Source organism: Mirounga angustirostris, unplaced genomic scaffold (assembly GCF_029215605.1).
Source record: "Mirounga angustirostris isolate CCGP_5_RB_7025 unplaced genomic scaffold, mMirAng1.0.hap1 SCAF_9, whole genome shotgun sequence".
Taxonomy (NCBI): domain Eukaryota; kingdom Metazoa; phylum Chordata; class Mammalia; order Carnivora; family Phocidae; genus Mirounga; species Mirounga angustirostris.
The window spans coordinates 91,078,080-91,150,168 of NW_026991717.1; the positions used below are offsets into that span (position 1 = coordinate 91,078,080).

General features: G+C 34.7%; 1 protein-coding gene across 1 annotated transcript; it reads left to right on the forward strand.

Annotated features, from left to right (window-relative positions):
- Window positions 1–8,075: 8,075 nt before the first annotated feature.
- LOC123862174 (nascent polypeptide-associated complex subunit alpha-like) lies at window positions 8,076–36,392 on the forward strand. Its single transcript, XM_064571752.1, has 2 exons — window positions 8,076–8,174; window positions 35,687–36,392. Exons 1-2 carry the CDS (start codon window positions 8,076–8,078, stop codon window positions 36,374–36,376), a joined length of 789 nt encoding a protein of 262 aa, XP_064427822.1. The 3' UTR covers window positions 36,377–36,392.
- Window positions 36,393–72,089: the final 35,697 nt, after the last annotated feature.

A 72,089-nucleotide genomic window follows, 5' to 3' on the forward strand; every position in this document is an offset into this window, starting at 1 on the left:
AGGTGTACCACTAATTGATAAGAGAAGAAGATTTAGGGGAAAAAGATTATGGATTCCTTGAATCTCTATTGGCAACAGTGCACATGACTGAGGCATTTTACCTGGTCTGGGTTTAGGACACTTAGAAGCAGATAAGGCAAATATTAAGACTGATTCAAGGTTAGGATGTTTTGTTTTGCTTTGTTTCTTCCCCCAGATGGAGGAATGGATGGAGACTGGAGAGATTTCAGAGTGATTGTGAGAAGGTGTGCTAGGTGATGAATCAAGGGTCTTAGGCTGTCTAAAAAAATGAAATAATAAAGCTCCTCTTAGACCCTGAGAAGATTTTGGGATCCACTGATCAATACAATGGAAGTTTATAGAATTTCATAGAGTGGACGCACTATATGTTGTGGTATAAAAGGTTTGGATGGGAAAACAATTTCTTTTCAGCAAGTGAGACACTAAATTTAAGATTTATGATTTATAATAGTATTAGGTGGCAACAAGATTTATGCTGTCATCATGGGTGTGAGCAAGGAATGGAGTCAAGGTAGTTAGGAAATAGAAGATATTGTTTGAATAAAACATCCATTTGAGACTTGCACTAAGCTAGTGTTATGGATTTAGAGTTAGAGTTAAAAAAAAACTAATAATCAATGTTTTCAATTCCTGACCAGATCTTCAGTATTAAAGAGGAGTAGAAAAACCATATGGAGAGGACTTCCAAAGAAAATGATAGTTGTGTTTATTCCCTCAGTAAAAGAAGAGAAATAATTTAGAACTTGCACTCAGCACTGAAGAGGTATTCAAGGAACTGCCATGAGGGAAAAATATCTTCCATTTGAGAGAATGACAAACTTCTCATGGGCTGAAAAAAAATTATGGGAAGAATCAAAACTGAAGCAACGCTTGCTCACTGATATGAACTAACATTGACTTTACTATTTCACATTCAATTAAATGCTATTTGGGAGCTACTATATAAAGAACCTGTCAGAATGTTCTTTAAAATAAAACCAAGACTTGGGGCGCCTGGGTGGCTCAGTCGGTTAAGCGACTGCCTTCGGCTCAGGTCATGATCCTGGAGTCCCTGGATCGAGTCCCACATCAGGCTCCCTGCTCGGCAGGGAGCCTGCTTCTGCCTCTGACCCTCCCCCCTCTCATGTGCTCTCTGTCTCCCATTCTCTCTGTCTCAAATAAATAAATAAAATCTTTAAAAAAAAAAAAAAAAAAAAAAAAAAAAAAACCAAGACTTGGAAAGCACAATAAAATTCAATTTGTCCTGATCAAAAAACAAAGCAGATTTGGAGAGAAAATTTGTCATAAATGGTAGAGAAGAGTGTCCAGTTTCATGGTGCAATTTTCTTATAAAGTATTTAAGTTCCTTAAGGTTTATATAAAGATCATCAAAACCCCATTTGAACATGCTTCTCTGTTTCACAGTACTGGGATGCTTCTCTAGTAATAAACTTGCTTTAAGATCCTTGGGATCAATAAGCAGTTGAAATGTTAGGAATATTTCAAGGCATGGTAGGTAATCAAAATGAAGACATTGACTAGAGGAAGCATTAAAGCAATTAACTGTGAGTGGGACAAGCAAGTGAGAACAGATTAAAATAGACTTTACACCTAAGATAGTGTACTCATATCTACAAAGTCTTTTAATAACACAAATTATTGGCGGGTTGCTAAAGGTAACTGAGTTACTACAGCTATGAAAGTTTAATGCAATCTGAAAGAAGACCACATTTTACACTAGTCTTGTGGGCAGTGTATGATCCTGGCATATTTTTCCAAAACTCAAAAATGGTACTAAAAAACCCAGTTGCAATAGTCATAGCTTTACAATTTTATTTATTCACTTGTTTATTTAATCCTTCTGAAGAGCCCATGAAATAGAGCCAGTAGCATTCCCATCACATAGCTTGAAAAAGAGAATTTTCATGATTTTTCCAAGGTTGCACAATTAGAAGTTCCAAGATTAAATGCAGGTTTCATTATTTGACTTGTAGCCCAAACTAATGAACACCTTACTTATGCTTAAACCTCAACAGTTCTTTGCAGTTATCATTTTGCCAACTTACATTTTTGTTCTTTCTATAATTTACATTAACACTAGGAAGGCTCATCACTACACCAACAAGAGAAAGGAGATGGTAAAGAGTAAGAAAATGAAACAATAGATTTACCTGTAAAACATCTTATCATGGACTCATTTTTAGATGCTTCATTCATAAAAAAGGGGGATATAATTTTATTGGAGAATTCAGATCAGGCCTTCACAATCTCTAACTGCTCAGTCACGAGGAAAAGATTCCACACTCAGAACACTCGGAAACCCTTTTTCTTACGCTCTTCATTATTTCTTTCAACATATATTTATTGAGCACCAATGTGTCAGATAGTAAACAAATGTCCCTTACATTCATTTTTTACAAGGGAAGGATACAGAGACGATAAAGAAGTGGATGACTAATACATATATGTGAGATGGTGATAAGTATATGGGAGGAAAATAAAGAAGGAGAATAAACAGGGTTAAAAGGGGGTGTTGTGGGGTGCCTGGTGGCTCAGTTGGTTAAGTGATTGCCTTCGGCTCGCATCAGGCTCCCTGCTCAGCGAAGTCCAATTCTCCCTCTCCCACTCCCCCCTCTCATGCTCTCTCTCTCTCTCTCTCATTCTGTCTCTCAAATAAATAAATAAAATCTTAAAAAAAAAAAAAAGGAAAGGTGCTGCAATTTTTAAAAAGGGCAAACCTTAATGAGAATGTGACATTTACCTGAAGACCTAAAGGAGTTGAGATAATGAGTCATACATACCACAGATGAGTAGAAAAGATTACAGGCAGAGCAAACAGCAAACACCAAAGTCCTGAGGCCAGAGTGTTCCTCTTACCTCCCGAAGAGAGGAGGACAGGATGGTGGTATGCAGAGAAACAGGAAGAGTAATAGGAGACAAGACAGAGAGCTATGTGTGAGGGGTAACAAGCCCCATCTCCAAGGGCCTCTCAGGCCCATTTTCATGAATTTGTCTTATACTCAGAGATAGGAAGTCATCGGAAGGTTTTGAGCTGGAGTAACACAATCGGACATATTTTAGCAGGCCTCTTTGTTTAGAATAGACTATCAGAAGGAAGGGCAGAAGGAAAGAGCTAAAGACTGCAGCAAGAGCCCAAGCAAGTCATGCTGACGTTTCAGATTAGAGTAGTTAACAGTGGAGACAAAGAACAGCCGGCCTTAGCCGGCCTCTGCATAAATTGTGAAGGGAGAGCTATCAGGGCTGGATAAGGGATTGCCTGTAGCTTCTGAGAGAAAGACAGGATTAAAAACCGACTACATTTATTGGCCTGAAGAATTAGGATGAAGCTACCATTAAATGAGGTGGTTAAAGATAAAGGGCTATCATGTAGACTCCGAGTGCTGAGTGCTTCTTGTCCATAGTAGTATTTTAGAATCACCTGCCTTTTTATGTCTCGATTTTTGGTCTTCTTATTGTTGGTTTGGTGCCACGTTATATCAAATCATCTCATGCACTATGTCCATTAATAATGAATACCCCCATTCTTTTCACATTTCTTCAGTATGATCATATAATAAATGAATAATGATATTTTAACTCATGTTTGCTTTTGCAGTTTGAAAAGTCTATGATAATTTTAGTCTCACCAGCGAATCAGCCTCTCTCAATCATAATTGTCATTCTCTTTATTTTACCCATCAATTTAGCAATTTTTAGAGATTAGTGAAATGTTAACTTGCTAATTTTAAGTTTCCCGAACTTCCCAAGTAAGAAGATGCATAGAAGGATGCAGATAGCTCTGCGATATGTTACAATATACTCACCTTTTTTTTTCTTTTTTGTCTTCATTAAAGAGCAATGATGAGTTTTGGAAATAATATTCTAAATGACTCTAGTCATGAACAAGAAGGAGGCAAATGATATAGATAAAGGACTGAGGACACTGAAGTTAAGTTAGCCCCTATCCATTATTGAAGAGCTGAATCCTTAGGTATAGAGTCACATAATCTAGCTGATCCTCAGCTTTCATTATTATTACCATGCATTTGTTGTACATTTTTAATTACTAAGATAATATAAGAAAAATATCTCATGACACCTGAAAAATATAAAGGGCTAAACTAATGTTAGCTTATAATTCCCACAGCTTCAAAAAAACACAGACCCAACAAATGTAAAAAGATTTAGATCACTGGAAAAGAAAAAAAAAAGATAGGTGGTATATAACTTCTGGTATGAACCACTTATACTCTATTCCTCTTCTTTATACTTCTTTATGTTTCATGAAAGCTATTCACTCCCCAATACAAATCATTTCACAAATGCCATTTCTACATGCTTTGAGACAGAACTCTTGCATTTACAACTTTTAGCACAACTATTTGGCCATGAGCAATCACAAGAATGAGGCAAATGGCAAAGAATGTTCACTACCAGTTACTCTCATCATACTGAACAACCACAGGCACTTTATCTATTTTTTTTTAGATTATTTATTTATTTATTTTAGAGAGTGAGTGAGCATGCACGTGAGCGGGGTTGGGGGGGTAGGGGCAGGAGGAGAGAAGCTCAAGCAGACTCCCTGCTGAGCATGGAGCCCCACGTGGGGCTTGATCTCATGACCCTGAGGTTATGACCTGAGCCAAAATCAAGAGTCCGACCCTCAACCGACTCTACCACTCAGGTGCCCCTATAGTCTATCTTTTTTTTAACCTGAAAATTATTCCATGTTATTAAAAAATTAACTATGTGAAGAGTGTAGGCAAACTGAAGAAACTAAAAATGTTTGTACATATGTATTTTTGCAGCACTGTACTTATATTTTTAATGATTGGGAAACAAAACAGTATTGTAGTAGGTAAACATAAATCACACAGATGTAATAATGAAATGTACTTTTACAATTTTACTATATCAGAACAAAAATTACCAATACAGAAATCAGAAAACAAATGTGATTTTCAATTTCAATGACAAATTTTATATTGTAGGATTCAGGCAAACACAGGAATACATTTCTTACAACTATGTAATGTTGTTAAAGTAGGTATTAGAGGACAGATTGAGAAATATCATGAAAATTTTAAGTCATTTTTCGGATTCATTTATGCATTATTTTCTACAAAATGTTAACAACTAAGGTATTTACTTCTCAATAGTAATGCTGCTAAAAAGTTTGATATAGTAGCTTTGACAAAATCAGGCCAAAAGAGCCATATAAGATCACTGCAATGCTTCCTATTTGTTTCTTCTAGCCACAAGAGTTTTTAATAATGATATTAATTTTTAAGTGCTCCCAAAAGTTACTTTCCAAAATGTACACTCCTTGCATTAAATGTAAGTCAAGAATACTATATTTATAATTTACAAATATACAACTCAAATTTTATCCTTATGTCTGCTTGAAAAATTTGACCAAAATTTACCTATCATTGGAATCTACGTAATCATTATCACAAAATTTGTTAATAGATATGAATACAAGTATGTAAGAAAGAGCAATTACTGCCATTTCATCCCAAGTTTGTGCTCATTTTTTCATAGCAAAAGCTATTTAAAAGACACCCAGACATCTTTCCCTCAAAACTATGTTCCTCACAACGAGTAAGAGTCCTTTCACAATCTAGTACTAAATTCACATTTAGATTGAGCAACTATTCATTACTAAAGGCAAAATATATGTTGGTGAAGTAATACATTTATTATTAGTATCAATTTACATATTTAAACAACTTAGCTGATTTTTTCCACTTTAACTTAGCATCTCATTGTAAATATATTATTTTAAATAGAAAGTGAGATATACAGAACACGAAAACCCTGCACAGTAATAAGAATAAATACAGAAAGATGCTTAAGAGAAAAACAAACAAACATGAAAGGCAATTTTTTCTACTTTATAATCTTGTCTAGATCTAGCTGTGCCTCCCCCTGCCCTCAACACCAAAAGGAATTTCAATCACGTAATTCCTTTACTAATGTTTTTTTCTTAGGCAAGGTACCCATATAGCAATGTCTGAGATGAAAGCATGTTTGTAGGAGCAGAAATGAGGGACTGAGGGAGTGACACAGGGAAGGAAGAGATGCTTATACATGGTTGCATTACTGACTTAGCCGCCACTGTGTGTGTGATCCATTTTCACCTGTTGAGGACCTGTTGAGGAGCCTTAAGCAAAGTACTATACCTTGGCTAACCGAACATAATAAAAAAAAAGAAAAGTATCTTAGAACCAAAGCCTTCCAAAGATGATAAAAAGAAATATTTATTTGGGGGCGCCTGGGTGGCTCAATCATTAAGCATCTGCCTTCGGCTCAGGTCGTGGTCTCAGGATTCTGGGATTGAGCCCCGCATCAAACTCCCTGCTCCGCGCGAAGCCTGCTTCTCCCTCTCCCACTCCCCCTGCTTGTGTTCCCTCTCTCACTGTGTCTCTCTCTGTCAGATAAATAAAATCTTAAAAAAAAAAAGTTTTTTATACAACCCACTTTGTGTCCCATTCAGATATGTTTGTGTATGTGTATGTATATACATATATACATATATATATATATATATGTTTTCCATTAATCCCAATCCATCCTATAATCCCTTTCAGCCAGATTCAAATTTTATGAGATTTCATAAGAGATAATTATTATAACTAATTATAGTCCCTGATCCTGCAAGTTACCCTGAGGCCTTAATTGATATTCACCATATTCCTCTCATCCTTCTCTACTATGCTTTCTAGATTTCCTGATTTTTCTTCTTCTTTTTTTTAATTTTATTTATTTATTTGACAGAGAGAGACACAGCGAGAGAGGGAACACAAGCAGGGGGAGTGGGAAAGGGAGGAGCAGGCTTCCCACAGAGCAGGGAGCCCGATGCGGGGCTCGATCCCAGGACCCCGGGATCATGACCTGAGCCAAAGGCAGACGCTTAACGACTGAGCCACCCAGGCGCCCCAGATTTCCTGATTTTTCATTTCTCATATCATCTGGTTCAGTGTTTTTGTTTTGTCTGTTGATACAACTCAGAACATCATCCTTCAAGGAATCCCTCAATTGCCTTGCCTTTTTGAGGCCATGGTTGCTGCAAGTGCAGACCAAGAGAAATTAGGATGAATGGAGCCCACCCTACATCCACTTTTTGGTTTCCAGATAAGTGGTTTTTTTGTTTTGTTTTGTTTTGTTTTGGATGTAGCATGCCATATCATTCATTGGTTCAACATTGATACCACATTCTAGGAGACAGAGCTCCAACCCTCAGTTGTAGTCACTGACCTGGCATCTTAGCTGAAACTTTATGAGGTCAATCTATAGTTCTATCAATCTAGATGTTTCTTAGTAATGAGATATATGGGAGGACTAGTGGGGCTAGGGCTATTTCCTATATTAACCCTCTCACCAAAAGCAGAGCCTGAGACCAAGACCTATAGTAAGGTGGTTTTCTGGGGGATTTTTGTTTGTTTGTTTTTGTAATGCTAGGGAGTTGGTGAAAAGGAGTGAAAGCCAATATAAGTATGGTTATGATGCTGGCTACACTTATGGATAACAGCAGTCAATGCTACCAAAACCTTCTGAGGAGCCTTATGAAATGTATCTCAGAAGTATCCACTCAGGGGGCGCCTGGGTGGCGCAGTTGGTTAAGCGGCTGCCTTCGGCTCAGGTCATGATCCTGGGGTCCTGGGATCGAGCCCCACGTCTGGCTCCCTGCTCAGCGGAGAGACTGCCTCTCCCTCTCCCTCTGCCTGCCACTCTGCCTACTTGTGCTCTCTCTTTCTCTGTCAAATAAATAAATAAAATCTTAAAAAAAAAAAAAAAGAAGTATCCACTCAGGACAAATAAAGGAAGCATATATCTGTTGGCTCCTATCCTCCTTGGATAAAGTGTTGCCTGTGGAGTATTAACTCTCCCACTCTTCCAAATAATTCATTCAAGAGGATCAAGCAATTCCTGCAGGCTTCTCAGCTGGCTTCCTATACTGTCTTCAGAGAAGCCCTGGGGCAAGAAGTGCAAGGTGCAGGGGATACCAAAGCAAGGTGCAATCAGGTTAACCTGTGCAAAGTTTGTGAAAGACTGCACAGACCCAATGCAACATGGCTGAAATAGGTGGTGAAGGCAAGAGGCTACGAAGTTGGCACAAAAGCTCTCCAGAAACTCAGTACTTTCTAATGATTAAGGTGGTCATAGTGAAAGTGAATTCTCATTCCATAGTCATTTTATCAATATTTTTCTTCCTCTAAGAAGGATCAAGTTGAGCCTTCCATATGTCCTATATATATATATATCCGTAACTGTATAACAATAAGTCATAAACATACTACTTTAAGAAGATAACTGCCAAATACAAAAGATGTCTATAATATGCAGGAACTTTGAATTATTTTTGTTAGCCAGTGAGAGGCTTTGTTTTATTAAGTTAGTAGATGAGCTTCTTTCCTCTAAAAATAATGTTAACCAAAGCCATGAAAATCAGGTTTATTCTCCCACATAAATCCTTTATCTCAAATCAAAGAATCTCAAAGCAAAGAATCAGGGTTTGCCAAGTCATCTATTTTTGCATCAATGGTTTGATGAAACAATTGTTTTTCTTGTTGATTTCCCATTCAAAATAAAATTAGATGAATTAAAGGCATTAATAATTATACTATTGATTTCATGGTATTTTTGTCATAATTATTGGGTGGGCTAAAACAATATCAAACTAGTTAATTGATCTCTGCTATCCCATAGGCTTGTCATTTATCCTGATTTAGTAAAGACACCAGGTGGCTTTATTTCATTTATTAAAAATGGATATTATTCACTCCTCTAATGATGTACCAGGGGCATTGAGCTTTTGGATAAGGTTTGCAAACTGAATTGTTTTCACAGTAAAATTGTTCTCCAGCAACCCTTATAAAGAGTATTATAATTTATTTCCTAGGCTAAAGAACAGTAAAAGCAGTTTTAAATAGAAGTTTCCTTTTAAGGATGACCAAAATAATATCAGTGAAGTACCTACTATGTGCCAAAGACTGAACTAGATTCTGGGGATTAAAAAAGGAATACAACATAGTCCTTTCCGTTCACTGTCTAGTTAAGAATTTTAGTTTGCGGGGCGCCTGGGTGGCTCAGTTGGTTAAGCAACTGCCTTCGGCTCAGGTCATGATCCTGGAGTCCCTGAATCGAGTCCCGCATTGGACTCCCTGCTCAGCGGGGAGTCTGCTTCTCCCTCTGATCCTCCCCCTCTCATGCTCTCTGTCTCCCATTCTCTCTCTCAGATAAATAAATAAAAAATCTTTAAAAAAAAAAAAAGAATTTTAGTTTGCTTTGTAAAACTCAATAGTATTTTGCATTAGAGTTTCATGACATTATATACATATAATTTGTTTTCTCTGATACATGTTGAATTTGAGATTAGGATGGATTTTTTTTTTTCTAAAGACTTCATTTATTTATTTGACAGAGAGAGACAGTGAGAGAGAGAACACAAGCAGGGGGAGCAGGAGAGGGAGAAGCAGGCCTCCCGCCGAGCAGGGAGCCCGATGGCAGGGCTCGATCCCAGGACTCTGAGACCACGACCCGAGCTGAAGGCAGACGCCCAATGACTGAGCCACCCAGGCGCCCCAGTAGGTTGGATTACTAATATTTAATGGTAATATATTCTCCTAGACATACAGCCACAAATAGGCATTATTTTTATACATAACCATACCAAGCAAATGCCAAATCCTGCCCATTTGTCTATACAGTCCCTTTGAATTGCTTACTTTGATTTATCCCATTATCACTGTAGTCCAACCCCTCACATTTAATATCTAGATTATAACAGTGTTCTCTTTTCCTGTTTCTATCCTCTTATGTACATTCCTAGTGCACACCATGGTCTATAAGTTGGGTGGCCATACATTCTAGTTTGCCTGAGAAGGTCTCAGTTTTGCCTACTATAAGAGAACAGACACTTTCAGTCTAAAAAAATAATCTAGTTGGAGACACATGAAAAGATGTTCAACACCCCTCATCATCAGGGAAGTACAAATCAAAACTATGAATATCACCCCACACCTGTCAGAATGGCTAAAATTAACAACACAAGAAACAACAGGTGTTAGCAAGGATGTGGAGAAAGAGAACCCTCTTGCACTGTTGGTGGGAATGCAAACTGGTGCAGCCACTGTGGAAAACAACATGGAGCTTCCTCAGAAAATTAAAAATAGAACTACCCTATAAACCAGCAGTTGCACTACTAGGTATTTACCCAAAAGACACAAAAATACTTATTCAAAGGGATACATGTACCCCAATGTTTATAGCAGCATTATCAACAAGCGCCAAATTATGGAAAGAACACAAATGTCCATTGAGTGATGAATGGATAAAGAAGAGGTGGTATATATTTATAATGGAATATTACTCAGCCATCAAAGAGAATGCAATCCTGCCATTTGCAATGTCATGGATGGAACTAGAAAGTATTATGCTAAGAGAAATAAGTCAGACAAAGAAAGACAAATACCATATGATTTCACTCATATGTGGAATTTAAGAAAAAAAAAACAGATGAACATGGGGGGAAAAAGAGAGACAAACCAGGAAACAGATGCTTAACTATCAAGAACAAATTGAGGGTTGCTGAAGGAGAGGTGGGTGGGGGATGGGTTAAATGGGTGACAGGTTTTGGAGGACACATGTTGTGTTGGGGCCTGGGTCTTGTATGGAAGTGGTGAATTACTAAATTCTATTCCTGAAACTAATATTACACTGTATGTTAACTAACTGTGATTAATAAAAACTTGAAAAAGAAAAAAAAAAAGATCCATTTGGGAGAAAAATTGCATGCCCATCACACCTACAATGACATTATATTCAACTTGGTCATCTTATACTTTTCTAAGTCTTTCAATGATCAAGGCAAAAATCTTATACAGGATTCAAAACCCTCCATAATTTGACCACAATCTACTATTTTTCAAAATATTTATTTATTTTTTTGCGGAGGGGAGAGAAGTAGAGGGAGAGAGAGAGAGGGAAAAGAATCTCAATCAGACTCCCCACGGAGTACGGAGCCCAACATGGGGCTCGATCCCACAACCCCAAGATCATGACCTGAACTGAAACCAAGAGTAAGAAGCTCAACCAATTAAGCCACCCAGGTGCCACCACAATCCACCATTTAAGCTTTATTTAATATATCTTATTTTTCAACCTACTTATTCTCCTTCTCTAATAATTTTGATAACCAACTCAAATTCTTGGACTTCATGCTGTTTTCCCTGATCACTTATACATTTTCTTTGAACAACAGTGAATACTTCTTTGCCACTAATATACAATAATACATATAAAATATTGTTTTCTAGTAAAGTTAGCTCTAATATGCAGCATCTGGTTGCCTGACATGTTCTGATAAGAGACAATATTGATTAGTTTTAACCGTGGGATCTCTGGTGCCATAATGCTTAGGGCTTCAATACTAGATCTTCTGATGTGTTCTATGACTTATGCTCTTTTTAAAATTTTATTATGCAATTTTCTTTTTTTAATTTAATTTAATTTTATTATGTTATGTTAGTCACCATACAATACACCATTAGTTTTCAAGGCAACAAAAGATAACTCATTAAATAGGGAAAGGGCTAGGAAATAGAAGGAAATACTGGGAAACAAATAACATTGGATGATATTTCAAAAATGTTACCTACACCATCACCACTTTTATCTCACTAATAGATCTTTGCAAATTTGAAGATAAATATTACTTCCATAAAAAGATGGGAGCCAGCTATATATTGTAAATTGGGTTGTACATGATCAAATATACCACATTTAAGGAATGTGAGGGTGTGAGGGGATGTAGTATTATTTTCCCCAGGCCCGTGGTTCAGTTGTTTGGCTTGATCTTGGGAAATGTCTTATCTTACATGAGAGCAACTACTCATTTATCCAGGAAGGCTCATCATGGTAGTGCTGGTTCTCTCCTCCACAAAAGTTGTGACCTAACTTTTTCATATTCTCTGAACCTGACTCCTTTGAATCCAGGCCCAACAGATTCCGTGTCTGGTCCTTACCTGAGGCAACTTGTCATCTAGTGTATTAGAGAAGAATACACATAAATAAATTAAATTCAGTGTAATAGGAACTATGATAAAGCAATAAAACAGGTGAAATGGAGAATAAGTGTTGGAATTTGGATATCTTTCTATTTCTCAAATCTAGGGTAAGCTGGAAAAATACTATGCATAAGTATTTGATGGGCAAATCAAGTCAGTGAAATAATCATTTTATGGGTAATTAATTTCAATAATCATTTTCTTACTTTATACTAGTCCTTTCTTCTATGATATTTCAACTATTTTAATAGTGCTGAAATGTGGGGTTATGGGAGTACTCTACAACTTGTAAGGCAGGATTATTATCTTCCAAGTCATTATCAGATTCATTGTAATGCTTTACACTTTTACAAGGCTGGATAAGCTAATGAGTAGTCTATACAACACAAACTAATGCTATAAAGATGATAACTTTTATAATAAAAGCTAAACACAAATGTCAAAATTTGATGAGTGAATTATTCAAAACTACTATACTGTGTGTATGGAACTTTACATAATAAGCCAACCCTATTAACTTGTCTTTGCTCATCAGAAGACTTATGTATCAGTCTGTTTTCTCTGAGGTGTGAATATCCATGGTAACTATAACATAGGGATCTTAAAATTTCTGTCCTCTAGATGGTACTTCTGAACAAAAATACCTTGGTAATGGTTTGAAAGAAAAAAGATTCTTTTATAAAAAGTTAAATGAGTAGCTATAACATTTTAGAAAGTGAAAAAGTCAGAAAGTGACAAATCTTTGTATATGAGTCTGTCAAGGAATCTCCTTATTCTGTTTCTGTCATTTAGCTTTCTCTCATTCTGTATTTGCACAAAGCAACATTGGTACATTTAAGAAACACAATTCAAAAATGCCTGAAGAAAAATCTGGCAGTTTAAAAGTATCCCTAAAGGAAAGGTTTAAAATATTACCTTTGATCATTTCCTGTGACCCCCCCCCTTTTTTTTTTAAACAGACGTATTTCTTTTAAGTTCTTCTATTCAGGTCCCTAATGAAATACTACTTGCAGATAAAGATAGGGCAGGCAAAAATGCAAGATGGATAGAAATGTATTAATAAAAATTTAGGAAAAGTACTCCCATCTACCTACACACTAGTCCTGTCAAGTATTTTTAGAATACAGTTTGCTAGTTACTATCAGTGCTGGCAGGTGTTTATTAGCAATATTTGGGAAGCCTATAAAGAAAAGGAGTCCAAGTCATGTCAGATTAAAAGATGAAATTCCCCATCAGGCTCCTCAGCTTCCTGTATGGGTGTTCGGAAGTCAGTAATACATGGGGTTGGTAAGGTCAACTCAGATTGGTATAGGCCATTAAATAGTAACCTGACGAAAAAACAAATGTCTGAGTAAGCATGACTGTCAGCACTCACGGAAGACAGAAGTCAGCTGTGAAACTGGCTAGGAAAAAGCAGAGCAACCACATTGTAATCAAGAACATAAAATGGAAAAATGTTGCAGCAGGAGAGAATTAGGCACCTGGACCATCCATGCCATTGAGCAATGGGACTGGAGAGTCTGAGGGAGCTGACGAAATATAACAAATGACATGTAAGCATGTTAGTATCGAGGAGGCATGAGTCAATGAGTTTGTTTTCTGCTCTCTGTGGTCATAAGAGCTGTTAGCGTATGACCAGTGGCAATATGTATCCAGGTGAATCATTAACTGATTTATTCATTAAATATGTTTTTATTAAACAAGGTCAACATCTCTTCTCTTTGACACTAAGGTGGTCAATATAACCAAAAAGGGATTTTGGCTCCTCTGTAATAGTATTAACTAAAATAAATAAATAAATAAATAAATTACATTGTTATATTCAGATACTTAAATTTCTTTGCTCAGAGCAGCCCAGGTATGCTAGCTGCTCATTGAAGTATATGTGACCCTCCTCCCCTTCCTCATAAGCACATAGCAAGATTGCATTGCTCAGCTTCCTAGCTTGCTTGCTTGCTTGCTTGCTTCCTTCCTTCCTTTCTTTTTAGCTTTCTTTCAATCATATATGTCCAGGTTACTGAGCCCTAGGCAATAAATTCTGAGTAGAACTTATATGTGGCTTTTTCAGATCAAGGCTTTTATGAAGTGGCAATGTTTCCTCTATACCCTCCTACTCCTTCTTCCAGCTAGATAGAGACAGCACCAATAAAATTCTAGATTTACACTGTCTAATAAAATAGCCACTAGCCACATATGGCTATTTATATTTGAATTACTGAAAATAAAATATAATTATAAGTCAGTTCCTCAGCCACACTAGCCACATTGCAGGGGCTCAAAAGCCACAAAAGTGGTGGCTACTACCATTATAAAACAGATCCATCATTGCAGAGAGTTCTATAGGACAGTGTTGCCCTAGGCCATGGTGAAGCAAAAATACAGAAACATACTGAGTCCCTGAATCATCACAACAAAAACCACACAAAAACCACTACCATCTATTTGTAACTATTATACGAATGAAAAATAAACATGCACTGTGTTTGAGGCATTCCGCGGTATGGGGTCTATATTGCTCTAGCTACCAGTTATCCTAACTAGTACAATCAGTATGATATAGTTACCAAAAATGGAGTTCCAATTAACCCAAAAGATTGCAGCACACACCAAACACAAGCCTAGGTTAGCAACATGTAAGATGGACAGTATTCTATTTACATGGCAGATAACATGATACTCAGGTAGAGTATAAGTCCTTTGTAACCTAGTGTAATTTCAGTATCCGTGTGGGACTTATAGCAAGTAAGCCAATGCAGTTTAGGGTTTGAGGATATGTGGAAAATGGGTTTATTGTATAACCAACCCCATTTCTATTACACAGTACAGGAGGGTCTAATAACAAAATGTGGGAAGATGCTGGTCCATTTACTGGCTGCTGGCCTATTCAAAGACAGACAGAAATGGAGGCTATGTCATTTCTTTAAGACAACAAGCAATAGCAGATTTACACTCACAAACCTAGGAAATGTCAAAGGAAGAAAATATCTAAGCATTCACTGAGAATAACAACAACAAATTGATAAAAGGACTTAGAAGTGGGTCTTGATCATTTAGTAGGAAATCTCCATAACATTTCTGACATTCTTTGTCCTGCATATTGAAATCATAGCTTGGTCTTTGGTCAAGAGCAAAAAAAAAAAAGCAACTGAATACATCAATTCAAATACAAAAAGACAAAGTACCCCTCATCTTGTTTTTATTTCTACAAGAAAAAATGGTGCCTAGAAAAACAGTAAAGAGAATGTTTTGAGATAGAAAGTGCATCTTTCCCCCTGTACTGAAAGAAAAAAATCAATTGAAGTTTAAATCTTCAGAGGATGAAAAATAACAAATTCCATTCAGACTGAAGGTGTTTTTTTCCCCCGAGTTTACTGCAAGGAAAGTAATAAAAAATGTGAAGAGGATTTCATGTGATCTTATAAAATAGTAAAAATAGTAACAAATAATCACTCTGGAACCACTAAGCAATGATATGCAAGAGAGTAATTTACTCTAAGAGCCTTTTACTTTAGGTCAGAAGGTACAATTCTAATAGCTGCTTAATTGTAACCTCAGGATTTTACAGCTCATGAACTTTTGTATTGACATTAATGAACAGCCTAGGCAAGGTAAAATACTGATCAACACAGACATCTTGGTTTCTTTAGAAAATTAATAAGGCGAGCTCTCTGGATGAGAATTTACTGTGAGTACCTTGAGAATTAACCACTCTATTGGTGAATCATGGTTGATCGGGAAAAAAAAAAAACACACACACAAATATTTTGTAGGTGTTGGTGTGGGAAATTATCACACTATATCAAGTCATCTCCAAAGTTCATATTTTTAGCCCCCCCATTATCATTCTTTAAACAATGAGTGTGAATAAGATAGTAGATTGGCAAATAGAAATTAGAAACCTTGGGAAAGAATCCAGTTCATTAGCAAACTAATTAACTGTTTCTTTATACAAATAAGACTGTAAGGAAGTGTAATTAATGGTACTACACTTATTGATACCAAGAAATAGAGTTTTCTGAGGATAACACATATACTAAGAATCTTTTCTTGCTCTTTCATAGGGAAGGCACTATTTACAATGTGTAGAATACTAGCCAATCTGACCCTAACCCTAACTGTCCATATATCTGAATAAAGACTGGATGCAGGACATGGAATCAGAAATTTATTTCTTAATAGCCTCAGTACCAAGTAAACATAACTGTCTGGCAATCAATGAGTAGCGGAAATTGAGCAGCTTCTGCCCTTCCTGGGTCATCTATCTTTCTATACCATGTGCCTGACAATGCAATTGTATTTTTACCATGAACACAAAAGAAACAGAATTTTGACTGCAGCTTTAAGGGTGCAGCAACACTACGATCCATGTTACACAACTATACTTTTAAATAGAATTGGTCACGCTAGTCACAAAGGGGCGGAAATGATGCATGTTACCCAGTAGCGTAGTTTGGGCTGCTATAACAAATTACTGTAGACTGAGTGGCTTATAGACAATAAAGAAATTTATTAAACACACACACACAAACACACACACACACATACATACACAGTTTGGCCTTGCCCCTCCAGCCCATTTGTCAATTTATATATTCTTACATAAATGTGTATATAGTTTTATCCTGATTTATATGATTTATATAAATATATATGTATATATATCCTGACATAAATAAATACATCTATATCATAATTTATTTATATAAAAATAAATAAATCCACGTAATTATAGCACAAACAACTCACTATGTGAATCACTGTATGTTGATAACATGTCTAAGTATCTGTAGGAAAATTCACCTTTCATGTTCTTTTTCAAGTGGATTTTAGGTTCTGCATCCACATATATTTTATCAATATTTCATGAAAATACCTTGTTGACAATTTTATTGCAAATAATTATATATATATAGATCTGTTTGAGGACTGAGATTATTAAAATATTGACCACTCCTATCCAAATATATATATTATCTTCAATGTTTTTCATGAGGTTTTAAAATATTCTCTGGAGAGGTTTTACATATTTTTTCTTAAAATATTAATTTGAAAAATAAACACTAGCAATAAAGATGTAAAGCACTTAAGTATAAATAGAATTCTTATTGTTCATGCTTAGAAATGCTATTTATTTCATATATCATTTGCTACTCTTTTAAAAAAAATATTTTCCTGAATAGTATTTCAATGCGGACAATCATATTATTTGTAAATAATGAGGATTCTGTTTCTTTCTTTTTAATCTTTATGTCTCCAGCTTATCTTACTGAACTGATTAGGACCTGTAGTATGATGTTGATTAAAAGGGATGATAGTTGGCATGTTTGTATATAGTTACTGATTTTTGAGTTAAAAGGTTCAACATATAGAAAGTTGAAAGTTTTTATTTTTAGCCTTTCTAATTAAGGATATTCACTTCTATGTTTCCTAATTTAAAAAAATAAATGGATAACGATATTTTTTTCTTTCTTTCTCCTGTATCGATTAAGATTACATTGGGGCACCTGGGTGGCTCATTCAGTTAAGCGTCTGCCTTCAGCTCAAGTCCCATCCCGCATCGCTTAGCATCCGGCTCCTTGCTCAGAGGGGAGCCTGCTTCTCCCTCTCTCTCTGCATGCCATTCCCCCTGCTTGTACTCCCTCCCTCTCGCTCGCTCTCTCTCTCTAATAAATAAATAAAACCGGAAAAAAAAAAAAAGATTACACTATGGCTTTCCCCTTTTAATCTGATAACATGTTAAATTGATATCCTAAGGGTACTATCCCTGCATCCCTAAGGTAAATCTAATTTGGATATGATATATTTTCTTTATAAGATTCTGAATTATGGCCTATAATTTAAAAGTTGCCCTATCATTTTATTTCCTTAGTATTTTGAATTTAAGGTTTGAATAGCTTCACACAATTATTTGAGGAGAACTATTCTTTTTCTATCATCCAGGAAAAAATAAATGGGGGATTGAAGACATGCATTCCTTGAAAATGTATTTAAAAACATTTCTATCTGGTGATATTTCTATTTTTCTTTGAGTTGATTGTCAAATTTTATTTTTCTAGCAATTTTATACTTTTGTCTAAATTTCAGACTTTTAATCTCATTCTTAATAGCTTTCCCTGATTTATTTTATTCAGTAAAATTTATTTCTGATTTCTTTTTTCCTTTGACCTATCCCATTAAGAATTTCATCTATTTTATAAAATATGTATTTTATATACAATATAGAAAAATATAATTTATATTTACAAAATATATATTTTATATAGAAAATATGTCTATTATATATATGTGTATATATATATATCACCTCTTTATAAAATATATATAATGGAATATTAGCCATAAAAAGAATGAAATCTTGCCATTTGTAATGACATGGATGGAGCCAGAGTATATTATGCTAAGCGAAATAAATCAGAGAAAGACAAATACCATCTGACTTCACTCATATGTGGAATTTAAGAAACAAACAAAGAAAAAAAGAGAGAGAGACAAACCAAGAAACAGATTCTTAAATATAGAGAACTGATGATTACCAGATAGGAGGTGGGTCAGCGGATGGGTGAAATAGGTGATGGGGATTAAGAATACACTTAATTTGGTGAGAACTGAGTGATATATAGAATTGTTCAATCACTATATTGTACACCTGAAACTACTATAACACTGTATCTTAACTATACTGTAATTAAAATTAAAAATTAAAAAATTAAATTAATAATTTCAGTCTCTACCATAGGAAACTAGGGAAGGAAGAGCAATATAAACCTAAGCAAGAAAATTTTTAAAGAGTATTAAAAATCAGAACAGAAATTAATTAAATTGAAGCCAGGAAAACAATAGAGAAAATAAGGAAAATAAAAGCTGCTTCTTTGAAAAGATAAAAAAAAATTGACAAGGTTCTATCCAGGCTAACCATGATAAAAAGAGAGAAGACACAAATTACCAATATTATAAATGAAAGAGGAATCATCACTATTAAATCCATGGATAGTAAAACAACAGCAAGGGAATATTAATGAACAATTCTATGCCCACACATTTGCTAATTCAGATGAAATTGACCAATTTCTTGAAAGACATAAACTATAAAAATCCACATAGGAGAAATAGATAATCTGCATAGACCTATCTCTGTTAAAGAATTTAAATCGATAGTTAATAACCTACCAATAAAGAAAACACCATACCTTATGGTTTCACTAGTGAATTCTACCAAATATTTTAGGAAGAAATTATACCAACTCTCTACAATACTTTCTTATAAAAAAGAAGTAAAATGAAGACTTCCCAACATTACCCTAATATCAAAGCCAGAAAGAGACCTTAGAAGAAAGCTACTAATATTATCTCATTAACATAAAATAAAAATTTCTCAACAGAATATTAGCAAATTGAATCTAACAATATATAAGAAGAATTTTACACCACAGCCCAAGGGGATTTATTTCCACTATGCAAAACTAGTTCAACTTTTGAATATGAATTAATGTAATCTATCACATTAACAGGCTAATGAAGAAAAACATCAATAGATACAGAAAAAGCATTCAACAATGTTTTCATGATAAAAAAACAAACAAACAAACTGAGGGTTCTAGAGGGGAGGGGGTTGGAGGGATGGGTAAGCCCAGTGATGGGTATTAAGGAGGGTACGTATTGCATGGAGCACTGGGTGTTATATGCAAACAATGAATCATGGAACACTACATCAAAAACTAATGATGTAATGTATGGTGATTAACATAACATAATAAAAAACAAACAAACAAACAAAAAACTCCCAGGAATTTAGGAATACAGGGAAACTTCCGCAACTGAAGGGAAAGAAAAAAAAAAAAACCAACCCTACACAAGGCCTACACAGCCAACATCATACTTGATAGTGAGAAACTGAGTGCTTTCCCCTAATTTGGGAACAAAGAAAGGATATTTCCTGTCAGCTCTCCTATTCTATATTGTACTAGAAGTCTAGCTAATGCAGACTACAAAAAAGGAAATAAAAGACATGCAGATTAGAAAGAAAGAAATCTGTTTTGTTCATAGATAAAATGATTATGTATGAAGAAAATCCTAAAGAACTGACAAAAAATACCTCCTTGAAATTACAGGCAATTATCACAAGTTAACTTGCAAAGGTTAGTCTGCAAAAGTAAATTGTTTTTCTACATACCAAAAACAAACAATAGGAATTTGAAATTAAGAACATTAAAATCTATATTAGTATCAAGAAAATGAAATACTTAGGTATAAATATAACAAAATATCTACAGGATCTACATACAGAAAACTACAAACCTGTGATGAAAGAAATGTAAGAAGGTCTAAATAAATGGAGAGATATTCCATGTGTATAAATAGGAAGACTCAATATCTTTAAGATGTCAATTCTTCCCAACTCAATCTATAGATTCCATGCAATATAATCCAACTCACAACAGTTGTTATATGGATATCAACAAATTGATTCTAAAATTTATATCCAAAGATGAAAGATCCAAAAGAGCCACACAACACTGAAGAAGAAAAACAAATTTAGGGAACTGACAATACCAATTATAGGGCTTAATATGAAAGTATAGAAATCAATACAGCATGATATTAAGTATAAACATGAAGGTCTCACAATATATGTAATTCAAATCATTGTGCTATACTCCTTAAATTTATATAGTGTTATAGGTCATTTATATCTCACTAAAACTTGAAATAAAATAAAATATATGTAGTCAAAAAATATAGGCCAATGAAATGGAATAGAAGCCCAGAAATAAATCCACACAAATAGAATCCGTTTATCTTTTACAAAGGAACACAGACAAGTCGATGAGAACAAAATAGGCTTATAACAAATGATATTGAAAAAACTGGATGTCCAGGGGCACCTGGATGGCTCAGTTGGTTAAGCGACTGCCTTCGGCTCAGGTCATGATCCTGGAGTCCCGGGATTGAGTCCCGCATCGGGCTCCCTGCTCGGCAGGGAGTCTGCTTCTCCCTCTCCCACTCCCCGTTTGTGTTCCCTCTCTCGCTGTGTCTTTCTCTGTCAAATAAATAAATAAAATGTTTAAAAAAAAAAAAAGAAAAAGAAAAAACTGGATGTCCAAATACCCCAGTATATGAACCTAAACCAGACCTTACATCTTTCCCCAAAATTAACTCAAAATGGACCATAGACCTACACGTAAAAACGTAAAATACAAAGCTACTGAACTTTTAGAAAATAACATAAGAATCAATATAGGTGACTTTGGGTTTGATGAATAGTTAAAATACAAAACCAAAGGGGATCCATAAGAATAAAAGTTATTAGACTTTATTAAAATTAAGGATATGTGCTCTGCAAAAGACACTTTTAAGAAAATGAAAAGATGACAATTGGGAAAAATAGTTGTAAAAACACAGACCTAATGAAAGACTTATATCCAAGGTATATGACAAACTCTTGAAACTCAACAGTAAGAAAAGAAACAATACAATGAAAATATAGGCAAAAGAGTGTAATAGATGCCTCATCAAAGAAGATAGGCAGATGTCCAATAATCATTTGAAAAGACATTCAATGTCATATATCATTAGATAAATGCAAATTAAAACAACCATAGATATCAATATACATTCATCAGAATGCCAAAAATTAAAAAAATCAAGAAAACGCTGACAATACCAAATGCTGGTGAGGATGCTGAGCAACAAATTCATTGCTAGTGGAAAATGTAAATGGCACAGCCACCATGGAATATAATCTGGCAGCTTCCTATAAAGCTAAATATTTTCTTATTATATAATCCAGCAGTCTCTCTTCTATGTATCTATCCAAATGAGTTGGAAAACTATGTTCAAAAAATCCTGCACACTAATGTTTATTGCAGCTTTATTCATAATTGTGAAAAATAGGAAGCAACTAAGATGGCCTTCAATAAGTGAATGAATAAACAAAATTTTGGTACACCTATACAACAGAATATTATCCCACAATAAAAAATGACCCATCAAGCCACAATAGGACATAGAGTAATCTTAAACGTGTATTTTCTGTTGAAAGAACAGAAGGGTACTTCTGAACAATCTGAACAATCTGAAGAGTACTATTATTAAAATGATATGGCATTCTGCAAAACTATAGAGACAATAAAAAGAACGATGGTTGACAAGATTTCATGGAGAGGGAAAGGGGGATAAATATGTTCAGTACCGATTTTTAGGGTGATGAAACTTCTGTCTGTGACATCGTAGTGATTGAAATGTTGCACCATGCATTTGTCAAAACCCATAGAACCTACAGTACAGAGTGAAACTTAATGTAAACTACAGTCTTAGTCAGTTATAATATATCAAAATTGGTTCATTAATTATAACAAATGTACTACACTAATGCAAGATATAAAGAACAAGGGAATCTGTGTGTAGGCAAGTGGGGAGGGCACATGAAAACTCTCTATATTACTTTTCAGTTCTTCTGTGAATCTAAAACTACAAAAATAAATACTATTAATTAAAGAAGTTTAGAAAATTTAGATTAAATGTTTTCAGCATAACAAGATCATCAGTTCTGTATCTGTAGTTTTATTATAAGACTTTTTTTTCTAAAGTAACTCAACACTTATATTTTAAGCATTGTCAATACTCTATGTCAATAACAATTAGTACAATACCAGACAAGCTAATTGTTATTTTATTGGAGAGAATAATTATGTTATTAAAGTCTTCCCACTGAGATTTCTCATTAGAATAAGTTACAGTACTATAACATTTACCAATTAAGCAAGAGATTTACATCCAGACCAAATTGTTACTTCCTTGGTAATTCATCAATAGTTCACTTAAAATTTTTTTTCACTCTAAACAGGTCACACTTCTTATAGTCATTAATCTAACTATCCATCCACATATTTTTTTTTTAAGATTTTGTTTATTTTATTTGAGAGAGAGAGAGCGTACAAGAGCAGGGGAGGGGCAGAAGGAGAGGAAGAGAATCTTAAGCAAACTCCTCGCCGGGAATGGAGCCTGGCTCGGGGATCAATCTCATGACCCTGAGATCATGACCTGAACCCAAACCAAAAGTCAGATGCTCAACAGACTGAGCCATCCATGGCCCCCTCTCCATCCACCTATTTACTTTGTATCTGCATTACTCTGATAAAAGTATCTCAAGGTTATAGAAGTGAGATGCTAACTGGTTTTTATTGGTTGCTATATTAGAAGCTGCATATGATATTTTCATTCATAGATATTTTCCCTAGGAATTTCTCTAAGAATCCCAGAGTTGTCATCTTTATTTTTATAGGAGAGAAAATTTAAGCTCAAAGAAGAAAACTTGTAGGAAATGGTAGAGTTGAAATTTATATTAAGTTCTGTCTAAAACAAACAAATCTATAACATTTTCATTACACTATGACACCCTTTTCTTATCAAGATGGAGAGAAATCTGTAAATTATAGCACTTCTCAGATTAAATACTAAACTATGAATCAAGAGAGCTGAAAATGTCTCCAATAAGCAGTTCTGGCTGTATTTTCTCAAATGACTGCTGTGAGAAAAAGAAGAGATACCTGGAGAAATTAATTGATTTGTATAGAGAACTTTTCAGTCATTTCAGACTTTTAACAACTTTATATGAGACAAAAAGGAGACATGACAAAAGACGATGAAGTGGGTACCAAGGAGCTAAAGAAATGATGTGAAGAAGACTCAAGATTCAAATTAATAAAGTTTGCAAACATACTACTGTTGTAAAAGAAGAAAAAAGAAACATAAATGAAGGTCATAGTGTCAATCTGATGGATGGCAAAGACCTGCTTTCTCTTTTCAGTTTAAAAAGTATGAACTAAATACTACTAATAATAGCAAAACAACAACAATAATACCTAATTGAATCCCATGATAGGTAGGGGAATCATAAAAATAACTAAATAACTTAAATATAATTTAACTTAAAATCTAATGGTTTGAGGGGCACCTGGGTAGCTCAGTCGGTGAGGCGTCTGCCTTCGGCTGGGGTCATAATCCCCGGGTCCCAAGTTCGAGCCCTACATTGGGCTCTCTGCTCGGTGGGGAGCTTGCTTCTCCCCCTGCCCCTCCCCCCTGCTTGTGTGCATTCTCTCTCTCAAATAAATAAAATCTTAAAAAAAAAAAATCTAATGGTTTGAATGGTTTTAAATTTGTATTGACAGATCTATATAATAAATGTTATAGAGTAGGTAATCTTTGTCAATTATGGAGCAAGGGAGAGGTGATGAGAAACTGGAGGCTATAAAATTCTGTTCCAACTTTCTAAAAATGAAAATACATGGACTTTCAAAACTAGAAAGAAGTAAACTTGACATCCATTCAAGGTAGATATTCCAACAAAGATCCCTGAGAAATTAGGAATTTATCCAGTTTGTATAGTGGTTGGACATGATAATAGGGTTTAAAATAGCATAATATATTTAAATATTTATATTAAAAAAATCAACATTCCTTACCTCCTAAGGACTCTTGGACAGAACTCCTGGTAGTTAAAGAACAACAACAACAACAACAAAAAGACAAGGGAGCTGGATAGGGGAAAACAAATAAAAAAAGAGTGTTCTATGCTAAAGATAGAATAATCACTTTAATCTGCAGTGCATATGCTAATAACACACACACAAACTAAGAGCCACAAACTGTGCTTTCTGCTTTGGGTTTTTTTAATTATTAAACATAAGTAGACAATCAATAATCATCACATATTTGACAAACACACCCACATGAAACAGAAAAGAAAGTAAGCAAATAAAAATATGCATTAGGAAAGAAGCAAATATAAATAAGGAAACACAAATAAATCTTTATACAAAACGTACCACCTCACAAAATTACCTTCAAATAGTTACCTCAGGGCAAGATAAGACAATTCATCCATATATTGGAAAGAAAAATTAAAAAAAACAAAACAAAATATTAAAGATGTTTGCTAAAATCTAAAAACATGCAGAAAAGATTGGAAAGTACTTAAGAAAATCTACTAAATCAATTTAGAGGACTCAATATCTGGACTAATAGAAATTACAGATAGGGAAATTAAAAACTATGAAAAGGAGAGACAATTTTTTAAGTGGTGTAAGGAAATTTCACAGAAATGAAGGATGTGGGTTTCCAGATTGAAATGACCCACTGAGTCACTCCTTGACAAAATAAGAATGATGAAAATTAAAATATCACACACAGTCACTTTCCATAATTTTATGGAGAAATGGAAAGCCATATATATATATATGTGTGGTACTTTATACATAAAAGAAATGAGACAATTATAAAAATAGCTACATGAGAGGGGCGCATGGATGGTTCATATTGGTTAAGTGTCTGACTCAATTTTGGCTCAGGTCCTGATCTGGGGGGTTGTGGGATTCAGCCCCACTTTGGGCTCTACACTCTGCAGAGAGTCTGCTTCACTCCCTCTCTCTCTGCCTTTCCCCCAACTCATGTATGCGCTCTTTCTCTCTCTCAAATAAATAAATCTTTAAAAACATAGCTATATGACTTTTGGTGTATAGGAATGCCACTGATTTTTGTGCATTGAATTCATATCCTGCCACTTTACTGAATTTCTGTATGAGTTCTAGCAGTTTTGGGATGGAATCTTTTGGGTTTTCCACATAAAGTATCATATTATCTGCAAAGAGTGAGAGTTTGACTTCTTCTTTGCCGATTCGGATGCCTTTTATTTCTTTTTGTTGTCTGATTGAGGAGTTGATCCCATTTACAATTGCACCCAAAACCATAAGATACCTAGGAATAAATCTAACCAAAGAGGCAAAGAATCTGTACTCAGAAAACTATAAAATACTCATGAAAGAAATTGAGGAAGACACAAAGAAGTGGAAAAACATTCCATGCTCATGGATTGGAAGAACAAATATTGTGAAGATGTCAATGCTACCTAGAGCAATCTACACATTTAATGCAATCCCTATCAAAATATCATCCACTTTTACTGGAGGGTATTATGTTGAGTGAAATAAGTCAAACAGAGAAAGACATGTATCATATGATCTCACTGATATGAGGAATTCTTAATTGCAGGAAACAAACTGAGGGTTGCTGGAGTGGGGGGTGGGGTGGGAGGGATGGGGTGACTGGGTGATAGACACTGGGGAGGGTATATGCTCTGGTAAGCGCTTTGAATTGTGCAAGACTGTTGAATCTCAGATCTGTACCTCTGAAACAAATAATGCAATATGTGTTAAGAAAAAAAAGAAGAAGAAGAAGGTAGCGGGAGGGGAAGAACAAAGCAGGGGAAATCGGAGGGGTAGACGAACCATGAGAGACGATGGACTCTGAAAACAATCAGGGTTCTAGAGGGGAGGGGGTTGGGAGGATGGGTTAGCCTGGTGGTGGGTATTGAGGAGGGCACATTCTGCATGGAGCACTGGGTGTTATGCACAAACAATGAATCATGGAACACTTCATCTAAAACTAATGATGTAATGTATGGGGATTAACATAAGAATAAAAAAAATCATCCACTTTTTTCAAAGAAATGGAACAAACAATCCTCAAATTTGTATGGAACCAGAAAAGACCCCGAATAGCCAGAGGTATGTTGAAAAAGAAAAGTAAAGCTGGTGGCATCACAATTCTGGACTTTAAGCTCTATTATAAAGCTGTCATCATCAAGACAGTATGGTATTGGCACAAAAACAGACACCTCGATCAATGGGACAGAATAGAGAACCCAGAAATGGACCCTCAACTCTATGGTCAACTAATCTTCGACAAAGCAGGAAAGAATGTCCAATGGAAAAAAGACAGTCTCTTCAATAAATGGTGTTGGGAAAATTGGACGCCACATGCAGAAGAATGAAACTGGACCATTACCTTACACCACACACAAAAATAGACTCCAAATGGTTGAAAGACCTCAATGTGAGACAGGAGTCCATCAAAATCCTAGAGGAGAACACAGGGAGCAACCCCTTCAACCTCAGCTGCAGCAACTTCTTCCTAGAAACATTGCCAAAGGCAAGGGAAGCAAGGGTAAAAATGAACTATTGGGACTTCATCCAGATAAAAAGCTTTTAGGGCGCCTGGGTGGCTCAGTTGGTTGAACGACTGCCTTCGGCTCAGGTCATGATCCTGGAGTTCCGGGATCGAGTCCCACATCGGGGTCCCTGCTCAGCAGGGAGTCTGCTTCTCCCTCTGACCCTCCTCCCTCTCATGCTCTCTGTGTCTCATTCTCTGTCTCACAAATAAATAAAATCTTAAAAAAAAAAAAAAGATAAAAAGCTTTTGCACAGCAAAAGAAACAGTAAACAAAACCAAAAGACAACCAACAGAATGGGAGAAGATATTTGCAAATGACATATCAGATAAAGGGCTAGTATCCAAAATCTATAAAGAACTTAACAAACTCAAAACCCAAAGAACAAATGATCCAATCAAGAAATGGGCAGAACACATGAACAGACATTTTTGCAGAGAAGACATCCAAATGGCCAACAGACACATGAAAAAGTGCTCAACATTGCTCGGCATCAGGGAAGTCCAAATGAAAACTTCAATGAGATACCACCTCACACCAGTCAGAATGGCTAAAATTAACAAGTCAGGAAATGACAGATGTTGGCAGGGGTGCTGAGAAAGGGGAACCCTCCTACACTGTTGGTGGGAATACAAGCTGGTGCAGTCACTCTGGAAAACAGTATGAGATTCCTCAAAAAGTTGAAAATAGAGCTACCCTATGACCCAGCAATTGCACTACTGGGTATTTACCCCAAAGATACAAATGGAGGGACCCGAAGGGGTACATGTACCCTGATATTTATAGCAGCAATGTCCACAATAGCCAAACTGTGGAAAGAGCCAAGACGTCCATTGACAGATGTATGGATAAAGAAGATGTGGTGTATACATACAATGGAATATTATGCAGCCATCAAAAGGAATGAAATCTTGCCATTTGCAACAACGTGGATGGAACTGGAGGGTATTATGCTGAGTGAAATAAGTCAATCAGAGAAAGACATGTATCATATGACCTCACTGATATGAGGAATTCTTAATCTCAGGAAACAAACTGAGGGCTGCTGGAGTGGTGGGGGTGGGAGGGATGGGGTGGCTGGGTGATAGACATTGGGGAGGGTATGTGCTATGGTGAGCACTGTGAATTGTTTAAGACTGTTGAATCACAGACCTGTACCTCTGAAAAAAATAATACATTTTATGTAAAAAAAAGAAGAAGAAGAAGAAGAAGAAGAAGGAGGAGGAGGAGGAGGAGGAGGAGGAGGAGGAGGAGGAGAAGAAGAAGAAGGAGAAGAAGAAGATAGCAGGAAGGGAAAAATGAAGAGGGGGGGAATCGGAGGGGGAGACAAACCATGAGACGATGGACTCTGAGAAACAAACTGAGGGTTCTAGAGGAGAGGGGGGTGGGGGGATGGGTTAGCCTGGTGATGGGTATTAAGGAGGGCATGTACTGAATGGAGCACTGGGTGTTATACGCAAACAATGAATCATGAACACTACATCAAAAACTAATGATGTAATGTATGGTGATTAACATAACATAATAAAATAAAAATAACATAGCTATATGAGAATGAAATAGGGTAGTCTAGTAACACAAATGAGATTAGCATCTATCTTCAGCAATGATGAATACTAAAAGCAATGGAGAAATTGTTCAAAGAAATGTAAGATTTTTATATAAAACTGCTCTCTTTACCTCCTGAGACCCCTTCTGCTGGATAATAAAAATAATGTAGATATTTCATTTAACAGTTTGTTAGGTTTTTCTGTTTCAAACAGTCTAATTTCAATTTCTTTTCTTTAAAAAGTATATTATGTGTGTGGATGTGGAGATATGCCTTAAGTACACACAATTTTAATCAGACTCCTAGGTTCATGGCACATTACATCACTAGTTGACACAAGGTCCCTTTTTGCTTTGTTGGTTTTTAAATGATCATGTCTCTTTCTTTTCCATCTCTTATACTTAGGAAAATAAAAGTACCCTCTAACTTCTGGTACCTGACCTGATATTCATATCTAGGACTTGCTCTTTTTCTGTTGAATTTACATAATTTTGTGTTTCAGGCAAAGTCACTCCATGGCTGCAATAGATCAGGATAAAAACAAGACCACCAAGGAATCATTCTGAACATAGACCAAAACATGTCATCCAAACCACAAAAAAGAAGAAATGTTTTCCTATTCTGGTTAAAGTAAGTGACTGCTGCTTCTTCACTCTGTATTGCTTTAACTTTAATTAAGTCTTCCTAACAGATCTAGTTTATTAAGAGAGTGAATCATAGTTTTCACTTGCTTTCTGACAGCATCCAACTCAGAACAGAGCCTTCTCCCAAATCACCTAACAAGTGCCCAAGTGCTATATAGTAAGTTCATTCAACAACCTCTTACTACACCGTATGATTCCCTGTGATGTGTTCTCCCTCATTGCAAAGAACAATAAAGCCCAATTATAGGTGTGTTGCTGGAAGTTTTTGACTGGAAGGCACTAACAATACCATTGCCTTCCCATTATCACCAACCTACAGTCATTGCATATACTGCAATTCAGTTATTCAAGTTACCAACAAGTAGGTTGCTACTACAATCACTACTGAAATAAGAACTCAGATACATTTATCTTAAGGACCTATACAATAAAGATCTAAGCAGGTCTGTACTGAGGAGTGCAATGACAAGGTTAAAGGATACTCATTATGCTGTACATCTGAAACTAATATAATGTTAATGTCAACTATATCGCAATTTAAAAAAGATGTAAATTATAAACTGGTTTTCCTCTACTCAACAAACACGAAACAACCAAACTTTATGAGAGTTCATTAAAAGGGAATGATATTACCACATGTGACACATAGAGTTTCAACATTGCCTTTTCTTTAGATTTTGTAGTCATAGAGAAATTTATAATTTATAAGTAATCATATTCATCAAAATTTCCACTATGGTTTCTACAAATTGATACTTATAAAGCAGTAACCCAACAATAATCAAATACACTATTTTCATGAACATATTTTCAAACTTGCACAATGTTATATGGCAATTATATCTCAATAAAGTTGGGGTAGGGGAAGAACACATCTAACTTTCACCAAGACAAACTATAGTAGGGGAGAGTGGACATAAACCAGTGTCAAAATGTAAAATGTCTTAAAAAATGTAAAATGTTTGAAATTATAGAGAGGATTGTATCTGAGACTAATAGATTAAATAAGAAATGAATAACAAAAAGATATCTGGGCAGTCTCCAAACATTTTAAAATAAAACAGTACGAATTTAAATGATCTCTGGGTGAAAAAAATGACAAAAGAAATTAGAAAATATTTGAACTTACTGACAATAAAAACAAGTTAAATGTGAGAGATGCATTTAAAGCTCTGCTTAAATTGAAATGTTTACATTTAAATGAGTACATTATAAAAAGAAATAGGTACATTTAAAATTAACAATCTAAATTTCTACCTATTGAAGCTAGGAAATTATCAAATTTAAAAAAATAATAAAGATGGGTGGAAATGAACAAAATATTAAATAGATAATAGAGAAAATCAATAAAAACAAAAACTGATTCTTTAAAAAATATTAAAATGGATAAACAACTAGATTTATCACCAAAAAAAAAAAAAAGAGAGAGAAAGCAAAAGTCACTGATACAACAGAATGAATGATGGGAATATTAAACAGGATTCAGGAGCACACTTGTGATGAGCAACAGGTGTTGCATGGAAGTTTGAATCACTATATTGTACACCTGAAACTACTATTACATTGTGTATTAACCAACTGGAATTTAAATAAAAACTTAAGAAAATGATAAAATATGACTTTATATTTAAAAAAAGAATTATTGTAGGCCAACAACATAGGCAAAACTTACCTATTACTTAAAGTCAAACTATGAAACATCCACAGGAAGAAATAGAAAATATGAATAGTCCTATATAAATAGGAATATCAAATAAATTGAATTTTAAGTAAAGTCTTCTCACCTGAACATTCCAGATACAAGTGGCTTTTGAAGTGAATTCCATAACACCTTGAAGGAAGAAATAATGTCCATATTAACACAAACTTTTTCAGAAAAAGAGAGAAGAAGGGACACCCTCAAACTCAACATAGGAAGCCACTATTATGAAAATATGAGAAAAACATTACTAGAAAACTAAAGACTGCTATCCCCTACAAACATGGACACACACACAAAAACACTTAACAAAATATTAGTAAATATGCAGGTAAATTATACCATAATAAAAGTGATTTAAAATATTAGCATATCATATGTAATATATTTATAAAATTATATGTTGTGACCAAGAGGAATTTATCCTAGGATTAGAAGGTTGATTGAATATATGGAACTAGCTCACAACATTAAGAATAAGAAGAAAAGAAAAATAACATGTCTCAGTAGATGCAGAAAAGACTAAAGGGCATAGTGAAAAAAATATATAACTAATATCATGTGTAATGACAAAAGACTGGCACTTTCCCTCAGGGATAAAGGCAACGATGTCTGATCTTGCAATTTCTGCTTAACATTTTACTGGAGTTTGTAGTCGTTGCTATAAGGAAAAATAAAAATCACAAAAAATCTTGAGGAATAAACAAAACTGTCTATTCACAGAGGCTATGCTAATAAAAATGCTAAGGAATCTACAAAAATACTATGAGAAATAATACATTTGTAGAAAGTGCAGATTACCAGGTGAAAATATGAAAATCAATCTTATTTCAATGTAATAGCAACAATTACCATCCTAAAAAAAATCACTTAAAATAGCATTAAAATAACATGAAGTGCCTAGGGATGAACTTCAGAAAATATAGACAATGCATATTAAAAACTATAAAAAAAAAACATTTGTCTAAAATATATAAAGATGTTAATAATAAGATTACAACCAAATAAAAATGGCCCCAAATTGGAAAAGACACCTCACAAAGGAATACAGAAAAAGGCTATTGAACACATGAGATGTTCAACATCATTATTTATCAGTGAAATCTAAATCATATCAAAATGAAAACCTTGAAGACACCAAGTGAAATAGTAAAAATTTTGAAAACATATAGATAAATATCAAGTATAGACAAGGATGTAGTGTAATGAGAACTCTAATGCTCTGCTAAATAGCATAACCACTTTGGAAAGTGGCTTGGCAGTCTCTTGTAAAGTTGTTCATACATTTAACATATGACAAAACAACTACATTCATAAGTATTTAACCAAAAAAAAATGAAACGTACAAAACGTTTTGTACATGAATGACCTTAGCAAATTTTTTCACAATAGGACATAAATGGAAATAGATTAAGGGTCCATCAACAGAAAAGATGAAAAAAGCTGTTTTGCTTATTTAATGGAATAGCAATAAAATATAACAAACTACTGATACACTCAATAATACCTCAAAAATAAGATGTTGAATAGAAGAAGTCAAACATAAAGAGTACCAACTGCATGATTTCATTTATCTGAAACAATATAAAGACAAGACTAATCTACAATGACAGATACAAATCAGTTTGACCAAGGCCAAGCGTTGGAAGTAGTGATTTACTGAATGTAGCATGGGTGAATTTACTTTTCAGGGATGATGAAAATGTTATATACCTTTTTTGTGTGTGATGGTTATTTGTGTTTGCATATCTGTCAAACCCACTGAGCTGAACACTTGAAAATTAGTAAATTTTATTATGTGTAAACTATGCCTTAAAATTGATTTTAGGATCTCCTCAAAAATATATATGACATGGTTCCTAGACTTTAGGAAGTAACCAAAGGAAGACAAACACATTTACTTTCCTCATGCTTAAAGAAGTCATTGTGTCAGGGAATAACAAACTCAAGGCCTGCAGTCCGTCTGTAGCCTGTAGATATCTTGATTGAATGGCATGATGTTAAAAAGAATATGTTCAAGTGTTTTTAGTTGGGATAGGTTCTCTCTATTTACCACATTGCCCACAGTTCTCTATTTTTAGAAAGTGGCTTTTTTTTCGGGGGGGGGGGTCCTTCACATATTCACTGAAGACATTGGAATATGCAGCCTCTGCATTTTGGCAGAATATTTGCAAATTATACCCACTGCCATAATCAAAGGTAGATTCCACCAAATTCCAAAAGCCTAAACAATCTGTTTTAGTAGTGCTGCTCACCCTGGATATTTTCACTTAACCTTAGATTGTCCTACATATTCATAATTATACAAGCAGATTCTTGGGCATGAGGTGTACATGCTTCATCAAAGATTCTAAGAAATGCTACCAAATCACTTATTAGTCACACAGTCATGCAAATATTTAAGAGGTCTTCCTATTTCCACCTACTTAATGTTTAAAATTGTAATGTATATTTACTCAGTAATATACTTTTGTGTTCTAAAATTACTCAGTACATAGTGTTTATAGGATCCAATAACTCTACAAAGAAATATTTTTATTTATTTTTTATTATGTTCAGTTAACCAGCATATAGTACATCATTAGTTTTTGAGGTAGTGTTCAAAAATTCATTAGTTGTGTATAACACTCAGTGCTCATCACATGTGCCCTCCTTAAAACCCTCACCTGGTTATCTCATCCCTCCACTTCCTCCCTTCTGTAATCCTCAGTTTGGATCCCAGAGTCCAGAGTCTCTCATGGTTTGTCTCCCTCTCTGATTTCTTCCCATTCAGTTTTCCTTCCCTTCCCCTGTGGTCCTCTGCTCTATTCCTTATGTTCCACATATGAGTGAAACCATATGATAATTGTCTTTCTCTGACTGACTTATTTCACTTAACATAATCCCCTCCAGTTCCACCGATGTCGATGCAAATGGTAGGTATTCATCCTTTCTGATGGCTGAGTAATATTCCATTGTATATATGAGCCACATCTTCTTTATCCATTCATCCTTTGAAGGGCATCTCAGTTCCTTCCATAGTTTGGCTATTGAGGACATTGCTGCTATGAACATTGGGGTGCATGTGCCTTCTTTTTACTACATCTCTATCTTTGGGGCAAATACCTAGTAGTGCAATTACTGGGTCATAGGGTAGCTCTAATGTCTTGAGGAATCTCCATACTGTTTTCCAAAGTGGCTGTGTCAGCTTGCTTCCCACCAACAGTGTAAGTGGGTTCCCCTTTCTCCACATCCTCACCAACACTTGTTGTTTCCTGTCTTGTTGATTGTGGCCATTCTAACTGGTGTAAGGTGGTATCTCATTGTGGTTTTGATTTGTATTTCCCTGATGGCTAGTGATGTGGAACATTTTTTCATGTGTCTGTTAGCCATTTGTATGTCTTCTTTGGAGAAGTGTCTCTTCATGTCTTCTGCCCATTTTTCGACTGGATTAATTGTTTTTTGGGTGTTGAGTTTAAGAAGTTCTTTATAGTTCTTGGATACCAGCCCTTTATCTGAAATGTCATTTGCAAATATTTTCTCCCATTCCATGGATTGCCTCTTAGTTTTGTTGACTGTCCTTTGCTGTGCAGAAGCTTTTTATCTTGATGAAATTCCAAAAGTTCATTTTTACTTTTGTTTCCCTTGCCTTTAGAGACATGTCTTGAAAGAAGTTGCTGTGGCCAGTGTCAAAGGGGTTAATGCCTATGTTCTTCTCTAGGATTTTGATGGATTCCTGTCTCACATTGAGGTCTTTCATCCATTTTGAGTTTATCTTTGTGTATGGTGTAAGACAATGGTCTAGTTTCATTCTTCTGCATGTGGTTGTCCAGTTTTCCTAGCACCATTTTTGAAGAGACTGTCTTTTTTCCAGTGGATGTTTCCTGCTTTGCCAAAGATTATTTGACCATAGAGTTGAGGGTCCATTTCTGGGTTCTCTATTCTGTTCCATTGATCTATGTGTCTGTTTTTGTGCTGATACCATACTGTCTTGATGATGACAGCTTTGTAATAGAGCTTGAAGTCAGGCAGAAATATTTTTTATATATCACTCTATAGCTTTTTATTTTATGTAAGTTGTTCTGATAATGAAAATTTACCTACTTGACTTGGATTGTTTATATGATGTTCTTTGGCCAAATATAGTAATGTTCTCATTTAATAGAAACACAAATATCTTATAAAATAAATACATTGGTGTAAACTTCTTTTAGTGGAAGAATTTTCTAATGTAAGACCCACTTTAGCTTCAAAAAAAGAATAAATTATTAAGATAACTTGGGTGCTTTATATTTCTTATTAACAGTTTTCCTACACCTTTTAAGTATTTGTAAATGTGAATCACTTTTAGTTCCTATTGTGTGTTTTCTAGAATGTAGACAACTTTAAATTTATATGCTACTTAGATATAACTACCTATCTTTGGAATTTTATTAGTAATACCTCATGATAGAGAAATCATGTCCAAATGTCACAGTCTTGGCTATGGAGAGAGTCTGGACAATTATTGAACTTCAGAAAGAATTATCCTGTGTAATATATTTTGTTGCCTTTTCAGACATATTTTGAAATTATAAGTCACAATGAGAAAGTTATTAAAGGTTCAAAGAAAAATATTCAATAAAATTGAGTTTGAGGTTTCCGCGTTCCCCTCACACAGAGTTTTTAAGAATATTTGACTCTGGGCTGGGCAGCAGAACGGATCCCAGTCAATTGAGGCCTCCTTTTTACTCCCTCCAGAAATCTGGTGAAGCCACAGAAACCGTCCCTGCTACAGAGCAGGAGTTGCCACAGCCCCAGCCTGAGACAGGGGCTGGAACAGAATCTGACAGTGATGACTCAGTACCAGAGCCTGAGGAACAGGATTCCACACGGGCAACCACCCAACAGGCCCAGCTGGCAGCAGCTGCTGGAATCAATGAAGAACCAGTCAGTAAAGCAAAACAGAGCCAGAGTGAAAAGAAGGCAGGGAAGGCTATGTCCAAACTGGGTCTTCGACAGGTTACAGGGGTTACAAGAATCACTATCCAGAAATCTAAGAATATCCTCTTTGTCATCACAAAACCAGATGTCTACAAGAGCCCAGCTTCAGATACCCACATAGTTTTTAGGGAAGCCAAGATCGAGGATTTATCTCAGCAAGCACAACTAGCAGCTGCTGAGAAATTCAAAGTTCAAGGTGAAGCTGTCTCAAACATTCAAGAAAACACACAGACTCCAACTGTACAAGAGGAGAGTGAAGAGGAAGAGGTTGATGAAACCGGTGTAGAGGTTAAGGACATAGAATCGGTCATGTCACAAGCAAATGTGTCAAGAGCAAAGGCAGTCCGAGCCCTGAAGAACAAGAGTAATGATATTGTAAATGCTATTATGGACTTAACATGTAACCATCTGAAAACAAGGACTTTTTTTGGTGTTTCAAAAGAATAACTGCAGCTTGGTTTGAAATTTGTAGTTTCTATCATTAATAAAGTTATGGCTTCTTGTTGGATGAAAAAAAAGTGAGTTTAGATTTAATAGTATCTACTTTTACATGACTAGTTATAAAGAATGCACTAACATAATAAAAAAGAATGCACAGGATCCCCTTAAAAGGCTTCTTGTGTTTGTTTAGAATGTTTCTCCTTAGGGTGCAGATCAGATTCCTGAAATGGCTCTCAAATTTCACTATGTAATAGAAATAAATGAACAGTTAAGCTCAAACTCAAAGCTTATCAGAAGAGAAAACTTCACTGAATTCAATGCTAAAGTGAAAATGTTTGCTAAGTCACTAAGGATTTATTCAGTTTGCTATAGCCCAAGTTACCAATGCTAAAAGTCCATTTACATGTTAGAGCTGACTATCAAAAGTCTTTTTGTAACATGTATGGATTCGTTTCCCATCACTTATTTATAAAAGTAAGTGCATAAAAGTGGTACTAGACAAATTGCTTTTGTTGCATTGAAATTGTCAGATACTGTATTTTCAAGCAAAATCTCTTTTTAAACATTATCTGTTATAATCAGTTGAGGCTTGATTAATTCACATAAAATAAAGCCATCTTTATGCTAAAATCCAGAGGTATTTCTATTTAGATTTTTGTGATAGTTTCAGTATTTCACAATAATTTTGGTTTTTAGGAAAAAAAGTAATATTGTAAATGGAAAATATAAAGTGCAAACATTATCTTTGACATTCTATTAATTAGTCATCACTAAAATGATTTATCTTAAGACTCTAGTATTACAAGAACTGATTTCCATAAGAAGAGTAGGATTTGGAAATTTTATAAAATCAAGACAATTAGAACATTTCTTTTAAAATAATTCATTTAAATGCATATCAGGTCTAAAGATAATCATAGCAATTATTTTCTCATGAAGAATAACCCAGATTTTAGCCTATAATTAATCACCTTGCCAGTCACTGAAATACATCATGTATTATTTTTATTACGGGGAAGCTGTTTTTAGTAGTCATAAAAATGTGTGATTAAGAATGGAAGCAGAGAGGTGGATTAATGTGAAGTTAATGAAGCTTAACACAGTGCCATTCATTTTCATGGACCCCTTCTGGACCTTGGGAGAAACTCCAGCAATGTGTTCATGTGATCCTACATTAAAAAAAAAAAAAAATCAAGAGTAATATTTTAACTGAAATAAGTAAAAGCCCTGTACTTTATAGACAGTTATAAGTTACTGGAGTGATTATGAGCACTTTGGGGATCCAGGAAAGAAGTTGGGTTTGTGCTACATTTAATTAAAGTATAGAGGAATGTCTTTATGTGAACTGCAGTGACTTCAATATATAGTTAGGTTATTGGTGGCCATCCAGTAGAGAGGAGTTCCACTATGCCAACTTACCTAACATCATAGCATGAAGACTCAGGGAATGAGGGCTTATCATGATAGAATGTGCCCTATAATTCTTTGCATGGGATGTTTGCACACAGTGGAAGAGTAACAAAGTTTAAAATGAACAGAATAAGAAGGAAGTCATGCAAATTCTTCTAAAAATTTCGTGAGGAAAATTACAAGTGGAAGATTTAATTCTAGTCAATTTTTAATCAAATTCTCCTATCAGGAATAGATAACACACTATGTGTAATGCAGTATACACAATATATTGTGTATGCACAATACTTTTTTTCTTTTACCTTTCTCACGGGAATCATGCAAAAGAGAACTTATCAGAATTCCTAGTTGTTATAACACACATTTGTAGTGTTAACTACAGTGCTACTCTTGAGTGAACACGTCCATGTGGAGAGTCAAATCTCAGTAATTAAAAACAAATTTTGATCAACTATAATAGAGGAAACTCCAAATTACCTTCTTATTTCTTCTATAGAAAATTTTATTATAAAATCATGGTCACATGAAGAGGAAATATGAATATGCAAGCCAAAAATATCAGAACAATTAGAGATGTCAAAAGATTAATAATTATTTACTTTTTGAATTTTATTATGTTTATGGTAGTAATAAGCATTTTATAATTTATATTTTTGTCATTTCATTCTCAATGTAAATAAGTGGACATAAATTACTGAATTTATTATTTATAATTTTATGCCCTGTTTTTTTTTAAAGATTTTATTTATTCATTTGAGACACAGAGATACAGAGAGAGAGAGCACAAGCAGAGGGAGAGGCAGAGGGAGAGGGAGAAGCAGGCTCCCCGCTGAGCCGGGAGCCTGATATGGGGCTCAATCCCAGGTCTCTGGGATCCTGACCTGAGCCAAAGGCAGACGCCCAACCATCTGAGCCACCCAGGCTTCCCTATGCCGTGTTTTTTAAAAAAGGCTATCAGGGAGCCTGGGTGGTGCAGTTGGTTGAGCATCCAGCTCTTGGTTTCAGTTCAGGTCATGATCTCAGGAGTCTGCTTAGGACTTTCTCCTTCTCCATCTGCCCCTCTCCCCCCTTTGCCTCTCTATCTCTAAAGTAAATAAATCTTTAAAAAATAAAAAAGTAAAAGAGGCTATCAAAAATTATAAAAACGTTAGGCCCCAAAACACATGGTTCTTCTCTTAGTAAGCAATTAATATTTACACTTAAATAATTAGATCAATATTTTTCAGAAATTATAAATTCTTTCAAAACAACTCTAATGCCATTCTCCTAAATATAAACGTCTGGGAAATTGCATTACTAAGCTTCTCATAAGAAATTGTAAGCTTATATGGTTAATATAATCCCCAAAGAAGTATCATTAAATAGACTAAATCGCTCTACAAAAAAAATAAGTACATATTTAAAAAACTTTCCTAGTGGAAGATTGTCTAGTGAAATAATTGCAGTGCTTAAAAACATTGCTGTTTTGTAAGTCTCCCTTTTACTCAATATTCTTTTGTTCCTCAACACTCCCTTTCTTTTGTTTGCTATACCATTCATATGGCAAAATGCTATTCATTGCCTATATTAATATTTTGCATTTCATCCCCAGAGACAAGTGACAATGAAGAATCTCATTTGTAAGCTGAAACAGAAAGAAAATAATTTTTCTCCATATTTTTCTGTCATCATCTTGGTGGTGGGACTTAAGATACACTTGAATTTCACAGCAGAGCACTTTTTTTTTTCATGATCAAGTTGGTTTTATTCCAAAAATGCAGAGTTTAACATTAGAAAATTAATGAATGTAATTTACCACATCAACACAGTAAAGGAAAATAAAAACATATATTTTGATGAATTCAGAAAAGGCAATTTTAGAAACTTGCCATTTATGAGTAAAACAAACACAAAAGCAAAACTTAGCAAAGTCGGAATAGAAAGGAATTTACTTCATCTGATAAAATATAACTATAAACAAACTTGCAGCAAATATCATATATTAAGTATGATGAAATATTAAAAGGTATTCAAGATTGTCACAGCAGAGCACTTTAAAATAGAATCTGTATAAATTGCTTAACTATAAAATAAAAATCAAATGTATTTGAATATTGAAAAATTTAAAATTTAATACTCAAACCACCATGCTATTATTATAAAGCCTGTCATTTTTCTCCCTTAACTACTTTAATTATGGGATCAGGTGTTTTAGGATCAAGGCTTTACTCACCTTTTACTTTATTTTATTTTATTTTTTTAAAGATTTTATTTATTTCACAGAGAGAGACAGTGAGAGAGGGAACACAAGCAGGGGGAGTGGGAGAGGGAGAAGCAGGCTTCCCACTGAGCAGGGGAGCCCAATGTGGGGCTCGATCCCAGGACCCTGGGATCATGACCTGAGCTGAAGGCAGATACTTAACGACTGAGCCACCCAGGCGCCTCACCATTTATTTTAATTAAATGTTCTTTTCTTTCCCATTCTAATATGTATAAATAGAACTTTTTCTTGCATTCTTTATATTTTTGCAATAGTGAAATATTTGTTGTTAAATAATTAACAATATTTTGTATAATACACATTAGATATTTTTGTAAATGTGTGACTCCTGTGCTTGTGTAGGGCCCACAAAACCATGTTTAGCAAGAGGTTTAATGTTGTAATCTAAACATGTTTTTGATGATGGATATGTTCTGAAAAGTAAAATAATCGCTCATATTAGAAGGATTTCTACATACAGGCAGCTAAGATGGATATCAGAGTAGTTTCATTTTCTTTCATTTTGAAATTAAATTTTGATAAGTAGAATAAGTATTTGAATATAGGTTATCACTTTTTTTCATTTTTATTGAGACAAAATTGGCACATAACATTGTATAAGTTTAAGGTCTATGCCACGAGGATGTGGTATAAGTACATACCGTGAAATGATTACCACAAGTTTAGTTAACAATCCATCACTTTGCAGAGTTACAAAATGTGTTTGCTCCTTCTGATGAGAACTTTTAAGATCCGTTCTCTCAATAACTTCCAAATATAAAAACACTGTTATTACCTACAATCATCATGTTGTACACTGCATCCCCAGAACTTATTTTCTTATAACTGAAAGTTTGTACCTTTTGACTACCTTTACCCACATCTTGCTCTTTATGTCAGGTTTAGAAGGAGGAAATGTCTTTCTTCATGACTTGAAGAAATATACTATGTCCAATGTGAAATCATTTATAATATTCCCATTTTTCCTTCTACTAATTCTTCCACAAATATCTCCTTCCTTTACGTTTCCACTCTATGATTGGACCTATTTCACTGCAAGCTCTTTGGCTCCTCTAGCCCTTTGGGTTTTTTTCTTCCTTAGGTCTGTTTTCTAGGTTCTCTTCTCTACTACTTTTTTAAAATCTCCCCATGGATTGAAGTCTCACATAAATTTCAGTGAGGAGCAATTCTATATTTCAAGGTCATCCTTCTCCTCCGCTTTCAGACATATATATATCGAACTGCTTTTTGGATGTCTTTGTTAGATATCTTATAACATCAAACTCAACATAACCAACACTGATGAACACTTCAGCTTTCCCCAATAACCCAAATTTGAATTTATAGTCATAATTCTACTATGCAATTAGCAATAAAATTCTGTCAATCTACATTTTCAAATACATCTAAACCTTCCATGGCCACTTCTCCACAGTAGCCTACAACCATGTTCTACATTGCAGTCAGAGTGAGTTTCTAATATGCTCTTGCTTAAAAACTTTAAATGCCTCCTCATTTGGCATAGAATATACACTAAATGATAAAGCCTATTGTCTTAGTGTGCTTGGGCTTCTATAACAAAAAATACCACTGACTGTAGCTTAAGCAGCAATGTATTGTCTCACAATTCTGAAAGCTAGAAGCCCATGATCAAGGTGCCAGCAAATTTGTTTTTGCTGTTGTTGTTGTTGTTGTTGTTGTTGTTGTTGTTGTTTTGTGAGAGCTCTCTTCCTGCTTTATAGATGACCACCTTCTCACCATATCCTCACATGGCCCTTTCTCAGTTCACATCCATCAGAGAAAGATAGAGCCAGCTCTCTTGTGTCTCTTCTTATAAGGACACTAATTTTATTGGATCAGGGCCCCACCCTGACCTCATTTAACCTGAATTACTTTGGACTCCATTTCCAAATACCATTTCACACTGGGGACTAGAGCCTCAACATACAAATTTTAGAGAGACACAAATATTCAATCCATAACACATGGCAATGAATCAAGAGCTTGTTTCTGCTATACACTTTTTCTCTTCGTGCTAAGCTTTTTCAATCTATGCTCAACTGGACTGAATATTTTCATTTTCTTTTACTCAACAAACTTATTTTTTTTAAAGCATCTGCATCCTTCTAGACAACATTCTCATTATCTGGAGCAACATCTGAAGGGAAACTAAATACCATTTCTGCTTTCATGAAGCTTTTATTTTGGTAGGAAAAGACAGTAAATGAGTAACTAAATGCAATGTACCTAAAGATATTTTCCAAAACTGGAATATTCTCTACCTCTCTCTACCTCCCCCAAGCCTGCCTACCTCTCTCTCTGTCTCTCTCTGTGTTTCTATTTGTCTCATGCACTACAAAATACACACACTCACACACACACAACTGCTCCTATTTCACATCTTTAGCTCTTTTCTAAAAATTCTCCTCTAATCACTTTAGACTGAATCAGATTGCACCTGGCACATGATGTCAAATCATAGTGTGGTGATAAAATATGCCCATACTTTATTTCAGCAATTTATTGAGTTGACTATTCCTAGGAGGATAAGAGATTATTCCTACCTATCTTCATCACTGCACACCCAGCATCTAGCAGTGACTGATATATAATGGACATTCAATCAACACTGAGTGCTATTGAATATTATATCACATTTCTTACACAGCACTTCTTAAAATATCTTGCTAGGAATGCTAATTATTTGGACTGATACTGAGTGTTACCTTGAAAAAAAAATGAAGTTTTGGTAGCCAATCACTGAATTTAGCAATGTTTACCTTGATTACAGACATACTCAGGGCACTTAATATGAAAATTGAGATGAAGAATCATGAAGATTCATTATATCCTGCTTTTTCCAAATGATTTTATTGCACAACCTTTTTTCCTCACAGCATCTCTCATATTGATTAACCCATATGACTAGCTTTAATTCAACACTCTTCTACAACCTTTTTCTTTCTCTACAGTTGAGCTGGAGGTAAGTCTTCCTGAAATAATTAATGGTGCCCTTTGCTCTCAACATTTGTAAGCTAATGAATGACAAAATTGTAACACTTCCACCGATCAAAGAATCATATGGAAGTCCCTTTTATAGAACTATTTTATACTAGCTCATTAATACTCACCATCAATGGCACATGTAGAATATAAAGGCCTATTGTCAAAAGAACTAAATAAATAACCTCATTAAAATTTAATTGAGAGTGCATGTATTAAGGAACAATTAGAGTTTTCATGATAAACATTTTAAGTGCTAATTGGTTCCAATGGGAGGTCTGAAGATTACGATTTCTTTGAAACCTGTGCATTGCTGCAAAACTGCCCATACACATATAATAATGAAAATAATAACATTAATATAAAACACTGTACCAATTGACCATAACGAATATGAGCAATATCATTAAGCTGAACTTCATGAGATCTACAATCACTAGGCAAAAACAGAGAATAATTCTGAAAATGTAGATGTAAATTATCAGAGTCAGTGAGGGTGCTTGTTAAACTTCTGGTTGGTCTCTATGAAATTTAGATCCTGGTTCAATAACTCTGAAGTAAAGGAAGCCCAGGATTCTATATTATTAAAATGCCATAGATAAGACATCCCCAAACTTTCTCTGTTCTCAGCACTCTTAGTGTTGTGTTGTGTTTTATTCAACAGTACCCTTAGGTCAAAAGAAATACATAATTGTTGGGTGTCTGGGTGGCTCAGTCAGTTGAATGTCTGCCTTCAGTTTGGCTGAGTGTCTGCCTTCAGTTCAGGTCACCCTGAACTCGACCCTGGGATCGAGTCCTGCATCGGGATCCCTCCTCGGTGGTGAGTCTACCTCTCCCTCTACCCCTCCCTGCTGCTTGTGCTTTCTCTCTCTCTCATACACTCCCTCTCAAATATAAATAAATAAAATCTTTAAAAAAAAAGAAATACATAATTGTTTATTGAGTGGCTAAACAACTTAGTATTTATGTCCTAAAAACTTTATAAACACTTCAAAAAATAATGAATACGAATATTATTTTTAAGTAACATCTATTACTTACTGGGGTGTATGCAAGGAACTCTTGGGCACTGCAGGACTTCTGAAACTTTGGAATCAGATTGAACACTATCACCTTCATTTCAGGTTCCACATTGATTTTTTATGCAGCACTTGCTTCTCATCACAGCAGCTATCCAAAACCAAACTATTGACTTGATATTGTTTTTTCCTACTTTAACATGAGTGACTCATTTTCAGAATCTGCTTCTCAGAGACCTAGAGGTGCCTCGGTAATAGCAGAAATGGGTTGGCAGCAAGAGAAATTTAAGATGTAAGAAGATAGGCAGCAACTACAGGTATTGAACCAACAGGTATAAGAGCAGCTCCACATTTTTAAAAATTTTATGTGTGTATGGACATTAAGTGATATGATTTTAAAATTATTTGCAAACCAACTCTAAAGGACATACATTTCTGCTTAGTTGCAACATGCTATGTAATTTTTGCTATCAATAAAAACTGCCAAATTTTCATGTATTTATTCATCTATGTAACATTCAACATTTAAAAATATTCCATTTAAAGGTCTTTTGTTTAGGTGGAAAAAATAGGTTATTTAAGTTAGATGGGGTCCCCAAGAGCACCTTAAGTGTGGAGATTCACTAGAAGGACTCAGAAATCAGAAAAACTGTTCTACTCAGTTACGATTTATTGCAGAAAAAATACAGATTAAAATCAGCAAAGGAAAAAAGCATATGGGTGAAGTCAAGTAAGAACTCTATTTCACACCTTCTTTCCTCTTTTGGCATTAATCACCTAATCTATACCTTTTTATATAAAAATTGCCCTTTCAAATTCATCAAGTATACTGATATATAAAAATATATCTCACATTGTATGTATAAATAAAATTGGGGACAAATAAATTAAGTATATTTTTAAATCTCTCAATATTAAAATCCAATATGGGCTTAAATGGGAAAATAGTGACTCTTCAAACATAAGACTTTCTATTTTTCTTTCCTACTTGAATGGTAAATGGAATTGTCATCCTTCTAATTCTTAATAATAAAAATAACACACTGAGGTCAAGTATGAATAGACCTTTTTCCTAAATTAACTGCCAAATAGTTAATCAATTATACATATATAATATCTATCATTTTGGTTTGTAACACTATGTTTTGGCATACTATAGGAATTCATTTTTCATATGGATTGAATAAGATGTTTAAAACTCAATGTAACTTAGAGCTATTTCTGTTTGATCTACTTATTTTACACATTAGGAAATTAAGAGGTGACAAAACCGGCAAAAGTTATGTTACAAGTTACAAGGAATGATTTATGAAAAAATATACAAGAAAAAATGTAAATTCATAACATAGGAACTTAAGAGTAAATATACATTAAGCATCAGATAAATGTAAATTAAACCACAATAATATAATACCACACACTCATAAAAATAAATTGAGAAATGAAGGAGAATACCAAGTAATGAAAAGCATTTGGATTAACAGGAACTTTCACATACTATTGTTATTGGTAATGAGGGATACTTAATTTGGCAAACATTTTAGACAGCTGTTTGTCAGTATCTACTAAAACTGAATACATGCATACCTTATGCCCCAGAAACTCCCAACTGTGTTTAAAACAAAAAATTGTATTATACATGCTCATAACGCTCACATATTAGTAGCCCCAATCTGGAAACCACCCTAAAGCTGATCAAGCATAGAATGAATGAATAACTTCTATTAAGTTTATACAGAGGAATACTACACAACAATGGGAATAAATAATTGAAAATGAAATGCAATTATATAGATGAATTTCACAAACCTAGAATGAATGTTTATCAACAGAAATCCGGCATCCACAGAAAATACCAAAATGACAAAAACCATGATGTTAAAAGTCTATACATCCTCAAAAACTTAAAAGTAGAACTACCCTACAACCCAGCAATTGCACTACTAGGTATTTACTCAAAGGATACAAAAATAAAGATTCAAAGAGATACATGCACCCAGATGTTTATAGCAGCATTATCAACAATAGCCAAGCTATGGAAAGAGCCCAAGTGTCCATTGACTGATGAATGGATAAAGAATAGGTGGTACATATATATACAATGGGATACTACTCATTCATCAAAAATAATGAAATCTTGGGGCACCTGGGTGGCTCAGTTGGTTAGGCATCTGACTTTGGCTTGTGTCATGATCTCAGGGCCCTGGGATCAAGCTCTGCATAGGGCTCTGCACTCAGTGAGGTGTCTGCTTGTCCCTCTGCCCCTCCTCCTGCTTGTGCTCTCTCTCTCTCTTTCTATCTTATAAATAAATAAGTAAAATCTTTAAAAAAGATGAAATCTTACCATTTGCAATGACATGGATGGAACTAGAGTATATTACGTTGAAGCAAATAAGTCAGTCAGAGAAAGACAAATACCATATGATTTCAGTCATATGTGGAATTTAAGAAACAAAACAGATGAATATAGGGGAAGGCAAGAAAAGAGAGAGAGAGAGGGAAACAAATTAGAGACTCTTAAAGGTAGAGAACAAATAGGGTTGATAGAAGGAGGTGGGTGGGGGATGGGCTAAATGGGTGATGGGTATTAAGGAGGGCACTTATTATAATGAGCACTGGGTATTACATGTAAGTGATGAATCACTAAATTCTACTTCTGAAACCAATACTACACTATATTAACTACCTGGAATTTAAATAAAAATTTGGAAAAAAAAATGTCTATACAGAGCATAGTTGGGGTGGCAGTGGGGGAGTGACAACTACTGCATGAAGGTTTTTTTTTTTTTTAAGATTTTATTTATTTATTCATGAGAGACAGGGAGAGAGAAAGAGAGGCAGAAGCAGAGAGAAGCAGGCTCCCCACCGAGCAGGGAGCCTGATGCGGGACTCAATCCCAGGACCCCGGGATCATGACCTGAGCCGAAAGCAGATGCTTAACCATCTGAGCCACCCAAGCGCCCTGCATGAAGGTTTTTTAGAGTCTGGGGAAGATTCTGTTTCTTCATCTAGATGCATTACCTAGATGTGTCCAGTTTGTGAAAACTTATTGCTGTATAATTATATGCACATTTCTTTGTATAACTATTAGACTAAAATACAAAGGAAAAATATAAAAATAACAAAAAATTTAAACCTCCATCAGAATTTTTAAGAGAAATTTAAGATGTAAGCAACATTTGGAATAAAAAGGACATCATTACAGCCACACAAAAGATTAATAAGATAACAAAATAATAATATAAAAATGCCAATACATTTTAAAATAAAAATTAACTAAACAATTGGCTAGAACTACCACTTTCCAAAACTGACTCAAATAGGAGAAATCTTGAATAGGCCAGTAAATATAAAATAAATGAATAACTATTTGAAATCCACTCCCCATTAAAAACATTGAGTTTCATTTTTTTTTCTATAGAACAATTTGTCAAGCACAAAAGGAAAAATAATTTATGATCTTATTATTAATCTCTTTGATAGACCAGTAAAAGAGGAAACAGTCCCAACCTATTTTATGAAGCCAGTGTAATAGCATATACAAGAAAGGAAAATTAAAAGCCAATATTATTTGTGAAATTACTCTAAGTATAAAATGTATAACAGACAAACTGAGTTTTCCCAAGGAACCTAAGAAAGTGCTAATAATGGAATATCTATTAAATGTATTCAATCATAAAAATAGTAGTTTAAAAATATCACCTACACAGATGCAGCAAAACTGTTTGATAAAATATAATGTACATTCATAAATTTTTAAAAAATCCACCAAACTAGTAATAAAGGATGTTTTAACTTAATACCAACATTGGCCCAAACCTAACTTATTGATAAAAATTTCAATTTTTCATATACAAATTGTATGTTTATTACATATTCAAGATTAGTCACTGCCAAAATAAAGAAGAGCTATTAATTGTTGTACTTTTTCTTTTCTTCAAGCATCTTCAATTTTCAATTATATTTAATTCATGTCATTTTTGCACCTCATTATCTTAGCTATAACTAAAATAATTTTAGCTCAATTTTCAAGATTTACTAATTTCATATTCAGATTTTATTAAAGTTGCTACGACTTCTAAAAAATGTTTTAAAATAGGGGTGCCTGGTGGCTCAGTAGGTTAAGTATCCAACCCTTGACTTTGGCTCAGGTCATGATCTCAGGGTCCTGGGATGGAGCCCTACCTTGGGCAACATGCTCAGCAGGGAGTCTGCTTGAGGATTCTCTCTCTCTCCTCCCTCTGCCCCTCCCCCTGTGCTCTCTCTCTCTCGTTCTCTTTGAAGTAAATAAATAAATCTTTTTTTTTAAAGATTTTATTTATTTGACAGAGAGAGACACAATGAGAGAGGGAACACAAGCAGGGGGAGCAGGAGAGGGAGAAGCAGGCTTCCCATTGAGCCAGGAGCCTGATGTGGGGCTCGATCTCAGGACCCTGGGATCATGACCTGAGCTGAAGGCAGACATTTAATGACTGAGCCACACAGGTGCCCCAATAAATAAATCTTTTAAAAAAATACAATAGTACTGGTAGTAGACATCTCTTTCTTAATTATGACTCACATAAGTTCATTTATTATTTTAGCATTTAGTATGAGTATTGTACTTTATTTTTAATAAAACACCATTACCATATTTAGTAAATTTCTTTAGTGCATCTTTTTTCTTTGGATTTAATTAGAAATTACTATTGGATTATATGTTGCTGTTTTATATCATATAAGTATATATATTTATATATAATCAATTGGGTACAGGGTTATTCCATTTTTGAACAATTATGGGTTCCATTAATTAACTGTACTTGTAGTTTCCATAAGTGTGTTTTAATATCTATGAGCCTATTCATTGTCATATAAAATTAGCAATCTATTGTTCAAGTAAGAAGAGTTTACAGAGCAATGGCAAACCAGGAGGACAGGAAACCACATAAAAATATATATTACTTTGGAACAGAAATACATTGCCAAATGCTTTTTCTGTATCTATTGAGATGATCATATTTTCATCCTTCTTTTTGCTAATGTGATATATCAAATGGATTTGAAGATGTTATACCATCCATGCATCCATGTAATAAATTCCATTTTGATCATGAGATATGATCCTTTTAATATATTGTTAAATTTGATTTTATAGTATTTTGTTGAAGATTTTTAAGTCTTTGTTTATCAGGGATGTTGGCTGGTAATTTTTTTCTTGTGGCATCCTTATCTGGTTTTGGTACCAGGGTTGGCCTCAGATAGGAGTTACAAAGTGTTCCCTCCTCTTTTCTTTTTTGGAAGAATTTGAAAAAGGTTGGTATTAATTCTTTTTTTAATGGTTGGTAGAATTCACTAGTGAAGCCATCTGGTTCTGGAAACTTTTGTTTGGGAGGTTTTTAGTTACTGATTCAATCTCCATACAACCCAACGCAATCTATAAATTTGATGCAATATCTTAAAATTCCAATGGCATTTTTAAAGAAATAAGACAAATAATCCTAAAATTTCTATGGAACCACAGAAAACCCTCAATAGCCAAAGCAATCTTGAGAAAGAAGAAAAAAAGCTGAAGGCATAATGCTCCCTGATTTCAAACTATATTACAAAAATATAGTAATTAAAATATTATGACATTGTCATAAAAACAGACACATAAATAAGTGTAACAGAATAGAGAGCCCAGAAATAAACCCACATATATATGGCCAATTCATTTAAAACAAAAGGGCCAAGAATATACAATGGAGAAAGGATAGTTTCTTCAATAAATGATGTCAGGAAAATTGGACAACCACATGCAAAGGATGAAACTGGATCACTATCTTATACCATGCTAAAAAATAATAAATCAAAATGGATTAAACACTTGAAAATAAGACCTAAAACCATAAAACTCCTAGAAGAAAACTTAAATAGTAAGCTCCTTGGCATACATCTTAGTGATGATTTTCTGAATTTGACACCAAAAGCAAAAGCAACAAAAGAAAAATCAAGTAAGCATGACTACATCATACTAAAGAGCCTCTGAACAGCAAAAGAAACCATCAACAAAATGAAAAGACAACCTACTGAACAGGAAAAAATATTTACAAATCATATATCTGATAAGGGATTAATATCCAAAGTATAAAAAAAATACAAAACTCACACAACTCAATAGTATAAAAACCAACAATCCAATCAAAAAATGGGCAGATCTAAATAGACATTTTTTTCAAAGAAGACATACAGATAGCTAACAGGCAAATGAAAAAATTGGTCCGCATCAATAATCAGGAAAATGCAAATCTACACCACAATTAGATAACACCTCACACCTGTTAGAATGACTAGTACTAAAATAATAAGAAATCACAAGTATTAGGATGTGGAGAAGAAGGAATTATTAATTCTTGTTGGTATACTATTGGTGGGAATGTAAATTGGTGGAGCTTCTATGGAAAATGGTATGGAAGTTAAAAAAAAAAGAAAAAAGAAAAAAAGGAACTACCATATGATCCAGCAAATCCACTTCTGAGTTATTTATCTGAAGAAATAAATAAACACCAATTAGAAAAGATATATATACCCTGATGTTCATTTCAGCATTATTTATAATAGTGAAGATATGGAAACAACCTAAGTGTCCACTATGGATGAATGGATAAAGAAACTGTGGTATACATACACAATGGAATGTTATTCAGCCATAAAAAAGATTGAAATCCTGACACTTTCAGCAACATGGGTGGATGTCAAGGGCATTATGCTAAGTGAAGTAAGTCAGACAGATAGACAAGTAGTAATGATCTCACTTATGTGTGGAACTAAAAAAATAGAAAAGCTCATAGATACAGAGAACAGACTGGCAGTTGCCAGAGGTGGAGGCTTGGGTATAGGAGAAACTGGTGAAGGGGACAATAGGCAAAAAGAAAAAAATATATATGGTATATTACTGAACAAGAGCAAAAAGAAGTAATTGTTTTTTTCTGGATGAACAAACCTAAAAGCAGGATGAAAGTTACCAAATTATTAACTCCAATTCAAGTTGTTAAAAAATATATAGGCAGATTTAAGAATCCTTAGTTTGAGCTTTAAGAATAGAATAAAATTTTGGAATCATTCCTGAAAAACAAATGTTCTAAAGGAGCTGACCATGACAGTGAAAGAATTGATGGGTGTACTCACGGCCCTTTGGAAATTAGAACCCCTCAATAGACCATTTCACCACTTGACCTGTTCATATAGGTTTTTGTTTTAGTACTCAGCAGCCCAAACAAAGAGAAGAAGATTGTAGAATCTTGTAGGAATGGTGAGGCCTAGTGAGATGGAAGAGAAGAGTCTGCTGAGACACAGTACCAATGAAAAACAAGAATTTAGGTTTGGTAAGGAAGGATGCTACAAGTGTCCAGATACACTGCAAGAAAATTAAAGAATTATAAAACCATAGGTGTAAGGTGAAAGAACAAATATAGCAAGGGCATTTTTGAGGTAAATATATAGAAGTTTAGGTTTCACAACGGGTTATGGTGTTTAGAAATATCTAAAATGAGGAGCACCTGGGTGGCTCAGTGGGTTAAATGGCTGCCTTCAGCTCAGGTCATGATCCCAGAGTCCTGGAATCGAGCCCCGCATTGGGATCCTTGCTCTGTGGGCAGCCTGCTTCTCCCTCTCCCTCTGCCTGCCTGCCGCTCCCCCTGCTTTGTGCTCTCTCTCTCACTATCTCTCTCTGTCAAATAAATAAATACAATCTTAAAAAAAAAAAAAGAAATATCTAAAATGAAAGAGCTCTGGCACCAGGGTGTAGAATAGGTGGATAAGGTAAAATGGAGGCAAGGATAAAAAAAAATCCTACCAATAATTTCAAATTTTATTTCAGATATCTTTTGATGAAAGTATTAAAGACCTGGGGCGCCTGGATGGCTCAGTTGGTTAGGTGACTGCCTTCAGCTCAAGTCACAATTCCGGAGTCCCAGAACTGAGTCCTGCATCAGGCTCCCTGCTCAGTGTGGAGTCTGCTTCACCCTCTGACCCTGTCCCCTCTCATCCTCTCCCTCAATAGCTCTCTTTATCAAATAAATTAATAAAATCTTTAAAAAAAGTATTGAAGACCTGCCTCAAGATTTGCTGTGCTTTGTACAAGAGTAAAAACAAGCTGTACATACCAAATATCCAAATATTTAAAAATCTAGACAATGCTGACAAAAGGTTAATATATGTGGTGTTGGTGAAATAATACACAAATAGATCAATGGAAGAGAATAGAGAGCCCAAAAATAAACCCACATAAATATAGTCAACTGATCTTTCACAAAAGACAGACAATGGAGAAAAGATAGTGTTTTTAACAAATGATGTTGAACAACTGGACATCCACATGCAAAAAGTGAATCTAAATATAGACCTTCCACTCTTCATGAAATTCAAAATGAATCACAGACCTAAATGTAAAATGCAAAACTACAAAACTCCTAGAAGATAACATGGAGGAAAACCTAGGTGACTTTGGGTTTGTTGATGACTTTTTAGACAGAATGCCAAAGGCACAGTTCATAAACAAAGAATTTATAAGCTGGATTTATTAGAATTAAAAAAATTATCCCTTGTGAAAAACAATGTCAAGTGAATGAAAAGTCAAGCCACAGACTGAGATAAAATATTAGCAAAAGACTTATCTGATACAGGATGGGTATCCAGCATATATGCAAATATAAAGAACTCTTAAAACTCAACAATAAGAAAACAAACAGCCCAGCTGACCAGTGGGTCATAACCTTAACAGACACTTCACCAGAGAAAATATACAGAAGGCAAATAAGTATATCAAGAGGTGTTCCACATCATACAACATCAGGAAAAAATAAAACAATGCGATATCAGTACATGTCTATAAGAATGGTCAAAATCCAGAACACTGAAAACACCAAATGCTAGTGAGAATATGGAGTAACAGGAGCTCCCATTCATTACTGGTGAGAATGTAAAACAATACAGACACTTTGGAAGACAGTTTGGTGGTTTATTACAAAACTAAACATATTCTTATCATTTGACTCACCAATTACGTTCCTTGGTATCTACACAATGGAGTTGAAAACTTAAATCCATGCAAAAACCTGCACACTGATGTGTATAGCAGCTTTATTCATAGTTGCCAAAACCTAGGGAAAAAAAACCAAGGTGCCTTTCAGTTGGTGAATGGATAAACTGGGGTGCATCCAGACAATTGAGTATTATTCAGTGCTAAAAGGAAGTGAGTTATCAAACCATGAAAAGACACTCGGGATATGTAAATGTATATTGCTAAGTGAAAGAAGCCAATCATAAAAAGCTACATATTGTATGAGTCCAACCACATGTCATTCTGAAAAGGTAAAACTATGAAGACAGTAGTAAAAAGATCAGTAGTTGCCAGGGGTTGGGGGAAGGAAGGGAAGAATAGATGGAGCACAAAGGATTTTTAGAGCAGTGAATATATTCTGTACAATACTATAATGGTGAATATATGTCATTTGTCCAAACCCATTTGTCCAAAACCATAGAATGTACAATACCAAGAGTGAACCCTAATGTAACCTATGGACTCTGGGTGATAATGATGTGTCAATTAAAGTTCATCAGTTGTAACAAATGTACCTCTCTGGTGAGAAATGTTGGTAATGGGGAAGCTATGCATGTGTGGGGCACAGAGTTTATGGAAATTCTCTGTACCTTCAATAAAAAGGACATAGTTCCATTCCCCTAATTTTAATGAAGATAGATAGGCAGGAATATTAAATTTAGAGTTTTGTAACTCATAGTTCTACCACCAGTGGCCGGTCCCTGTCCTGTCTCCTTCTCTTTTTAATTTGTATCTAGTTCCATTGTGAATTTTGAGAAGTCTCATGCTTGCTGAGGCTCAGTGTGTACTGCATGTCTGTTGCTCATACACAGCCCATGAACTCTTGAGCCCAAGGTGTGCACACCAGCTATGTAGTCCATATTTGGGAAGACAGACTCAGGAAACCACCATAGGTTTCTGAAATAGGTTCAAGACCATTTGGGCAGTAAATACTGATTTGCAGGGTAGAAGCAACAGTATGAACTCATATAGATAATCCCTTTGGTTCTATAGAATCCTAGCCTTGAAATGGCCTTCAGCCAATGGAAGGCCAGAGTAAGGCCATCTAAAGTACACAGGCTAGTTAAAGGACCCTTCTTATCCAGGTTTAAGGTTGGTATTTCAAATGGTTGCATTTCTGAAGCATATAGATTGGAAGCAATGCAGCATATATCAGTAGCTCTGGCTCACTACCTACCCTCCAGTTCCATCAATTTATTTTTAAGATTTTATTTATTTATTTGAGAGAAAGAGAGCGAGCACAAGTAAGCAGAGCGGCAGGCAGAGGGGGAAGCCTGAGCAGGAAACCCAAAGCGGGGCTGGATCCCAGGACCCTGAAATCATGACCTGAGCCGAAGGCAGACATTCAACCAACTGAGTCATCCAGGCGCCACCAGTTCCATCAATATTAGCAAGATTATGCCACCCATCCAAGAATAAAAACTACAAATAGCAGTATCCCATCTCTGAAAAGTATCCGTAAGTTTCCAAATGCCAACTTCCTTCAGATAATCAGGAAATTACATGTCTTCATCCCATTCCATTGGTCTGACAGGTGCAGAGAAAACAAAGTCCTATTCATCCTTGATGGAGATCTACATAGAATGATAGCTCAGTCACACACTTTATCTCAACTTGCTTTAGTTTATGTGAGTGACACAAACATTAGATTGTCAAATCACACTGACAGTATCAAGCGTTATAATAAGTTCTGGAATATAAGAAATTAAGAGCCACAGATAAAACAGAGATCTAAGACAACTCCTATGGCTACACAGATCCTCCTTTTCTGCATCACATTCTATGGCTCAGAGTAGATGATATCTTAAGTGAAATTTCAAGTAATCTCACAAATGGAGAGCATTTAGAATATGAAAAGTGTCCATTTTATATATAGATGCTCAACCAGCTTATGTGACATTGGTCAGGAAGCCGTGCCCCCTTACTCCATAGATCTTGGGTTCAGTTATCCTGAACTAAGGACATCCTGCTCAAAGCATTCCATAAATGAAGACACTCCTAGCAAATCATTAGTCTATTTACCAAGAGATCAGTTATCACACTGTTTACAAAGATATTAGACCAGATCACCTGTCTTCTTTCTCCCCCAGGAAAACCCTCCCTCTGCTCCAATTGTAATCAGTACTTAGAAAAGCATCAGTCATAATGTTTAAACTTCTTTGTCTCTACTATATTGTTTCAGAGAAGAATATGGAAGGGAGAGTGTCAGGGACTTATTCCATGTCACTACTTACCCAGAAATATATTTTTTTCTCTTTATGAACCATGAATGTTTTGACTAGTTACAAGGAAAATGCATTGTTTTTATAAGAAGGAAAAAAATCAGTGGGGTATTTTTTTTAAGTCTTTATGGGCATAGAACACAGGAAGACGACTTTTCAAAAACATGACTTCCTATTATAATCTGTATTTCCTATTAAAACTATGAATAGAATTTGTCATTTTCAAATTCTGAAAACTACAAATAACCAATTGAAATCAGTTTTAATGGATTTTTCCTCCAAATTAATTGTTAAATAACTTATTCTACATATATCCTATATGCTAATTTGTTAACTAATTCACTTTCTTTAACAAAAGAGAAAGAGTAAACAAGACAGGGTTCTTTCTTAAAAGATAATGTGGGTTTTAGGGCATTATTACTTGTTTATTTTTAAAAATCTGTGCTTTGGCACACTGTAGGAGTTCATTATTTTCCCATAGATTAAGATGTTTAAAACTGCAGAATAATTTATAGGTATAATATTATTATATTCTACTTACTTTATAGATGAGGAACCTGAGGGAGTGAAGTAAATGGACTGTCACTCAGCTCTATGGTCTGTCTTCTCAACAGTTTTATATAGTATAGTAACTCAGATAATTCTTGAATTTGCCATTGTGCTCTCCAAATTACATTCTATACTACTTATTCACTTGCTTCTAAACTCAATTCAACATTTCAATTTTAACTAAAATAGGATTTATTTCATTTAAAAACCTCTGGGTATTCAATCTTCTTATTTCTTGAATGGATCATAAATATTATGCATCATATTAAGCAACAGAAAAGAGTGACAATTCTTATTTATAAGCAACTGAAACTGATGATTTAACATGTTTTAAAATATTGCTTTAAATCATCTAAAATTCTTATCTCATTTTTAATTCAGAAAGGTCACAAACTGAGAATTCCTACAAAATGAAAAAATGATGCCTGATTCAAGTGAAATTTAAATCAGAGAAAAAAAACAATAGAATTCAGGGAAACTCTCATCATCTTAAAGCACTTATTAACTTTCTATTTCCTTTTTACATACACACCAAATACAAAGATGATTCATGCATAATATGCATCATCTTTCTGGCCTACTATATTTTAAAATAATCTCTAATGACAGTGTAATAATGATACTGTGTAATTATAATGTCTATTTTCAGACAACACTTCTACCTTATAATCAAATTCATATCCTCAAAGAGCCAATTTGTTGCTTCTGTTAGGCACATAAAATAAATGGATTTGTACCTAAAAGTTAGAATAACTGGGCAAATAAACATGAAATTATGTTATTGGTAGAAGGTATCTCATAAAGATCTTGACAAAATACATAAAATGAAGCACTTTGAAAATTATTTCAAAAAATTGGAAAAAGAAAATACTTAGATATAATCCAGTCGTATCTGGCTTTATTTTTCTGGGTTTATATTTGTTCAATGCCTAACAAATATTTACCCAATGCCTATCATATGATGAACATTATGTCATGGGCTAAAGAGCACAGAAAACCAAGGTTTTACAGTCAGAGGGCCACTGTCCAATGGGAAGGCCCAGGTTAAAAGTTTGAATTCATACATAATATAGTAGAATGTCTAAATATTGTGTATGTGCAGTGTCCTATGAGAACACAGTCAAAGAGAGCTAAGTTCATCTGATAGGCTGGTGTCAAGGTAAATATATCTAAGAGGATATGAGAGATCACAACTTAGAAACAAAGGAAGACAAATGTATTTGTTGCACTGTTATAGAATTTTCCAACTAAAAGCAACAACCAACTTAACACTACTTTTATCATTTCTATTTAGCAATTTTTAGCAGTACTAATATTCATGAAATGAAAATATTCATATAGATATTGGAACAGAGGAAACAAAGTAATAATTATAGAAAATGATATATTATTACTAATGATAGAATATTTACTCACTACTATTTAAATGAACAATTATATATTTTATAACAAATCAAGTCTCATAAGTAAGCATGGACCCCACTGGGGTAATAGAGGAGAAAGTTTTCAACTTGAATATTTTAGGAATTGAAGTGTTTTCTAGTTTAAACAATCTCCTCAGGATATGTCAGTCTCTGCAAGGTACATACACAGTCTTTCAAATATATCCCTCACTTCTATCCGATTGCTACTCTTCAAGATAATACCTGGTTGTATTTGTAGGTGCAGATAGTTTAAATGCCCCCATGACTGGGAGAGAGAATGGGAGCTATAGATCTACACAGTGTTTGCATATTGTTTCCTGTTTGAGTCTGATCTGATCGCTGGACTAGGGACTGCTGTGAAAAAGTGCTGATATGCTTTAAGGGTCAATGTGTTGTCATCCACTGCTGCTGTACATGTTCCCAGCCATTGCAAGAAAGAAGCCTCTTTGTTCTACTTCAGATCTCTAGTGGATCATCTGTTCTTTTAGCACCTTCTTGCCCCTACCTTGGGATATAGATATTTCTTGATTTTCTATATGGCACAGTAAGGCTGTGGGGAGTCAGAAGTTCTACCTGAGTCTTACCTGTCTTTCCTAATCCCCCTGTGCCACTACCATTCGATTTCCCCAGCAGAGTGCCATTGCTAGAACACTAAAAAGGAATCAGGACAGAATATTCTGTTTGTTTTGTTTTGTTTTGTTTTCCCTTCAATCTATTGAATAAAATACAACCTTCAAGGGGAGATCCATGCACGTGTATTTAATTATTTGTCCCCTTGCCTCCATATCTTTAATCTCTTTTCCATATCCATCAGATTTGGAGTAGCAGGCTTCTTCCCTCAACTTCCTGCAGGATATAGAAATTTCTCCTATATCACAACTCCTGCCCAATGCTCACATGGAATTTGCTCTGATGTGTTCACAGATTCCCAAATTGTAGATGACAAGCAGACAAACAATAGAGAAAGATGCAGCAAGAGAGTTACCAAAAATATTTTTCCCATTACAGTCAGAAAACTCAAGAACATCAATTAAAGTCTTAGCTACACAATATGTAAAGTCAGAAATTTTCCATATGTCAGCAATAACTAGTTAGAAAATATCTGAGTAAGTGGTATGTTTCTGTATATGAAGCCAGATGTGAACATAGTTGTACTGATCCATTTGATCAAGTTTAAATTGATTAATCGTGTAAAAGACAGCATTTAAAAATAAATAAATTTTATTAATTTGGAACAGTGTAAAATTACTCATAACTTTGGAACCTGGTTGCTAATCAAGAAATGAAAGTACATCGAGCATCTGTGACTTGAGAATTTCATACAAACTTCTATATGAGATTTTATTTTTTAAGAACATAATGCAAACAAGGTATGGGATATCTACATAGATTCTGTTCCATCTATATTTTTACTTTTATTTAGCCATATATATTTATTAAGGAATAGATCAATGAAGAAAGAAACATTATTATAAATGGTTTTTGTCTCTGATTTTCATCATTTTAATAATTCTAATGTTGAAATACTATTATGGTGTAAGACACCATCTGTTTGCTGATATGAAAAAATCCCCATATGCGAACTCTAAAACTCTATAATTGTTCAAATGTTAAAAAAATAATAATCTTATAAGATTGACTGAAAGATCAATTTTGGTCCTCTTGTTTAACGTCAAAGCTTACAAAAATTAGTTTCTCTTCTGTGAGCTCAATAATTTCTACTTCCCTAGTGACACTTTAAAATTTGGATGGATTTATAGTCACTATGATTGGAAATGCTGACTTCTCTACCAAGGTCACACACAACAGAAACAATTGCCAGAGTTTAAGGCAGATGGCTTTTTCTTAGTGTTACATTAAACCACTCTAACTCTAGAGATTGCTTTCGCAGGGATGCCATGAAAGGGTATGGTTGATAGCTGCCTAGTGAAAACCCAGCAGTTCAACACATCTCTCAGTATGATTCTTCTGTGTCTCTGGTGTACATACAGTGTCATATTTAGCTATTATTTTTCAAGTAAATGTGTCCAATTTGGAGTTTTATATACTTGTGAAAATGTAATTATATAAAATTAAAAATATATACATATGATAATGATATAGTTCATATATATATACTCATGACTGAAATATATGTGTCATGAATGAAAATGATCAATCATTAATGCATATTGGCTTTCTAGTTTCTGTAATTTAAAAGGTCTTTAAAATTTTTATTTTGGGTTTTAGTCAACTATTACACTGCAAATAATTATATTTTGATCATGATTTGACAGGATAATACCCAATAAGAGCCCAGGCTTTGAAGTTTGAGAGCCCTAATTTGGAGTCAAATTTACATCAATTACCAGCAATATTGACTTTGAAAAAGTTATATAACATCTTTAGGCCTGTGTTACTTGACCATAAAATTAGGTATCTACCATGTAAGTCTGCCGTTATAATTATTTCTACGCATAAGGTAAATACTCGGTAGATATTAGCTTTAAATAGTTTACTAGCCCAAACATTCACAACCTCTTTTTCAATGTAATACGGTTATATTTGAATATCAGACATTTACAGAATGCCTTCTGAATCAAAAGTCATCCTCAGAAAATGACAAACACATCCCATCCCCTTCAAATCAATAGAAAACACAATGTCACTCCAACTACTAAATCAAATTCAAAATCTAGTGTCATCTTCTGAGTCTGTGTTGGAAGTATTAAACCTCAAGAAAATATCACTAACAAACAACAACCCTAAAAACAAGAACACAATGCATAATCTATAAAATCATATTTGGGGGGGAGTGTCCATCAGAAAGCTGAGAAAGCAAGTCAACTTGATCAGCCATATCCAAAGAGTAACATGTGTCTCTATGCAGAGATAGGTCATATGGGTTGTTTCATCTTGGCAGAGCATGAAAGGAACAGTTACAATAAAGCAAGTAAGAGAACAGCTGGATTCTTAAAGAATTCTTTAAGTGGAGTCTAGTATGAAAGTTTAAAAATCCCTGGGAACCCTAGAACAAGGTAACTCTGTACCTGCTTGCCAGCTCTTTTATACAGTTTTCCATTGACTGCTTGAGAAGTGGGGAAGAAAAGCCCCTGAGAAAAGGGAAATCTGAGATGAAGTTTACCTGTCTAGGCAATGTGATTTAGCAGCAAGGTGAATTGTCTCTAGGTCAGAAAGCCCTGAAACCCAACAGTGGTTTGAGGTCTTTTATTGCTACTGAATTTATCTAATCCAAGGCTAGCAGGTGCCGGGTTCAGTTTCAAGGATATGAAAAGCAGGCAGTCTCTCAAATTATTTTTTTAAAATTCTAGTTGGGCTATATTTAAAGCAGTTAGATGTGAAGGAATTTGAGTTTGGTGCTGATGGGCTTTGAGCTAACCGTCCCACCCTACTGTGAAGAAGTAAACATAGAGACCAGTATTCACTGGTCATTTTTAGCCCATGTATATAACAAACGTAGAGAAAGCCATCTGCACTCAAGGACCTACATGAGTACAAGTGGTTTGCTATTAATGAGGAATGGATAGGAAATCCATCTGTGCCCTGGAGCCTGCTCTGATTTGAGTCAGGAAATATATGTGGACTTGATAGGTGTCATTTCCAGACAAAAGTGTTTAGGAACTGGTGCATGATTTGTGTTTTTTTTTCCAACTGCCATGATGACAGACAATATTCATGATAAAGATTGAGTCTGTATCCATGAGTGAGCGCAACAGAAAACATAACGTCATCTAAGCCAAGATGAATATACAGTGTGAGCGAGAAACCCATCCTTGTTGTTTTAATTTACAACCATTTGGGGTTGTTTGGTGCCACAACATAAACTAGTCAAACCTGACTAAAACAATGCAAATGGATTTGGGTCCCAATTCTGGCTTGTTCATGAAAATTAAATTTGCTATTTTACTGAGAGGATGTGATTTCTAATTAATTACCCATAACCAGAAATTTTTATAAATCCCATTTTGATGGTAGAGATAATATTGAAGCAGGCATGTTTTTTGTAAGTGCTAGTCTTTTTTACTGACTCGATCTCATTTCACCATTAACCATACTTTAAGGACATTGTATAAGTCTTGAGCTTGCTTTCTGAACCTTGTGTACCAAAGCAGAATTTTTAGCTCCCATACCAGATACAATTTTGCCTTATGCTTACTCTTCATTTTTTTTTAAGATTTTATTTTATTATTTATTTGACAAAGAGAGACACAGCGAGAAAGGAAACACAAGCAGGGGGAGTGAGAGTGGGAGAAGCAGGCTTCCTACTGAGCAGGGAGCCCAACGCAGGGCTCGATCCCAGGATCCTGGGATCATGACCTGAGCCGAAGGCAGACGCTTAACAACTGAGCCACCCAGGCGCCCTGCTTACTCTTCATTTTTGGTCACAAGTTGTGTTACGAGTTTATCACTGGATAATATTTGCATATCAAAAATTATACTATTATAAGGAATATTGAGATACCATTTAGACATCCAGATATATACCTATATATCCATAACACATTGTAATTGTTCTTTACCCCAATAACACCAATAGAATGCTTACATTTCTGACTGAGAATTGTGATGTGTAATGTGAAGGGAACAGGACAAAACATTGCTTGTCTGCAATTATTCTTCTTTTCCAGAGAATCTCAATTTCCTTCTCCCAAAATCATCTCAAAATCTTCTCCATCTTATAAACTTGTAAGCTCCCTGATGTTGGGAAGTCTAGTTTTATCATAACAGTGTTCTATAGGTCACTGACAGTACATATTTGATTAGGTCTCTATAAAATACTCAGAAGTTCTCCATATTTGTTCATCTGATTTTTGAGTAGGAAGTGCCATATGGCAGGAATACCACAGTCACTATGCTGCTGGTGAAATGGTTAAATCACTTCTGGATATTACTTAACTTATAAACTAGATCAAATATATTCTCTATGTGGTATATTCTATCCATTTCTCAGAATTTTACTTATTTTTTGTCCAGTTGTTTCAGTCATATTTAAAGCCACCATTCAGAATACCTATCTATCCATTGGTTAATAATTTGAATTTAAATTTAAGAAAAAAAGAAAGAAAAAAAAAGAATACCTATCTACCTACCTATATATCTATACACACTTTATTTTTAGAGCAGTTTTAGGTCCACAGAAAAGCGGAGTGAAAGGTACAGAAATCTTTTACAGAATATCTTTTTATAGAACATCTTTTTTACAGAATATCTTTCAGCTCTAATAATCTAGAAAAAGAGAAACATCTGCTCTATCTTGAAGCCATTCACACTTAACAATTTTAATGTAACATGGACCCCAATAGAAATGCTCTCACTTTTCCATTCAGTAAAATGTATCAGGTATGTTAAAATACACTCATAGCTAAAAGATAAACCCTTTATTTCTCTCAACAAGAGCGCTTGTTGAAAGAAACTATTATGGTAGAGCTGAATAAAATGTAAGGTCTTGTTCTGGGGTATAAGATGTATCATTTATAATGTTAATCAGAAAATCAAAGCAAAGAAAGAAAATAAATTTAAAAATGAAGATGCTAAACAAGTGTTGAAAATTTGGGGCAGTAGATCATGGCCACAAAATTGATAAAATATTTTATGTTATTGTCATAAATTTTAAGATCTAGGTTTTCTTTTGCTTTTTTTTTACATTTTAACATCTCTGAAAATGGTAGTTTTCTTATAGTTCATGATTCATTGATAATTACATGGATTTTTTAAAATTTATTGATGGTACATAAAATAATGGCTTGTTTCATAGATTGCAACTTAAAGTCCATGAAATATAATAAATGTATGAAGTATTTTAGGGTTTGTAATGAAAATTAATTTTACAACCACTATCATGATTGCATTCAGGAGTCATTCATTTCCAAAACATTTAACTTAATATTGTACTATGAAATGTATATAATTTACATGATCAAAGAATTGTCAATAACCCATTTAAGGCCCTATTCCTATATATATATATATATATATATATATATATATAACATTAAACATTCCAGAAAACATTAGCACGAGAGCATTTCTAACGCATCTTATAAAAAGTATGTGTATATACTGGTGTGAAATGAGGCGTTTAAATATTTTACACTTAGACATTATGAAATATTTATGCTCAAACTCCCACAAATAGAAAGAATAAGGTCAGCAAAAACTGTGAAATATAAATGCCTCCCTTACAACATCATTTTTGGGAACTAAAATGTGAAGATTTACCTCCCCCACCCAAATATATATATATATATGAATTCACCCCATAGTTCCATACTTACAGGTTTAAATATTAAAATTTAGCTGAAAGATATTCATGGCTTTTGTTTTAGATTTAGAAGGTTATCTTCCAAAGGCAAAACAATGGAACTTAGTTTCAAAACTTCTCATGCTTTTACATATGTAGATAATAGCAATTTTATTTCTTTATTCTACATATTTCAATATTAAACATTTGAGTCATGTTCTTAAGTTGTTATGAACAAATTTCTTGATTGTTCTGATAGGCTTTGACATAAAAGATTTAGATTTCTGAAATGTATTGGTACAAATTTCAGTATAAACAAGGAAAAGGTCCACGATTTTTAACATTTTATTGATCTACTGAAAACTGCCATCAAAGTTCAATCATACTTAAGGCTATATTCAAATATTTTGTACTGCAATTTTTATAATCCTACTTTGTATAAAGTAATATGTACAGCTTGTAGACAAAAAAATAATAAAGCAATCATTCATCTACTAAAAACAAGTGAACAACAGCATTATCTTTAAATTTCTGTATCTGCCTCCGAAAAAGCATTATTATCCCTGTGCCCAGAAATAACTGCTATTCTGGATTTTGTTAATAATCTCCATGCTCTTTTTCATCCCCCAATGTGTATTATTTAATTTTGCCAATTTTAATCTGTATTTTCTTCACTTTTAAAAATTATTTGCCTAAAGTTACACTTCTATATAACAGTATATCTATTTTCCTTTACAAAGTCCTTTTCTTTCTCACAACCTCCAATTGTTCATACACTTGCAGACTTTTCATAAACAGTTGATAATTCATTGGGAAATATCAGGAGGAAAGATAATTAATCTACATAGCATGAACTGCTATTCACTGCTATTTTTCATTTGTTTGTTTGACCAGACAGAGTTGCTGGTGAAAACTGGTCCAGTGCAGCCTAATACACTCATATCCACTGCTACAGTAATGACTTAGAGCTGCGATGATGTGTAGAGTTAACAACATAACTTCAATGAGCATCATAAGAATACATATGACTGTAGCTGAAAGGTATATAACCCAAGGATTTCAATTCAGGCATTGGTTTCAGCTTCTTGAAAGTTAGAACCTTATGCAGAAGTAGTTGCATCAGAGAATCTGGGTTTGTTTGCTGGCTGAATATGTGTTTCTTTGTGGTTTGTGTTTTTCCATCTGATATGTCTGCTGTTGCAAAATGGAACCATAGTGGAGAAGAATGAAATTTTTATTTGTCATTGTAAAGAGATGTACAGGAATGTGGCCAGCATTGCTCTTGCATGTCAGTTACCTGCTTTCTTACTGAATTCATTTCTTTTCATATCCTCTTGTGCCTTTTGGTAGCGACTGTTTTCTCCATATAATTATGTATTATCAATTTTAATGGTTAATTATAAGGTATTAATATACTAAAAAGGTTCCTAATTTCTTTTTTTGAAAAATGCAGCCAACACTTGTTAGAGATAGGCTTTTCCTCTGAATCTTCCAGATCAAGGGTCAGGAATAAAGGGCCAAATTTTAAAAATTTTAGTCATTGACAGTCATATAGTCTTTGTTCCAACTACTAAACTCTGCTTGTGTAACACAAAAGCTACCAGAGACAAAATGCAAATAAATGAGAGTGGCTATGTTCTCATAAAACTTTGTTTATGGATGCTATGATTTAAATTGCATATAGCAGGAAAAAAATGTCCAATGGAAAAAAGACAGGCTCTTCAACAAATGGTGTTGGGAAAATTGGACAGCCACATGCTGAAGAATGAAACTGGACCATTTCCTTACACCACACACAAAAATAGACTCCAAATGGTTGAAAGACCTAAATGTGAGAAAAGAGTCCATCAAAATCCTAAAGGAGAACACAGGTAGCAACCTCTTCGACCTCAGCCGCAGCAACTTCTTCCTAGAAACATCGCCAAAGGCAAGGGAAGCAAGGGCAAAAATGAACTATTGGGACTTCATCAAGATAAAAAGCTTTTGCACAGCAAAGGAAACAGTCGACAAAACCAAAAGACAACCGAAAGAATGAGAGAAGATATTTGCTTATGACATATCAGATAAAGGGCTAGTATCCAAAATCTATAAAGAACTTATCAAACTCAACATCCAAAGAACAAATAATCCAATCAAGAAATGGGCAGACATTTTTGCAAAGAAGACATCCAAATGGCCAACAGACACATGAAAAAGTGCTCAACATCACTCAGCATCAGGGAAATCCAAATCAAAACCTCAATGAGATATCACCTCACACCAGTCAGAATGGCTAAAATTAAAAAGTCAGGAAATGACAGATGTTGGCAGGGGTGCTGAGAAAGGGGAACCCTTCCACACTGTTGGTGGGAATGCAAGCTGGTGCAGCCACTCTGGAAAACAGTATGGAGGTTCCTCAAAAAGTTGAAAATAGAGCTACCCTATGACCCAGCAATTGCACTACTGGGTATTTACCCCAAAGATACAAGTGGAGGGATCCGAAGGGGTATGTGCACCCCGATGTTTATAGCAGCAATGTCCACAATAGCCAAACTGTGGAAAGAGCCAAGATGTTCATAGACAGATGTATGAATAAAGAAGATGTGGTGTATACATACAATGGAATATTATGCAGCCATCAAAAGGAATGAGATCTTGCCATTTGCAACGATGTGATGGAACTGGAAGGTATTCTGTTGAGTGAAATAAGTCAATCACAGAAAGACATGTATCATATGATCTCACTGATATGAGGAATTCTTAATCTCAGGAAACAAACTGAGGGTTGCTGGAGTGGTGGGGTTTGGGAGGGATGGGGTGGCTGGGTGATAGACACTGGGGAGGGTATGTGCTATGATGAGTGCTGTGAATTGTGTAAGACTGTTGAATCACAGACCTGTACCTCTGAAACAAATAATACATTATATGTTAAAAAAAAAAAAAAGGAAAAAGATAGCAGGAAGGGAAAAATGAAAGGGGGGAATCAGAGGGGGAGACGAACCATGAGAGACTATGGACTCCGAGAAACAAACTGAGGGTTCTAGAGGGGAGGGGGGTGGGGGGATGGGTTAGCCTGGTGAGGGGTATTAAAGAGGGCATGTACTGAATGGAGCACTGGGTGTTATATGCAAGCAATGAATCATGGAACACTACATCAAAAACTAATGATGTAATGTATGGTGATTAACATAATAAAAAATAAATAAATTGCATATAATTTTTGTGTCTTCAAATATTCTTCTTCTTTTAATTCAACTCTTTAAAATTGAAAACAAAACAAAAACTATTCTTGGTTTGTGAGCTGTGCAAAAAATAGGCAGCAGGCCAGATTTTGCCCCAAAACTATAGTTTGTCAACCTCTGTTCTTCTCTGTCTAGATCTGTACTTCTCAATTCTAGCTGCATATTGGAACTAGAATCTAAACCAATCAGTTGAATCATCATCCCGTTATTGGAGCCTGTGGTGCTTTGTTACATTGTAAAAGCTCCCTACATGATTTCAGCATTAAGATTCTAATCAATTCTGCAAAGTCTTTCTTCCATGCCACTGTATAATATTTCCCCCTCTCTATTAATTCTCCACAGGGATCGAACTTATTTAGATAAGTTCGATCCCTGTGTATGGCAAAAATGTGAGGGAATTGCAGATTGCTCTGTTCACTCTCCACACTGAGTAGATGAATACCCTTCTTAGATCTGCAATTGAGGTACATGTAGTATTTTAGTTCTATTCCCCTTTTCTAGCAAAATACAGTAGATACAATACAATAGATACAATACAAAGATACAACAGAAGAGTTGTATCTTTATTCTATCCTTCACCTCCTGGTGCTCTGGTGCTCCAAAACAATGTAATACATGAAAAACTACTTTCAAATATAAATCATTACCCTCCTTGTCTTCTTTCTGACACCCCCAACTGCACTTTATTCACAAAAGCTAAAATCATGGAATGTATTGATCCACCCCCTCACAGTCCTTACTTCTTGTTCCTTTATTGTCTAGGATTCTTCATCTGGGTGCAGTAAGATCTCAGCACAGCTAAAGGTAAAAATGTCAACTCTCCAAAAGGCCACTAGAAAAGAACTACTGCTAATCAATGCTAAGTTTCTTAGCTTACTGCAGTAAAGAGGACATTATTTTGACTGGCTCTTAGTAGTGTCTCAGAAGGGTGAAGTCAAGGAGTACACTTAAAGGGCCACAGGGACTGGACCAAATGGTTTCAAGGTTTTGTTTTTGGTTCGGTTTTGGTGGGAGTGGGGACTAGGCTAAGTGATTTTAGGGTGAACTTTGCAAGGTGGGAAACTCATTATGATTAGGAAGTTTATGACACAGTAGTTTTAGCTTTGTTGACATGGGGAAGTGAGAGTCTCAAAGCAAGTCTTGATACTGGCAAAGGGTTTTGAAAAGTAACCTATTTTAGTTCTTTTCCCAGTCTTATCTTTTAGAAACAAGCATTTCTTAGGGCAAATTGCTAAATTGTTTTTGCCTGGTCACAGTAGTGTTCAGCTCAGGGACAGGAAATTATGTTGCTATCAGTATTTAAGGCAAATAGACTGGAGGAAGCAGCACTCTGCTTACTTCATAAAGCAACTCTTCAAAAAAAGCGAGTGGGCAACACAGCTTTTAAGTTTATTCAGGTCTAAAATGTGAATCACAGAGACTATGGTGGAAAGGAACAAAGCACATTTTGTGTTTTTTGGTTGGGTTTATTTCATATTGTAAAGTACAAATTCCAGGAGTTAAAATATTTTTTTCAGTACATATTAATTTATCTTATGGTTAGTTATAATTAATTATTCCTGATTGTATAATTAGACTGTCCAATATATTTTTTAACACCACCAAGAAATTCTCAAATTCTTAGCAGACACTGACTATCAGATGCCAGTCACAAGTTCACGTTGTTACCTGTGCTTCTGACCAACTGGTTATAAATCAGAAGTTCCCAACACCTCCTAGGGGTCAATTAATTTGCTAGAGTAGCTCACAGAAGTCAGGACAATGTTTGTTTAATAGATTAACAGTTTACTTATCTTTTATTAAAGGATTTGAATGAGCAACCTGATGAAGAGATACTTGGGTCAAGGTCCAGAAGGATCCAAAACACAGAAGTTCCTGTCCCCAGGGAGTTTGGGGTATGCCACCCTCCCAGCACACAGATGTGTCTGGTTTGCAAATGTGGAAGTACTCCAGTCCCCACCATTTTCGAGTTTTGTGGAGGCTTCATAACATAGTCGTGCTCAATTAAATCACTGGCTATTGGTCATGGAACTCAATCTTCTCTAATTCTTCACCCCTCATGGGGCTGGGACTGGATGTGCCAATCCTCTAATCACATGGTTGGTTCCCCTGGCAACCAGGGCCCATACTTGAAGTCTTTCCAAAAGTCACCTTATTAACATAACAACTACAGCAACAACAACAATAAAAAAAACCTTTATTACTCTCATGACTTAGGAAATTTCAAGGATTTTAGGAGCTCTGTGCCAGGAATAGGGACAAAGACCAAATATATATTTCTTATAAATTACAACATCACAGGTTGCCTTTTACTGCTTTTATTGGTGTAGAGAATTTTCTTTTCATGTGTCTATTTATGGATATTTTATAAGAAGTTAGAAAAATCTGTGTAATTGTATAACATTTTGGAAAGAAATTATTTATGTAATAACCTCTAAGATCTAACTTCTTAGATTACTAAGAGTCCAGTATATGTAGGTACTGAGTCATTGGCATGGTAAGTAGTTGCTTTGCAAGAGTAGCTGGGTTGAGAGGACTATTAATGTGGTAGATAAACAACCCACAATGACCTGGCAAGGAAGGTGCTATGGGAAAAGAATATGCCAACATCACTCTCCTTTCTACTTTCAACCTTCTGGTATCATTAGCTGAAACAAACCAGAAATCAGAGTTAGCTGAAGAAGTCCATTTCTGTTATTCCTGTGTGTGACAGAATGAATAGAGAAGGGTCAAAAAGGGATCTGGAAGGGAAAATGGAACATATGCAGGACAATCCCTTTCTACAGGGTTCTGTGTGGGTATATTTACATATATAAACATCTTTATACAAACATCAGATCAGAAAGAAACCAACAACACACAAATGTCAGACCAGAAGGAAGGATGTTACAAACACCCTGACCATGACACAGTGAGATTAAAATCCTGGAAATTTGGTGACAATGCTGAACTACAGAATTATATGTGAAGCCAACCTACCTCAAACCGTCTGCATGAAAAAATAATAAATATCTCCTAGAAGATAACATAAGAGAAAACATACATGACCTTGGATATAGCAATGACTTTTTAAATACAATTCTAAAGGCATGATAAATGAAAAATAATTGGTAAACTAGACCATTAAAATTTCTGCTCTGTAAAAGACAATGTCAGGAGAATGAGAAGACAAGAAATAGACTGGGATGAAATATTGGAAAAAGACATATCTGATAAAGGGCTATTACCCAAAATGTACAAAGAACTCTTAAAACAATAATAAGAAAGCAAAAAAACAGATAAAAAGTGGGCCAAGGAGCTTAACAGATACAACTCACCAAAGAAGATTTATGAATGACAAACATATTGCTCCACATGTGCCATCAGGGAAATGCAAATTAAAACAATGAGATACCACTACACCCATTAGAATGTCCAAATCCAGAATACTGACAACACCAAATGCTGGCAAGGATGTGGGGTTGGAATAAGGAACTCTTACTCATTGCTAGTGAGAATGTACAATGGTAGAATCACTTTGGATGACAGCTTGGTGGTTTCTTATAAAACTAAAGATACACTTACCATATAATCCACCAATTATTCTCTTTGGTAGTTACCCCAAAGTGGTGAAAACATATCCACACCAAGACCTTCATGGAGGGGGAGGGTGGGTAGCAGCTTTATTCATAATTGAAAAATTTGGAAGCCATCAAGATGTCCTTCAGTAGGTAAATAAATAAACTTGGGTACATTCAGACAATGGAATATTATTTAGCACTAAAAAAGGAACTTTCAAACCATGAAAATAGATGGAGGAAGCTTATATTCATAGTACTAAATGAAATAAACCATAAGAAAATGCTACATACTAAATGATTCCATTCTGGAAAAGGCAAAACTATGGAGGCAGTAAAAGGATCAGTGGTTGCCAGGGGATGGGTGAGAGGGACAGATGAATAAACGAAGCACAGAAGGTTTATAGGACAGTGAAAATACCATGATACCATAATAATGAATATATGTCATTATTTGTCCAAACCCATAGAATGTACAACACCAAGAGTAAACTGTAATGTTAACTATGGACTTTGCATGATTATGTGTCAGTACAGATTCATCTGTGGTAACAAATGTACTACTCTGGTAGGGACAATGATAATGGGGGAGGGTATGCATGTGTTGAGGCGGGGGGTATTTATGGAAAATCTCTATACCTTCCCTTTGATTTTGCTTTGAACTTTAAACTGCTCTCAAAAAATAAAGTCTTAATTACAAAAAAGAATGGTTATTTTATTTAAGCCACAATTCTGTTATTTGTAGTGGAAAGTATCTTAACCAATATACACCCTGTGAGGCAATTACTGCTCTTATTCCCATTATCCAGATTTAAAAAAAAAAAATTGTCAAAAAGGGAACTTAAAGTCACATAGCCGATAAGTGTCAATGCCAAACCAAGTATCAGCTGTATCTGATTCTAGTGCCCAAGCTATTAACTTCATCGCTGCACTATTTTTCATACTACTGTACTTGTAATTAAACATGCATATCAAAACAATGATTTACAGTTGAAAGCGGTTCCGTTATACTAGATTTGGAATGAAGAGACATGTATGCTTTTCTTAATTTGTGAGTATTACTTCAACAAGCTTCATTTTCCTTATCTGCAAAAGTGGAACAAACCATACCAATCAAGCAGGCGTGGTTGTTATGTTACTTAAATAACATGTGGAAAATATTTTGAAGCAGTAAAAATTCTATACCAACATGCAAACTGACCAATATTTATTAAGGGGCATTTTAATATTTGATATTTGTATATGTCTCTATCAATCAACAGATCCTTCAGACAAAATAATCTGTTTCTACATTTTATCAGTAGCTTTTTCTTGTTTCTCCACAATTCCTTGTCTCCTCTAATTTAATGTAAGCTTTTGAAGCTGAGGATTATGATTTCACAGCTTTATATCCCCACAGATTTCTGAATCATAAAGTGATACACATAATACATGTTCAATACATTTTGTGAGTGAACATGATGGTATTTTATCCTTTCAAATCCAGCATATACATTTCTTATTATATCCCATAAAGTATAAGATGATGCTTATTTCCAACATTAACTAAAAACATAGTATCAACAAAAAGTAACATATCATTCTATAGCTTAGGTTAGGAGAAATGCTCTCAGTTGTTATTCCTACGGAATAAAGCAAACCCACCAGAAATAACATTTTTGAATTCACTTCAACTGGCTCAGATTTTTGGAAAAGCTGAAAAGTTTGTAATAAGAAAAAACCTGCTGCGTATCAATAAAGTTTCATTTCCAC

Coding starts and splice junctions, on each gene's coding strand:
- LOC123862174 (XM_064571752.1), top strand. CDS start 8,076: ATGGCTGAAATAGGTGGTGAAGGCAAGAGGCTACGAAGTTGGCACAAA. Junction 8,175..35,686: donor TTAAGGTGGTCATAGTGAAA/GTGAATTCTCAT, acceptor TACTCCCTCCAG/AAATCTGGTGAAGCCACAGA.